Genomic DNA, 72089 nt, shown 5'->3' with positions numbered 1-72089 from the left:
TAAATAACATGTCCAAGAGGTACAAAGTTCACAGCTTTCTTAAACGAAGTGGAGTGCACATAGCTATCTTACAAGAAACTCACTAGTTGGAGCAGGAGATCAAGGCCTTAAAAAAGCGCTGGAGGGGACAAATATTCGCCACTAACCACTCAGCATTTGCGAGGGGAGTGTTGATATGGATCAGACCAGGCGTTCCATTACAGGTTCTTCATACCTTGATCGACACTGAGGGGAGATACGTAGTAATATCTGGTAGATTGGACGGGAGAGAGATAACTCCTGCGGGACTATACGCCCCAAATCACGAACAGGGAAAATTCCTAGACTGATTATCACTGACCATGAGCACACTTCTCACTAGTCCTCAGAAAAAGTGGTTAAATGCTTAACATTGCACATCTGGCGGAAAGTAAGTCCGGAAATATTACTATAAGTACTATTGGTCCCTGATATCACTAAGGACCCTCCCTTATCCGGACACATAAATCACAATTTTCCGGGTAGGTCCTTTTTCTTCCGTTTTTTCAACTTTAGCACCAGCGCAGTACCAGTAGATTTAGCATTTGTATTACAAGTGCTTCTCTTTTCTTGGACTCCCCATACAGATATGGCTTTACTTTTACTATATATTGGAACTTCGCATTTCCTGAATTCACAGAACCATTAAGGTATTTTAAGATATCCACGGGCATTCTCATTTTCCATATTTTCTATAGTCTATGCACACTGTTGGGCATTTTCTGCAATCCCTGTCGTGTATATATCAGCACACTTTTATCACATTTTATTCACTTGTGGTGGCTAGCTATTCTCTCATTTAATACTGTCTACGACCGTCTCCCACCCTTTTTCCTCTTGTACACATCCTATACAGTGTTTCTATTCTGTACTACACCTTGTAACATTTATGGGTATCTCTTCTCTGGCCCACGTTGCATGTTAAAATATGCATACATGAACGCTTTGAATATGTACCTACCGGCTGGTAGTGGAACATTCTCTCTGTAAAAGAGTTCCAATCTGTCTCTGTTTACAGCCTTGAAGAAGTCCGTGAGGACGAAACACGTGTTGGCTATCACCGATCTCACGTATATTCAATTGTTTACATGGACTTTGTACATCTCTGTATTTTTGTTTACATATTGCAACGCTAAGGATTAAAGTATCCGTTACAAAATAATTTATCATGGAGTGCCCTGGTTGCTCTTTTTAGACTTTACACTTCTCACTAGCACTACATTAATAGGAGGAGACTTTAATTGTGTAGTGGATACCGCAATGGATAGATCGCACCCACCATTGTCACAATCCGTAACTCATAAAACAGCACTGCACTTCCAGCAGTGGCAAAAACACTGGCAATTAACGGATTGTTGGCGCAAACTTAATCCCCCCAATAGAGAATACTCTTTTTATTCAGCAGTTCACGACCTGCATGTACGACTGGACACCGTTCTGGCATCCCCAGAGGTGCAATCTGTGGTGGCGAAGGCCGAGTATCTTGGCCGCACCATCTCAGATCATAATCCCTTATTGATCTCTTTGGCCAGGTGCGGCGAAAGACCTTTGATTCCCACTTGGCGCCTGAGAGCAGAGTCACTTGAAGACGAAGCTTTTAGAACCCAACTGGGGACGCAGATTACGGAATTCTTCGAGAACAATGCTGCAACTGCCTCATCCAGATCTGTCGAATGGGAATCCTTTAAAACAGTGATCAGGGGATATTGTATTAGCACTACTGTGGGAGTACGGAAAGTGCTAGAGACAGAACTAACCGATCTCGAGAACTCCCTTAGGGAACTCGAACGTAAGCACCCATCACAACCCGACCTCTCAACACAACTAGAAGAGACAAGGACTAGAATAATAGAAACTAACACTAGATTGTCATGTTTCGATTACAAACAATTCTTGCAGAAGCAACATACAGAGGGCGACAGAGCAGGCGCCCTACTGGCATGGCTGGCCAAACCGCCCCAACTTCAAACCATAGTGGTGGAGTTGGAGACCACCCCGGGTATAAAAGTATATGGACAGAAGGAGATCAATACCACCTTTCTTAAATATTACTCAGAGCTGTATGCGCCTCCCTCCGAAATACTCAGCGACGCTCAATTACAAGATCTGGGGAACCTCAACCTCCCAGCATTGAAAGCATTGAAAGGGGAAGATAGAATAGCCCTGGCGACTCCCATATCACTTACAGAAATAAAGGCTGCAATCCAGAGTATGGCAAGGGGCAAGGTACCGGGAGCAGATGGTCTCCCTCTGGAGTTCTACCTTACATATCAGGACTCATTAAGCTCCCAGCTCAGCATCTTATATGCAGAGGCATGGAATAACAACAGCTTACCTCCTTCCACTACAGAGGCAATAATGATTCCCCTTCTGAAACCTACCAAACCCCCCACAGAAGTTCGATCATACCGCCCACTATCAATGTTGAACTTTGATTATAAAATACTAAGCAGGGTACTAGCTAATAGACTTCTACCATATATGTCCTCATTAATCCATCAGGACCAATCGGGATTCATCCCAAAGAGAAGCACTGCCCAAAATATCCGTCGATTGATCTCACTCCTTCATGCCCTACCCCCTGATGCAAATAGAGCAGTAATCATCTCGATAGATGTCGAGAAGGCTTTTGATAGCCTACAATGGGACCACCTAGAACGAGTGATGCTGCAGCTAGGACTAGGAGAAGGATTTGTCAAATGGACGAGGCTTCTCTACACAAACCCCACAGCGAGAGTACGCACTGGCCGTACAATATCCCCTTCCTTTGCCATAGGTAGGGGTACAAGACAGGGATGCCCGCTTTCACCTTTGCTTTTTGCATTGGCAGTTGAACCTCTCGCCCAATCAGCTAGGTCCCAGAGGTTCTACGAAGGCATTACAATCAATGCTTGGACGCATCATATTACTCTCTATGCGGATGACATGTTACACTTCCTCCGGAACGCAGAGACCGATCTACCAGGAGCAATGACAATGTTAGACAACTTTGGAGCCGCATCTGGACTCCGGATAAACTGGGGGAAGTCGTCCATTTTTCCAGCTGCTAGGGGTATCGAAGAACCAATGGACAATCGGGGTCTTCCGTGGTCCCCGTCCACATTCAAATATTTAGGGGTCAATATCTATCACTCCGCTGAGGATTTACTAGAAGGGAACATTCAGAGCACAATTAGGAGTATCAAAAACAGCATGATATTCTGGCAGACACTCCCGCTAGTGGTTACTGGGAGAGTTGCACTGATTAAGATGATAGTGTTACCTAGAATGTTATATTATTTTGCAACCATCCCACTCATTATACCGAGGGTGGTATTTAAAACAATTTCGTCCTTGATTACAGGATTTATATGGGGAACCAACAGACAAAGGATAGCATTGCGCACCCTAGAGAGAACAACAGCAGAGGGTGGTTTGGCTGTTCCTGACTTTGAATTATACTATTGGGCGAGCCAACTCCAATGGCTGGCGCGATTCATCAGAGCACCCCCAGTGGGGGAAGCACTGAGAACCCCTCTCCACTGCCCCCGTGATAGAATTCTGGGCATTCTACTAAACCCCAAGAAACAGAATAAAACACTCCCGATAGAATGGGAAGCATCACGTCACTGCTGGGAACAATACCTAAAACGAACACACACCAGAACACCGTACTCGCCAGAGGCCCCCCTGATCTGTATAGGAACCGTCACAGGTAATCATGTAATAAGGGGTATCACCCAATTCATGGCACTTCAGATCGACACCATAGGGGCTCTATATAATAACGGGAAACTGTGCACTTATGCAGAACTGCAGGAAAGGTTCCAGATACCACCAGGGCTGTTCCTAACCTTTAATGCAATTGCTAGGACTCTTCGTAGACAATGGGGTACAGGACTAGAACAGCCCCCCAGACATAACACCTGTGACCAAATATGCACTATAGGAGACCGAGGGAAGTTGATTTCAGGGATATATACATCTCTACTAGCCAGCATATGTCTTCCCTTAAATAAACTTAAGACCAAATGGCAGGGGGAACTGGATGTTACAATAGATGACACACAGTGGACCAGAATAACCACACACATATATACAGTTTCCAGAAATGCCAGGTTTAAATTAATAAACATATATGTTTATCACAGAGCTTACTTAACCCCCTATATGATATCAAAGATTTATGGTGTAGAAAATGCCAGCTGCCCCCGATGTGCAGAACTAGCAGCAGGGTTGCTGCACATGCTCTGGAGTTGCCCACTAATCGGGGACTACTGGATGGGGATATTTGAAGCACTCTCCACTTGCACGGGCAGAAAATTATCTCGATCAGCCATGGTGGCGGTTTTGGGAGATTTCCCTCGCCCCAGCAAGCATAAAATCACAAACAGATTCATAGACCTGGCTTTGATACTTGCAAGGAGAGAAATAACTTCACACTGGAAAGATCCGAAGGGACCACAGATAAATCGTTGGAGAAATTCATTAATCAAGTGGGCGGAAACTGAAGGGACGGTATTACTAAGGGAAACACTCAGGGGCCTAGGAACTAGAGACAATGCTCAGCACTGGAACATGATACTGGAGAATTTTAGAACACCTGACACTTCTAACTCTGATGCGGAGGCAGATTTACCAGAAACAGATCATGTATAATTGTTCAAGACATTCCTGTTGAAGATCGTACAAGAGACCAAATAAGTGATTCATTTGTGAACCGAACAAATACCTCTGTATAATTGATGGGAAGTGCGAAAGGGGAGAGGGAGGGAGAGGGGGAGTTACAAAAAGATGGGAAGTTATTTTGTTTTTGTATGCGTTCATGCAATTATAAAGCAATAAAAGAGATCTTAAAAAAAAAAAAGATCCAAATCAGACAGGAGACTCATGATTTTTAACGGCAAAAACTTGCTTTATTTTGTATTTTTGACCGTCTCCAGCCTGAAATTGTCTCTCCATCAACCGAAGTTAGTGGGGAAAAAAACATTCTCCCTATTATTATTATTATTTTTTTTTTTAGAATCCCCGAATTTCCTCTTTTAAAATGCTGGCATGAATGTGTTAGTCCATTGTATTTCACTGTGAGAGAGGAAGGGTGGGTATTAGACAGGTGGGGGCTTTTTCCCGAGTACTGCCTGTGAGGCACATCTATTCTTTCTGTCCCCCAAATAAAAAGGTTTTCAGTGTGCTGTTGGTGTCCTAGTATATTTTAAGACCCCGTAATGAAAATTGCCTGCGCAAAGACTCTAACACGAGCTGGAATTCCACTCTGTGCAGGGGGTTTCCGGTACAAGTATTCAATATCTGAAAACACTGTGTGGTATGTGTATGAGAAAGAGAGAGGAGGTGGGGTGGATAGAGACTGGGGCTGTATCATGAGCACTACATGGCTGTGCAAAAATTGGTTTCTGCAGGTGCATTTATATGATGTATGCAGCTAATCACAATCCCTTTGCTGTGATTAGCGCGGGTGTCTAGATTACATTTTTCATCAGTTACTGGCCATTTTAAACGTTCCTAACTGAGAATGTAATTAAAAAATAGCAAAACCTGTTTGCTGCCATATTCTGAGTATGAGAAACAAGCAGAAAAATGTGCGCTAACGGTTAAATAGGAACATAAATCACAGAAACTCGGCTGCAAGTGTGGCACGTTAGGAATGCAAAACTATTTTTGCACATGCACACATCGTCGTGGTCCGGCCCCAGATGTGTTCGATAGTAAGTGGTAAGAAATGAGTGACACAAGAGACACTGACAGAGCTTCAGAAAAAGGAGAGAAAGAATGGTTTAATATGCATATGTTTGTTGTGTACAGTGAGTGAGGGTGGTAAGGAATGAGGGAGAAAATGCACATGATGAGAGAGGAGATGAGGAGAGAAATATATAGAAAATGTGTGTGAGACATGGAAGAAGACAGTGAGCCGATGATAAAGTGCTGATTTATGATGAGACAGATAAGAGGGAGAAAAGTGAGAGGGGATAGGTAGAGAGAAAGATAAACCAAGAGAGTTTGAGATAAAGCAAGAGAAATACAAGGAGAGACAGAGAGAAAGACAAAGAGCGAGACACAGAATGAAAAAAAGAAATTGCGAGACAGCTAATGAAGCAGAATTGGTGTTGGGGGGTAGGAGTGACAGAGAGAGAGAGATGACGTCGTTGATAGGAAAATGGAAATGCAGCTAGGAGAGACGTGCGCGTGCTTTGAAAAGCCGGAGCCACAGCTGCTGCTAATATTTCGCCTCCTTTGTTCCCAGAGCCCCTCAGCTGGGTCGAGCCCTTCTTGCTGCCTTCAATGCTCTGACTCACTTGATGCGTAGATATTATGTGAAGTGTTATGCAGATCCATGTAAACATTTACACCACATTGTGGGTTGACCTGCTGGGTCGCAGCCGCAATTGTGCGAACAATGGCTCTTGTTAGCAGAAAATGGAATGTGGACGCGTCACCGTCAGCATGGCAGTGTTCTGGACCTGTTCCCACCCAGCGATTTTCATGAGTGACACAGACAGCTGCATGGTGATGTCCAAACCGGTGGTGGCTGAAAGCCAAATATGAGGGCCGCAGCACAGCAAACGTGCAATGGGTCCTGCTGGAAGGAGAGAAAACGCCCCCGACCGTGTTAGTGTTATCTGTGCTTGCACATAAGTGTTTGCGTGCACTTGTGTGTGCATGTAAATGTGTGCACGTCAGTGTGTGTATATCTGTATGCATGTGAGTGTGGTGCAAGTAATTGGGTGCGTGTGTTTGTGAACGTGAGAGAGTGCCCATCAGTATGTTTCGAAATGAGTGTCAGCATATTTATGTGTGCCCCTTAGAGGTAGGCTGTCTGTGAATGAGTGTGCTTATAACTCTGTGTACGTGTGCAGGAATCTGTGTTTGACTCATGGTTACAGGTTTGAATCTCGATGGATTAGTCAACCTCTCATCCTTCTAAGGTTGATAAAATGAGTAACATTGAGTTGAGTAAAGTAAACATGTTACCCAGCTCCAAGAAAGGAACAGGGCATAACATGCACTTTCACAAACACGTATATAATGTTGTGAGTGCGTGTGCACAATAGTTTGTGCCTGTATAGATGTGCATTAGTGTGTGTCTGTGTGTGCTTCTATGGGTGAAGCAGCACCCAGCATTTCAGAATGTAGTGCACTGGCAAAACTATTTATTCATCAGTCAGAAATTGCCAAATTAATGGCTTCTCCAGTAGGATGTTAGGTGCATTGGTAGCTGTATGTCATTGAGGAATAGAATAGTAGAAGGGAGTTGCATTTGAGGAGGTTGTTAGAAAAGCTCGCTGTGAGTCACTAACATGGAGCACTGATAAATTATGGGTGCGTGTGTGTGTACCAATTGCATTAGCAGCAACTCATGATTCCATCTGGTGTGTAGTAGCTGCTTCTGCTAGTGGTCAACGATCAGCGTCTTGGCAGAGGTGTATGTGTGAGCGCGTGAGTGCGAGTACTTGGAAATGTACATGTAATTGCGTGTGGTGCACACAGGTGTATCCGCACGTGAGTGAGGGTGTAAATGGGTGTGTGCACGAGTGTATGTAGATGTGAGTGAGTGTGTCCGCATGTTAAATTTTGCACATCTGTGAGAGTGTGCCTGTGAACAAGTGTGCATGTTGTGCACATGAATCAGTGTGCAGGAATCTGGGCTGACCTCGTCGTCACAGGCTCGAATCCTAGAGCCTACCCAGCCTTTTATCCATCAGAGGCTAAATAATGAGTATCATTGAGAAAAGCAACGGTAAATATGAGCTTTCAGAAATATATGTTGTGCATGCATGTGGAATTGTGTGCACATGAATGTGTATCTGTATGGGTGTGCACTTGGGTGGCTGAGTCTAACACTATGTTTGGAGAAGAACTCAGAATTTCAGGTGGCTTCTCCATGTAGTGTGTTAGGTGTTTTGGTATTTCAATGAGGTCTAGATTAGTACACAGAGCTGCATGTCAAAGGTGGCTGTTGGAAAACCTATTTGAGAGACACTGAGGCATGGCTAGTAAGGTAAACAATTATGAGTGCATGTGTAGACGGATTGTGTTAGAAGCAACATTGGAACAGTCGAGGTTGCTATCTGCAGGTCGTTGATATAAAGCTCTGGTGGAGTCGTTGCTCCATCAGGGGTGCATAATAGAGACCGCTGGTTGTCAGGGATGAGTGCATCAACTGGGAAGTGTGTGTGTGTGGTTGTGTGGGAAAACAGAGAGGGACTTGGCTGAGTGCAAGAGCAAGTAGGGAGTAAATGTGACTGCACCAGCAGAGCAGTGTGCCTTACACTTAGAACTGAAGTGATATGAAGCGCTATGGTTCGGGACTTGGTTGCACTAACAGAAATGTGTGTAAGTTGACTGAGTAGGGCAGGGGTGCTGGAAGTGAGGTGTCTCTACACTTGTGTCATTTAGGAGAGCAATTGTATGTGTGTTTGTGTGTGTGTTGTGTGGGCATGTATAGCCAATGCTGTGAGGACTGGTTTGGTCCTCATGGCGTGGGTATACACTGCCAGTCCCAGACAAACACTAGCCTTGTGAGGACTAGTGCGTTAGGAGGACCGGTTCTCGTAGTATGTTTAGGTAGTTATCAGCGAGTGCATCAAAAAACTAAAAGTGCAATTATATTTGCCTCGGTCCGCTTTATAATCTTCCCTACTATCAAAGCGTACTTGGAGTTAGAATAGTAAATACACTCTTCATTGCGGTCAACAGCAGGTCCTCATAATTATAGATATGTCATGATGTGTGTGTATGTGAAGGATAGCTGGGCTGCTGCAGGGAAAATATAGTACTGCGGTGCACTGGTTGAGTTGTGAGGCTGACTCAGGAATAAAATAATTGTGAATGTTGCAGGATGCTGCTGGTCAGGATAAAGGTGCATTGGCAGAGCCTTGTGTGATGGCTATTGTTGGACCAGGCCCTTTTTTGCAGGGTTATCCCCAAACGTTTTGCCTACTTCATCCTGTTTTTCTGACCTGTTTTTGTTGGCTTTAGTACTCTGGGCACTTTATCACTGCTGACCAGTGCTAAAGTGTAAGTGCTCTTTATCTAAATTATATTGGTGATTGTTTTATCCATGATTGGCATGTTTGATTTCCAAGTAAACCCCCAGTATAGTGCACGATGTGTGCCCAGGGCCTGTAAATCAAATGCTACTAATGGGCTTACAGCACTGATTGTGCCACCCACATGAGTAGCCCTGTAAGCATGACTCAGACCTGTCACTGCAGTGTCTGTGTGTGCAGTTTTGAAGTTCTAGTTTGACCTGACAAGTGCACCCACAGGCGAGGCCCAAACCTTCCCTTTTACTGCTTGTGTGACCCCTAAGTAGGCCCAAGGCAGCCCCTCAGGCAGGGTGCGGTGTATTTTAAAGATAGGGCATGTAGTGGTGTTTTTTTAAATGTCCTGATACTGAAATACTACTAAATTTGTTTTTCACTATTCCAAAGCCTATTTCTCTCATAGGGTAACATGGGGATTGCCTTGACATATCTTTAAAGTGTAAATCCCCATGGGGGCAGATAGGGATTTGGAGTTTGGGGTCTCTGAACTCACAATTTAAAAATACATATTTTGGAAAAGTTGGTTTTTGAACTGTGAGTTTGAAAATGCCACTTTTAGAAAGTGGCCATTTTCTTGCTTAGCCATTCTGTGCATCTGCCTGTCTGTGGAATACATGTCTGGGTCAGGATGATAGTTGGGCTGTTTGTGAATTCACTCTAGACAGTCACACAAAGAAAGCTGAGGTGTGCCCTGCATATCCAGGTGGGTCTTCTTGGGCTAGAGTGGTGGAAGGAGCTGACATGTACACCCAAAAAGGGCTGTGACTGTCCTCACACAAAGCAGTCTCCAACCCTCTGGAGTGAGTCTGAGGCCAGAGCAGGAAAGGCTGGGTCTTGTGCACTACAAAGACTTTCCTTTGAACTTTGCCTACTTCAAAGGCAGAAATGGGTAGAAGTACTGGACCTCTGACCCCACAAAGTTAGAACACTTCTGGACTGAGGACATTCTGCTAGGAAGAAGAGCTAGGTGCCGTAGAAGGGCTTGCCACTTTGCCTTTTGCTTTTCTGTGCTGGCCTGCTGCTTACTGCTTCAGACCTGGGAGTGAAAGGGCTGGACTTTGCTTTCTACATCCTGCTTTCCAAGGTTCTCCAGGGGCTTGAACTGAGCTTGCCTCCTGTTAAGAAGTCTCACAGACATCAAAGACTTCATATACCAGTGCCTTGGCTCTTTTGTTGAGTGTCCTGAATTGCCAAGTGGTGCCAACTCCAGTCCCTGGGCCCTTGGAAGTATAAGCTGGTGTCCTGAAGGAGAAAATCCACACATCAACGCAGAGTGGCAGAAAAATGTATGCAACGCCTGTCCCACAGCTGGACAATAGACACAGCACCTGTCTCACAGCTGCAGATTCAACGCAGCACCTGTTTCACCGCAGCTCCATCAGCACAGCTCGTCTGGATCTTCCATGCATCGTCCCCCAGGGCATCAATTTCTCATCAACCCCGCACCCCAGTAAGAAACCGAGGCTGCGTGTCCAGAAGTCAATGCATCGTCTTCCCTGGGAGGAATGAATCAACACATCACTTCTGCCAGTAAGGTACTGACGCATTGTCTCTCCTGCAAGGAAATAATCAATGCATCACCTACCCTGCTCAGTAAGAAACTGATGAATTGTTTTGCTCTTCCTCAACTCCCCTGCACCCCACATCATCTTTGTTTTTGACACACCCTAGGTAGTTTGTGCTAAAAAGCTACAATCATTGATTCCTAAGGATTAGGACTCATTTCAATCTTAAAAAAGTGATATCTCTACATGTGTATGTTGGATTTCTGTCGTTTTGGTCTTCTTTTACTCAAATAAATATTGGCTATTTTTCTAAACCGGTGTGGAGTACGTTTGTGGTGTTTTCACTGTGTTACTGTGTGTGGGTACAACTACTTTACACATTGTCTTTTAGATAAGCCTGACTGCTTGTGCCAAGCTACCTCGGGGTGAGCAGGTGTGTGACACCCTTACCTTGACTAGAATGAGGGTCCCTACTTGGACAAGGTGCAAACCACTGCCAACTAGACACCCCATTTCTAACTGTATAGCAGGGAGTTCTTAAAAAATGGGAGTGAGATTATTGGTGTGGGGGAGAGGGTACTAGCGCTGATAAACAGGACTCCTGAAGTTGAGAATGAGAGCGCTTGCTGAGTTCTAAATTTAAACCCAGGACAATACCTTGTCACTTGCACCTAATCTCACTTCATATATGTATGCATGTATGTTGGATTTGTATAATGCAAACTTAAACAAAAGCTATGAAAGCACTGTACACAGTAATAACAAAGATAGCATCAACAATTGATTAGAGATGTAGCTGGGTTTTGAGAGCAGAAGTACACTGTTATGCCATTGTGATTTACTGTTCGTTGAAGAGGTGAGTCTTCAGTTCTTTCCTGAATTGAGGCCAGGCTAGGCGGGTTCTGATAGATATGGGATTGTTGTTTCAGATCCTGAGTGCATAGATGAGGATGATCTTGTGCCTTGTTTTTTGTGTTTTGCACTTCTTCGTCTCCAGTCCTAGCTTTGTGCATACCAAGAGCCACAAATGCATTGAGCTTTCTTGGAGGAGCACTTTCAATTTCTTTAGTAGAGAAAGCTGGTATCAAGTAGTCTTGGTTTTCTAAGGGATGTGCTCCTTAGTGAGATCGGTATGCAGTGGGAATCCAAGTGACTTGGGTGAAACCATGGGTCGGACTCAGTTGAGGTTCATGTCTTTGAGCCAGCGTAGCACCAGCTTCTTCATTTTATATATCTCTTGCTACCACTGTCTCACAGTTTCAGATGCAAATTGAACTAGATATCTAGGCCCATATTTATACTTTTTGACGCAAAACTGCGCTAACGCAGTTTTGCGTCAAAAAAATTAGCGCCGGCTAACGCCATTCTGAAGAACCATGCGGGCGCCGTATTTAATCAATGACGTTAGCCGGCGTTAGCCGCCGACGCTGCCTGGTGTGCGTGGAAAAAAACGACGTACACCAGGCAGCGCCGGCGTAGGGGAAAATGGAGTGTGGGTGTCAAAAAATGGGGCAAGTCAGGCTGAGGCAAATTTTTCGCCTCAACCCGATTTGCGTCATTTTTTTTCACTCCCAACCCCCGTTGAAATGACTCCTCTCTTAGCAAAGACAGGAGTCATGCCCCCTTGCCCAATGGCCATGCCCAGGGGACTTATGTTCCCTGGGCATGTTCATTGGGCATAGTGGCATGTAGGGGGGCACAAATCAGGCCCCCCTATGCCACCCCAAAAAAAATAAAAAAATACCTACCTGAACTTACCTTAAGTTTCCTGGGATGGGTCCCTCCATCCTTGGGTGTCCTCCTGGGGTGGGCAAGGGTGGCAGGGGGTGTCCCTCGGGGCATGGGAGGGCACCTCTGGGCTCCTTCCGAGCCCACAGGTCCCTTAACGCCTGCCCTGAGCAGGCGTTAAAAAATGACGCTAACGAGGGTAGACGTCATTTCTTTTGACCCGCCCACTCCCGGGCGTGAATTTTGCCCAGGAGTATAAATACGACGCACATGCCTCGGAGTCAATTTTTTAGACGTGAACGCCTACCTTGCATCTCATTAACGCAAAGTAGGTGTCCACGCAAAAAAATGACGCAAACTCCATGGACTTTGGCGCTAGACGCGTCTAACGCCAAAGTATAAATATGGAGTTAGTTTTGCGTCGGAATTGCATCAAAACAAACGACGCAATTCCAGCGCAAACGGAGTATAAATATGCCCCCTAATATCTGAGTGGTGGAAGATATGCAATGTTATATGTAGGGGTATTTTATCTTGAAATGTGCAACCCTTCATTTTTCAGCTACTCTCTGAATGGCAAGGTGTAACGAGGCTAAAGGCTGCCTGGAATTATACCTTTGCTTGTACTAATACACAATCAACTGGCACTTATTTTCCATCCTCAGAATGAAAAATCACCAGGTTCACTTGAGTTTGAATCTGTGACTTTTCCGTTGGAATCTTGCACAAACAAGTCACACCAAGGAAGCCGTACCAGGTAAGAGTCTCTGAGTTAGATCAACTGATGTGAGAACACACTGGCAAAGACCTAGCTTCTTTGAACTTTAGCCCCATGCAATAGTGTGGATTTGGCTACATAGCAGGGGTTTGAGTATGTTGATCAATTAGTATTGGGGTAGGTAAAGGGCATGAGGTTGACATTCAAGATAAGAGATTGCTTAGAATGTGACCACTCCTTGTATCACTAAGTAGGATTATTTTGTCATTATGGCCTTTCCTCTTATTCCCTGTCTACTTGCCTACAGAAAATGTACTATGTAGCTGTCTGTCTTGAAAGCTGGAGTCTACATTGGAATCCAGCAAGGACAGGTTTTCTGTGTGCCAATTTGGGAAAATGACAACAGAATAGTCTTCACACTGCATAGGATAGTTACTAAGATTGTTCAAGATGAGAATTGATTGGACCTGCTCTAGACCTAAAAGTTGTTTTGTGCAGTCATCAGGGCCTGAAATTATATGTTGCAGAGCTGCCGCAGTATAGAATGCAATTCTAAACAAGACAACTTGCCTATCTGAGTGCTGCAAAGGTTCTTAAAGTGAAACAAGCATCTGCCAAAATTAGGTATCAAGTGAAGAGCGTAGGAATGCATACTAACTGCTCCCTAAATACTGCAGATACTTCTGCAGTAAAGAAAGTGACTGTAGTAAACTTGATCTAGTAGTCCAGAGTAGTGTCGCTGTCTAGTGAACTTGCTTATGTGCACCAACAAAAGAAACATTGCCCTTCTACTCCCTAACGTGATTCCTATCGTGTGTGACAGGCATTTTAGTGCCCACTGTCATGCTGGGCATCAGAGCGAGGGGTCGAGATCTTCACCAGGATGGACTTTGATGATGTCTTAAAGTACCTTGGATTTTGTAAAGATGTTTGAAGTGTTAAAAAGTTAAACACTAGTTGCTCCATGGGAGTCCTGAACAAGAGTTGTCCGCTTCTCTTCTGGTTAGTCCAGGTTCTCCTACATTGGAAGCTACTGATCCTATTCAAAAGGATGTCCTCAATCCCTACAGGCCAACAAACACAATAATTATTCACTATTTCAAACATTTTTCCCCAAAAAAATCAACTTCAACTAGCCACTATGAAGTTACTGGTCTTGAATCCCAAATGCAATATTATAAAGGATGATATCCAATCTTCTATGTATCATGCACACAGCCTTCCAAATAAAGCAGTCAATCTACTGGCAGAGAATGACCTTCTTTTATATACTGATCATCAACTTCAGATGAAATATGACCCTAACCAATCTACCAGCCAATGTTCAAATCACAAATCATTGGGTACATGAACATTGAGAGTACAAGTCTTGAGACTGTGGGATGGTCTCGCACCATCTCCGAGAAGACATCCAAGATGCTCTGCTCTCAAAGAGACTATTTAAGACCTTTCTCTTCTGCTTTATAAGCCTTCAAGGGCACTCTAGGCCTCCTTTACTGACTGAGATTACAAGAGTGTCTATTTATGAAACAACCCTTTCTCTTCCAAAAAAAATCTCAGTTAGAACATGAGATTGAGAGCCTATGTGGAAGGTGCCAGAACAGAAGAAATCAGATAAATCTAGCGAAATGCTAAGGTTAATGATGGGCAAATTGGTGTTGCATTTTATGAGCTCCTTATATCATCTATGGTTTTTAGAAATTCTGTTAAAAACTTCAGCATTTTAACACCAAATTCTGAACAATGTCTCGGGACAAATCAATCTCAGCACTTCTATGGAAAATAAGGGCCGCTTGGTACTTTCTTAAAAGTAATGGAAAAATGTCCTACGTGCTCTTTAATATTCTGGTTATTTTTTAGCACGTTGGGGTAGCATTACACTGCCCTATATTATCCTTGCAGTTTTGTGTGCCTTATGTTGTTACATGCTGCTAGATATTGAGCAGCATTTCCAGCTGTCTCAAGTTTTCACCAGTAGAATTTGGAACTGTTATTTCTCATTTAGCTCTTGAAATCTATTCCTGCGTCCCTCTGACCAGTCTGATACTGTGGTGTGGCCTGGTCTCCTCAGCCCCTCTCCTAGGCCCGATCTGCTGCTGGTTTGGGTTCCCTCTAAGCCTGTTCATGCTGCACCTCCCCCCACCACAGCCTAGTCTAGTATTCCTAGAGAAGGGCTAGTGAATGGCTGCTCTCCTTGTCCTCCCTGTGCTACACTGCTATGTTGAAGAACAGGACTAGTATGAACAGCATAGTCCTCCATCATCCGCTATCAATCATTGTTTCACTGTGACCCTTTGCTGACTGGCTGGCCTAGCATAAAACTGGGATCTTGGATGTGGACTGTCCACAAACAGATTGAGCTTAAGGAAGAGAGCAGTCAACTGTTCTACCTGCAAATACAACTATGGCGAGTATGAGGCAGGACTGAATGCTTGGCTCCTCTACATGAGATTTTTATGGCAGGGCAAGAAACTCGAACATAAGGTGCCATTTATACTTGCTGTGTTTCTTAAAGTTTGACTCAGCACACATCTCGATCCCATATTTGCCCCGCATGGTTGTTTGGACTCTGACCTTGCATATGTGAGTTTTATAAACTAGAATCTACTTTAATGAACTCAGCTGAAAAAAAAGCACATTTTAATGACCCAAGCCAAACACACAAGATAGTACTTAAGTGGCACAATATCATGCATTCTGAGCATATATATTAAAGCACACCATGTGAATGTGAAGCAAAGTTCGCATTCAACGCAGACTCAACAAAACCAACTCACTTGGCAGAGTGATTTAATCATTGGTAACACTAAGACACTATGGCCTTCATTACAACATTGGCGGTAAATTCTGTGTACCGAAATGCAGAAGACCGCCAACACACTGCTGCGGCGGCGGAATTCCGCTACAGCTATTACGACCCACAGCTCGGAATCTGCCAAAATCCAGACACCCACACAAGTCCGCCACACCAAAGGTCAGTGATAAACTGGCAATAACAAAACCGACACCGTCACGCCAACAGGAATCTACCCACACTATCACGACCCATGAATCCACGCGGCGGTCTTTTAACCACGGTATTCCATTGGCGGTACACACCGCCGCGCTCAAAATACACACACACTAACAAAACACAACCACATTGGACAAATCGAAATACACACACCCGATACACATACACAAACCACTCCCACACATCCAATACAATATAAAACACACACCCACATCACCCACAAACCCTTACTACCAAAATTGAGAAAGAAGGCCAGAGAGAGACACCACCAGAAACAACACTAGCATCCACAGGCACACAACACCATCACTCACACACCATCCACGCACCTCAGACAACACACACAAACACATCCCCTCACACATAACAACCAACACCACCTCACATATCACCCACACCACATCATGGCACCTCAACGACACCCCAGGTTCTCTGAGGAGGAGCTCAGGGTCATGGTGGAGGAAATCGTCCGGGTAGAGCCACAGCCATTCAGATCACAGGTGCAGCACACCTCCATTGCTAGGAAGATGGAGCTATGGTGCAGAATCGTCAACGCAGTGGGACAGCATCCAAGAACACGGGATGACATCAGGAAGAGGTGGAACGACCTACGGGGGAAGGTGTGTTCCGTGGTCTCCAGACACCAGATTGCAGTACAGAGGACTGGCGGCGGACCCCCACCTCCGCCCCCACAACTAACAACATGGGAGGAGCAAGTCTTGGCTATACTGCATCCTGAGGGCCTCACAGGAGTAGCAGGAGGAATGGACTCTGGTAAGTCAACTCTTAACTATTACATCCCCCACCCTACCTGCATTCTATCACATACCCCCACCCTCACCCTCACCCTCATCACTCAAACACCTCACAAATGTCCCACTATCACAACCCACCCATCCCAACACCAAGCCCTGCATGCAACACCAAAGCATGGACACCCATCACCAAAGCATGTCCACAACAGATACCCACACAGACCCCAAACCAATTATCACACAAGGTCCGAGACAAGAATGCAAGCACTGGAGTACAGGGTCACTCACCCATTGCACACACAGATGCAATAATCATGCCTTTACACCCCTGCAGGACCCCTACCCAACGTCACCGGACAGGAGGTTCCAGACATGTCCAGTCCCCCCACAGAAGAGGCCCACAGTGATGACAGCAGCTCTGTCCAACTGGATCAAGATGACCAGCCTGGCCCATCTGGGATCTCGGGACAGTCGGTTCCCCTGACACTGGCAGATGCCACCACATAGCCTCCCCCTCAGGAAACACCAGCACAGTACCCACCCAACGGGCCCATCCCTCTGTCCCCAGGACACGTCAAGCAGCAGTGTGTCCACCACTACCGGGACCCAGGCAAACACACCACCCCAAGAAAATCAGGGAGCTGGGGGCAGTGGCAGTGGGCACACGGTTCAGGGGACAGAGGCACAGGAAAACAGGGGAACTGGGAGGACAGCGGTGCAACAGGGGGAGGACAGGCCCGGGAAACCCACTCTCCATGAGGCACTCTCCAACATCATGGGAGCGTACCATCATTCCCAGGAGATGATGGCAACGGTACTGGCCAACTTTCAGGACACCCAGTGGCTGCAGGAGGAACACTATCTGGGGATCAGGGAGGAACTCAAGTCCATCAACACCACCCTGGTCACCATTGTAGGGGTGCTGAAGGACCTTGTCAACACCAGGAGGGACACTACGGCACAACAAGGGGCCCCTGACACTAGCCTGGATGATGAACAACCCACCACCTCCGCCGCGCTAGTGGACAGGAAGCACGGCCACAGGACCACAACACCAGCACCCCACCCCCTGCAGATGGATAACCACCCTGCAAACTGTCCCTGAGATCCAGGAACAAGAGAGAGAACAATGCCAAGACCCCCACCAGGAAATTAGACCCCCCTGAATGTCATCCTTCTGTCCCACTTTGTCACCCTGTCCATCCTTAAACTGGTCTAGCTCCACTTCCTATGCCCCTTTGGACAATGCACCATTTTACAACCCCCTCCACTTATTTGCACAGAAATAAACACCCTTGAATCACAAAACAATCTGGAGTCAGTCTGTGCTTTCACAAATGTGTATTTGCAATAACTATGGAATATAGCAATGTCAATTTTATTGTCAACATACCGATGTAACACAGCTCTAGTCCATGAGGTAATATAGCAGATTGGGATCCACATCTGTTAAATGGAAAGGCAAAGTGACAAGTCAGGGTCCATACACTGGGTGAAAGTGGCAGACTTATGATAGGTCAAACAATTGTATGAGATGTGTGAGGCAGTGATATCTTCATACCTGTGTCTCACTGGAAGTATTGCTGGATAACGTTGTTTCTGTTGTCGATATCCTCTTCTTCTGCCTCCTCTTCTTCACTGTCCACAGGCTCAACAGCTGCCACAAGACCTCCATCTGGACCATCCTCCTGCAGAAAAGGCACCTGTCGTCGCAAAGCCAGGTTATGCAGCATAAAGCAGGCCACAATGATCTGGCACACCTTCTTTGGTGAGTAGTAGCGTGAACCACCTGTCATATGGAGGCACCAGAACCTGGCCTTCAGGAGGCCGAAGGTCCGTTTGATCACCCTCCTAGTTCGCCCATGTGCCTCATTGTAGCGTTCCTCTGCCCTTGTCCTGGGATTTCTCACTGGGGTCAGTAACCATGACAGGTTGGGGTACCCAGAGTCACCTGCAAATGTCGAGGGACAACTGTTAGACACACACTAACCCGTAGGGACAACCCCAGACCCAGACAACTATTCACAGGGTGTAGGCTCCTTGGCCTCACCTATTAGCCACACACGATGCATCTGGAGTTGCTCCATCACATAAGGTGCTGCTATTCCTCAGAAGCTAAGTGTCATGCACTGATTTCTGGTTTCTGGTTTCTGTACACCTGTTCACTCCTGCGGGGGGTACCAAGGCCACATGTGTCCCATCAATGGCACCTATGATGTTGGGGATATGTCCCAAGGCATAGAAGTCACCTTTCACTGTAGGCAAATCCTCCACCTGAGGGAAAACGATAGAATGGCGCATGTGTTTCAGCAGGGCAGACAACACTCTGGACAACACGTTTGAGAACATTGGCTGGGACATCCCTGATGCAATGGCCACTGTAGTTTGAAAAGACCCACTGGCCAGGAAATGGAGTACTGACAAGATCTGCACTAGAGGGGGTATCCCTGTGGGATGGCGGATTGCTGACATCAGGTCTGGCTCCAACTGGGCACACAGTTCATGGATTGTTGCCTCTCTTCCATTGTCGACAGGTCCACCAGCGGTCTGTACACCGGAGGATGCCGCCATCTCATCACCTCCCCCAGCAGACGTGCCCTATGGACGAGAACAGTGATCAGAGAGTCAGCCAACACTGAGGTATTACAAAATGTCATTTGCACACATTTGTTAATCTGCAATGTGCCTCTTACTATGTGTATGCAAGGCCTAGATAGGTGTGACGCAGTTATCATTAATGCCATGTGGCCCCCTGAAATGGTGGCTGCCTGACCTGTGAGGTGGGACAAGGGGATATGAGGTAACTGCGCTGGCGTTCTACACCGTCACGGTGGGCGGTCGAAGACCTCGCGAAATCCTGCATTGGTTAACATTGGACCCTATGGGTCCCAGGAGCCAATGACGATGTACGCCGGCGGTGATGGCACGCACCGCCGCGGACGTGACCGCCATTTTCTATCTCTCCACTCACTTGATACCTGACATTCAACAGGAGAGGACCTACACTGCAAGTGCTGCTGTGACCTCAGTCTGGAAGCGACAATGGCTCATGTGTCTGGGGAAAGGGCCCCTGCCTTCACTTCGGAGGAGTTGGAGAAGTTAGTGGATGGGGCCCTCCCCCAGTACACGCTACTCTACGGTCCTCCAGACAAACAGGTGAGTACACTGTGAGCATGCTGCATGGGCAATGCCTGTTTGGAGTGGTGTGGATGGAAGATACATGGGGGGGGGACTGAGCCCTGCATGAGCGGACGGTGAGTGTATGTGCGTCAGTGCAAGGGTGGGAACGTGGGCCAATGACTGTGACGGTCCGGACGGTTAAAGTTTTTCCTTTTCCCCTGTACTATTCCTGTAGTTCAGCGCCCACCAGAAGAAGGATATTTGCCGTGCCATCGCCAAGGAGGTCCGTACCCTGGGGGTCCACCACAGACGGGGCACCCACAGCTGGAAAAGATGGGTTGACATTCGCGGCCCGAGCAAGAAGACGGCGGAGGCCCAGCTGGGGATGGCCTCCTAACGTGGGAGGGGTGCCTGTCGCACCATGACCCCCCTGATGTTCCGGATCCTGGCGGTGGTGTATCCGGAGTTGGATGGGCACTTGAGGGCATCACAGCAGCCACAAGGGGGTGAGTAAAGTCACATCCATCTTACTCTGCGCGCATTACAAGTGTCTGGGTGGGGGAGGTGGGCAGTGGGTTACCCTAGGCAAGGGCGAGCTTTGTAGGCAAGGTCCCTTTGTGAGGCAGGCTATGAGGCACCCCAGCCCCACCAGTGGTAAGAGCCATCTACACCTAGTCAGGCTCCTGTGACTTCCATGTGTGCAGCAATCGGGCATAGGCCTTGTACCCCATGGCCCTGTGAATAATCTAGGAACTATAAGTGCATGGCGTAGTGCAGAGGGCTGCTGTGTCTGTAGTGTCCTCCAACGGTAGTGGTATTGCATGCACTGAACATGTCTTTCTTCTGTCTTCTCCCCCCTTTTTGTGGTCTCCCTGTTCTTGTGTGCAATAGCATCATCAGGTGGAGGAGCAGTGGCACCGGAGCAGGAGGGAGCTGCATCCCACTTGGCTCTAGAGGGCGAGACAACGGAGTCTGAAGCCACCAGTGGGACGGAGGGCGAGGGGAGCTCCACGGCGGGGACAGGAGGTGACAGCAGCAACAGCAACTCCTCCTCTGATGGGAGCTCCCTTGCGGTGGCGGGCCTCTCTGTGCCCCCCGCATCAACAGGTACAGCCGCCACACCCCCTACCAGCACCGCCCTCCCAACAGCCCCTCAGCGTGTGTCCCGTGGCTGCTCACCCAGGAGGGTGGGCATCTCCTTCGCCCCAGGCACCTCAGGCCCTGCCCCAGTCAGCCCTGCAGCCCTCAGTGAGGAGGCTATTGACCTCCTCAGATCCTTCACTGTTGGGCAATCTACCATTGTGAATGCCATCCAGGGTGTCGAGAGGCATTTGCAACAAACAAATGCATACCTGGAGGGCATTCATTCTGGCCAGGCAGCCCAACAGAGAGCATTTCAGGCTCTGGCCTCAGCACTAATGGCAGCCATTGTCCCTGTGTCCAGCCGCCCCCCTCCAACTTCCTCCACCCAGACCCAATCCCCTGTACCTCAACCTATCCCAAACACACCATTAGACCAGCATGCACACACCTCAACACACAAGGGTGGCTCAGGCAAACATAACCACCACACATCCCACAGGCACTCACACAATCATCATACCCATGCAGACATACCAACATCCACTGCCTCCACTGTGCCCCCCTCCTCCACGCCCTCCTCCTCCCTCCCTGTCTTGTCTCCTGTGTGCCTTCTTGAGTGGTACTTAAACCTGTGAATACTTTCAAGGCGGCATTTCAAGCAACCCCGCCAGCTACACGTTGCTCTTCACTGATGACGACCAAATAGCCAGAAACACGTGTCCGAAGATACGGAACTCGCCATACCAACTTATGGTGAAAAACTTTCAAAACTCTATTCAAATTCGTGCTAATGACTGCATTTACCATGATGCCTTGGGGTCACAAATGCTGGAATGGAAGACAGGGTGCTCCCCATTTTGACTGTTGTAATTAAGGCTCCCGTGAGCCTCTGAGCTGACGAGCTCGGGTGAAGCACCTGTGCGCCTTCTTGAGTGGTACTTAAACCTGTGAATACTTTCAAGGCGGCATTTCAAGCAACCCCGCCAGCTACACGTTGCTCTTCGCTGATGACGGCCAAATAGCCAGAAACACGTGTCCGAAGATACGGCACTCGCCGCACCAACTTATGGTGAAAAACTTTCAAAACTCTATTCAAATTCGTGCTAATGACTGCATTTACCATGATGCCTTGGGGTCACAAATGCTGGAATGGAAGACAGGGTGCTCCCCATTTTGACTGTTGTAATTAAGGCTCCCGTGAGCCTCTGAGCTGACGAGCTCGGGTGAAGCACCTGTGCGCCTTCTTGAGTGGTACTTAAACCTGTGAATACTTTCAAGGCGGCATTTCAAGCAACCCCGCCAGCTACATGTTTCTCTTGCTGATGACGGCCAAATAGCCAGAAACACGTGTCCGAAGATACGGCACTCGCCGCACCAACTTATGGTGAAAAACTTTCAAAACTCTATTCAAATTCGTGCTAATGACTGCATTTACCATGATGCCTTGGGGTCACAAATGCTGGCATGGAAGACAGGGTGCTCCCCATTTTTACTGTTGTAATTAAGGCTCCCGTGAGCCTCTGAGCTGACAAGCTCGGGTGAAGCACCTGTGCGTCTTCTTGAGTGGTACTTAAACCTGTGAATACTTTCAAGGCGGCATTTCAAGCAACCCCGCCAGCTACACGTTGCTCTTCGCTGATAACGGCCAAATAGCCAGAAACACGTGTCCGAAGATACGGCAGTCGCCGCACCAACTTATGGTGAAAAACTTTCAAAACTCTATTCAAATTCGTGCTAATGACTGCATTTACCATGATGCCTTGGGGTCACAAATGCTGGAATGGAAGACAGGGTGCTCCCCATTTTGACTGTTGTAATTAAGGCTCCCGTGAGCCTCTGAGCTGACGAGCTCGGGTGAAGCACCTGTGCGCCTTCTTGAGTGGTACTTCAACCTGTGAATACTTTCAAGGCGGCATTTCAAGCAACCCCGCCAGCTACACGTTGCTCTTCGCTGATGACGGCCATATAGCCAGAAACACGTGTCCGAAGATACGGCACTCGCCGCACCAACTTATGGTGAAAAACTTTCAAAACTCTATTCAAATTCGTGCTAATGACTGCATTTACCATGATGCCTTGGGGTCACAAATGCTGGAATGGAAGACAGGGTGCTCCCCATTTTGACTGTTGTAATTAAGGCTCCCGTGAGCCTCTGAGCTGACAAGCTCGGGTGAAGCACCTGTGCGCCTTCTTGAGTGGTACTTAAACCTGTGAATACTTTCAAGGCGGCATTTCAAGCAACCCCGCCAGCTACATGTTGCTCTTCGCTGATGACGGACAAATAGCCAGAAACACGTGTCCGAAGATAGGGCACTCGCCGCACCAACTTATGGTGAAAAACTTTCAAAACTCTATTCAAATTCGTGCTAATGACTGCATTTACCATGATGCCTTGGGGTCACAAATACTGGAATGGAAGACAGGGTGCTCCCCATTTTGACTGTTGTAATTAAGGCTCCCGTGAGCCTCTGAGCTGACGAGCTCGGGTGAAGCACCTGTGCGCCTTCTTGAGTGGTACTTAAACCTGTGAATACTTTCAAGGCGGCATTTCAAGCAACCCCGCCAGCTACACGTTGCTCTTCGCTGATGACGGCCGAATAGCCAGAAACACGTGTCCGAAGATACGGCACTCGCCGCACCAACTTATGGTGAAAAACTTTCAAAACTCTATTCAAATTCGTGCTAATGACTGCATTTACCATGATGCCTTGGGGTCACAAATGCTGGAATGGAAGACAGGGTGCTCCCCATTTTGACTGTTGTAATTAAGGCTCCCGTGAGCCTCTGAGCTGACGAGCTCGGGTGAAGCACCTGTGCGCCTTCTTGAGTGGTACTTAAACCTGTGAATACTTTCAAGGCGGCATTTCAAGCAACCCCGCCAGCTACACGTTGCTCTTCGCTGATGACGGCCAAATAGCCAGAAACACGTGTCCGAAGATACGGCAGTCGCCGCACCAACTTATGGTGAAAAACTTTCAAAACTCTATTCAAATTCGTGCTAATGACTGCATTTACCATGATGCCTTGGGGTCACAAATGCTGGAATGGAAGACAGGGTGCTCCCCATTTTGACTGTTGTAATTAAGGCTCCCGTGAGCCTCTGAGCTGACGAGCTCGGGTGAAGCATCTGTGCGCCTTCTTGAGTAGTACTTAAACCTGTGAATACTTTCAAGGCGGCATTTCAAGCAACCCCGCCAGCTACACGTTGCTCTTCGCTGATGACGGCCAAATAGCCAGAAACACGTGTCCGAAGATACGGCACTCGCCGCACCAACTTATGGTGAAAAACGTTCAAAACTCTATTCAAATTCGTGCTAATGACTGCATTTACCATGATGCCTTGGGGTCACAAATGCTGGAATGGAAGACAGGGTGCTCCCCATTTTGACTGTTGTAATTAAGGCTCCCGTGAGCCTCTGAGCTGACGAGCTCGGGTGAAGCACCTGTGCGCCTTCTTGAGTGGTACTTAAACCTGTGAATACTTTCAAGGCGGCATTTCAAGCAACCCCGCCAGCTACACGTTGCTCTTCGCTGATGATGGCCAAATAGCCAGAAACACGTGTCCGAAGATACGGCACTCGCCGCACCAACTTATGGTGAAAAACTTTCAAAACTCTATTCAAATTCGTGCTAATGACTGCATTTACCATGATGCCTTGGGGTCACAAATGCTGGAATGGAAGACAGGGTGCTCCCCATTTTGACTGTTGTAATTAAGGCTCCCGTGAGCCTCTGAGCTGACGAGCTCGGGTGAAGCACCTGTGCGCCTTCTTGAGTGGTACTTAAACCTGTGAATACTTTCAAGGCGGCATTTCAAGCAACCCCGCCAGCTACACGTTGCTCTTCGCTGATGACGGCCAAATAGCCAGAAACACGTGTCCGAAGATCCGGCACTCGCCGCACCAACTTATGGTGAAAAAGTTTCAAAACTCTATTCAAATTCGTGCTAATGACTGCATTTACCATGATGCCTTGGGGTCACAAGTGCTGGAATGGAAGACAGGGTGCTCCCCATTTTGACTGTTGTAATTAAGGCTTCCGTGAGCCTCTGAGCTGACGAGCTCGGGTGAAGCACTTGTGCGCCTTCTTGAGTGGTACTTAAACCTGTGAATACTTTCAAGGCGGCATTTCAAGCAACCCCGCGAGCTACACGTTGCTCTTCGCTGATGACGGCCAAATAGCCAGAAACACGTGTCCGAAGATACGGCACTCGCCGCACCAACTTATGGTGAAAAACTTTCAAAACTCTATTCAAATTCGTGCTAATGACTGCATTTACCATGATGCCTTGGGGTCACAAATGCTGGAATGGAAGACAGGGTGCTCCCCATTTTGACTGTTGTAATTAAGGCTCCCGTGAGCCTCTGAGCTGACGAGCTCGGGTGAAGCACCTGTGCGCCTTCTTGAGTGGTACTTAAACCTGTGAATACTTTCAAGGCGGCATTTCAAGCAACCCCGCCAGCTACACGTTGCTCTTCGCTGATGACGGCCAAATAGCCAGAAACACGTGTCCGAAGATACGGCAGTCGCCGCACCAACTTATGGTGAAAAACTTTCAAAACTCTATTCAAATTTGTGCTAATGACTGCATTTACCATGATGCCTTGGGGTCACAAATGCTGGAATGGAAGACAGGGTGCTCCCCATTTTGACTGTTGTAATTAAGGCTCCCGTGAGCCTCTGAGCTGACGAGCTCGGGTGAAGCATCTGTGCGCCTTCTTGAGTAGTACTTAAACCTGTGAATACTTTCAAGGCGGCATTTCAAGCAACCCCGCCAGCTACACGTTGCTCTTCGCTGATGACGGCCAAATAGCCAGAAACACGTGTCCGAAGATACGGCACTCGCCGCACCAACTTATGGTGAAAAACGTTCAAAACTCTATTCAAATTCGTGCTAATGACTGCATTTACCATGATGCCTTGGGGTCACAAATGCTGGAATGGAAGACAGGGTGCTCCCCATTTTGACTGTTGTAATTAAGGCTCCCGTGAGCCTCTGAGCTGACGAGCTCGGGTGAAGCACCTGTGCGCCTTCTTGAGTGGTACTTAAACCTGTGAATACTTTCAAGGCGGCATTTCAAGCAACCCCGCCAGCTACACGTTGCTCTTCGCTGATGATGGCCAAATAGCCAGAAACACGTGTCCGAAGATACGGCACTCGCCGCACCAACTTATGGTGAAAAACTTTCAAAACTCTATTCAAATTCGTGCTAATGACTGCATTTACCATGATGCCTTGGGGTCACAAATGCTGGAATGGAAGACAGGGTGCTCCCCATTTTGACTGTTGTAATTAAGGCTCCCGTGAGCCTCTGAGCTGACGAGCTCGGGTGAAGCACCTGTGCGCCTTCTTGAGTGGTACTTAAACCTGTGAATACTTTCAAGGCGGCATTTCAAGCAACCCCGCCAGCTACACGTTGCTCTTCGCTGATGTCGGCCAAATAGCCAGAAACACGTGTCCGAAGATCCGGCACTCGCCGCACCAACTTATGGTGAAAAACTTTCAAAACTCTATTCAAATTCGTGCTAATGACTGCATTTACCATGATGCCTTGGGGTCACAAGTGCTGGAATGGAAGACAGGGTGCTCCCCATTTTGACTGTTGTAATTAAGGCTTCCGTGAGCCTCTGAGCTGACGAGCTCGGGTGAAGCACTTGTGCGCCTTCTTGAGTGGTACTTAAACCTGTGAATACTTTCAAGGCGGCATTTCAAGCAACCCCGCCAGCTACACGTTGCTCTTCGCTGATGACGGCCAAATAGCCAGAAACACGTGTCCGAAGATACGGCAGTCGCCGCACCAACTTATGGTGAAAAACTTTCAAAACTCTATTCAAATTCGTGCTAATGACTGCATTTACCATGATGCCTTGGGGTCACAAATGCTGGAATGGAAGACAGGGTGCTCCCCATTTTGACTGTTGTAATTAAGGCTCCCGTGAGCCTCTGAGCTGACGAGCTCGGGTGAAGCACCTGTGCGCCTTCTTGAGTGGTACTTAAACCTGTGAATACTTTCAAGGCGGCATTTCAAGCAACCCCGCCAGCTACACGTTGCTCTTCGCTGATGACGGCCAAATAGCCAGAAACACGTGTCCGAAGATACGGCAGTCGCCGCACCAACTTATGGTGAAAAACTTTCAAAACTCTATTCAAATTTGTGCTAATGACTGCATTTACCATGATGCCTTGGGGTCACAAATGCTGGAATGGAAGACAGGGTGCTCCCCATTTTGACTGTCTCCACTCACACCTGCATGCACTACATCTTCAGCCCCTACCTCCATCACCAGCACGCCCATCACCACACACCGCTCACGTGCACTCACCACCCGCACTACTATTCACACATCCCCTGTGTCCTCTCCCAGTGTGTCTGTGAGCCCTCCTTCCAAAGTACACAAACGCAGGCACAAACCCACCCAACAGCCATCCACCTCACAACAGCCTCCAGCCCATGCACCTTCACCCAAATTCAGCAAACGTACACCTCCTACAACCACTACCTCTTCCTCCACTCCCAAACCCACTCCATCTACCTGTCCCAGTGTGTCTAAAAAACATTTCCTGGCTAATATTGACCTCTTCCCTACACCTCCCCCCTGTCCGTCCCCTAGGGCCAGGCTTTCCAGGTTCCAACCCAGCACCTCAACCACCACATCAGCAGGCACAGTGGTGCCACCAACTGCGGGCTATTGGAGTGCGCCAATCATCAGGTCTGCCAGTGTGCCATGGAGTGAGGGCAAGGACATTCCGCCACCTGCAAAAGTTAAAAGGTTGCCCACATCCCAGAGGGAGAAACAGAAAACACCTGCCACCAAGGGCTCAGGGAAAACGAAAGGGGATAGTGGCAAGACAGCTGCGCCACCATCCAAGGTGGGGAAGGGCCAGAAAATAAAGGGTAGGTCAGGAGAGGGCATGGTGGCACCGACAATTGGGACCAGTGTCACACCTTCTGTCCACGCCAACCTCTACGGCAGAGAAGACCGCCACCTGCACTGCCACCTGCACCGCCACCAGCACCACTGTCATTGAGGCCGCCATCAGCACCGCAGTCACTGAGCCCGCCACCAGCACCGCCGCCACAGAGCCCGCCACCAGAACCGCAGTCACTGAGCCCGCCACCAGCACTGCCACCACAGAGCCCACCACCAGCACCGCCACCACAGAGCCCGCCACCAGCACCGCAGTCACTGAGCCCGCCACCAGCACCGCCGCCAAAGAGCCCGCCACCAGCACTGTCGCCACAGAGCCCGCCGCCAGCACTGCCGCCACAGAGCCCGCCGCCGGCACCGATGCCACAGAGCCCACCGCAAGCACCGCTGCCACAGAGGCCGCCGCCAGCACCGCTGCCACAAAGGCCACCGCCAGCACCGCTGCCACAGAGGCCAGCACCACTGCGACTGACCCTGCCGCAAACACTGCCAGCTGCCCTGCAACATCCTGAGCCAGTGGCACCACCGCAGACATGGCTGCCATCCCTAGTGGTCAGTCGTCCGAGGCTGGTGGTCAGTTCCAGGAGCCTGGGCAGCTTCCAAGATGCACCACTTTCAGTGGAGATAGGCATCCACTATCTCAGTCCTTGGCAGGATGAAGCACTCTGGGCACAAAGCCCCCTCCAGAACCAGTGGAGAGATACATCCACTACCTCGGTCCTTGGCAGGAAGAAGCACTCTGGGCACAAAACCCCCTCCAGAACCAGTGGAGTATCACATCCACTTCCTCAGTCCTTGGCAGGATGAAGCACTCTGGGCACAAAGCCCCCTCCAGAACCAGTGGAGACTGTTATCCACTTGAGAGACTGTGGCTTTGCACTCCCCAGGATACAGCAGTGGGCAACCCACCCACTGGAGAGACTTGAGTGACTGTGGCTTTGCACTCCCCAGGATAAAGCAGTGGGCAAACCACCCACTGGAGAGACTTGAGAGACTGTGGCTTTGCACTCCCCAGGATGCAGCAGTGGGCATGGAGCCCCCTCGTCGGGCAGTGGCCTTGTGCATTCATCAGGCTGAGATGCCCCCCCTCCCCCTCCCACTGAGGTGCCTGTTTAATTTCGATCTGATGCCCCTGCAGTGTTCTCTCCGTTTGATGTCTGGTATCATGTGTGGGCCTTGCCCATGCATTTTGGGCCTAGTGGTCCACGGACAATAATTGGTGCACTATCCAGAATTGTGTAGTTGGTGTACATAATTGTATATACTGTATTTCGAGTTTTGACTACTGTATGTTTCATGATTACAATTGTTCAACTCATTTCCTTTTGTACTTGCGTTCTTCCATGCGGGGTGGGGGGGTGTATGTGTAATGTTGCGCCATGTATTTGTGTGTATGTTGTTGTGGGTGAGGGTGGGGGTGGGGGTGGGGGTGGGAGTGTTGCGTGTGTGTGTCACTCTCTTTTCCCTCCCCCCTCCCCTGAGTTGTAGGTGCAGTACTCACCATGGTCGTCGCCACCGTCTTTGGTGCTCCTGATAGAGGAGCCGGAAGACCATCGCAGGGAGTATCTGGAGTTCTGGCTCCATGGCGTCCTGGTTCCTCGTGGGGTGTGGAAAGGTGAGTGTTTTCCCTTCCAAGTCCTGTTTCCGCTGTGTTTTTGTTCGCGTTGGTTCCGCCCCTGAAAAGGTGGCTGATTGCCGGGTTGTGATAGGGTGAGCGGTACATTGTCTTCCGCCTGTCTGTTGGCGGTGTCCACCGCGCTGATTGTTTCAACCGCCGTGGCGGTCGACGTGTTAAAGTGGCTGTCTATGTTGGCTGTTTCCGCCATGGTCGTGATTCCATTTTTTTTACCGCTGGCCTGTTGGCGGTCTTACCGCCGCTTTAACACCGACCGCCAGGGTTGTAATGAGGGCTTATGACTGGCTGAGAACTACTGGCTTCTTAGGGAATGTCCACGCCTTGCGCATGGACATGTCCATTGACTCTTTGGTGTGCCACTTTGTAACGCAGCACTATGTCATGTGCTTGGTTTATTGGATTGTCTGGCATTTGTTTATTATTCATCTGGACTTTGTAGTATGTTATTGCTTAGCGGTGTGAAATTGCTTTGCCAGAGGACGGTTTTATCTATTAATGCTACTGAGAGAGCGTAGCTTATGTAATCAATAATTAACATGAAATGTTTATGAACTAATGTAGAATGATGCTGCATAGAAACTGTATTAACATATTTTGCCAAAACGTGCACTTGAAATGTGACCGCGGGGTGTGGCCGCCAATATATACATGGACTAATGAAAATGACTAATGTTTATGAATCATTGCATATAAATAGTTTTATAGTGATTATTAACGGTTATGCTATTAAGGTTTTGCTTATAAATCTTGTAGGCCCTAAGTTAGCATGAGCCGAAGCCTAGCTGCCTGACTCTCATGTTAAATGTATTTTTCCTAACGTGCAATGTGCTGACTTGCTAAAGGACATGAACTCTTGTTTTCTTCAAACTGGAAGCTGAATGTAACCATAGTAGATCCGTTCTCATGAAAATTCATATTGCTTTTAGAAATGTACCAGATAAGTGCAACAGTGTAGACTAATGTTGAATACAAGGTCGACCAAACCGGGACAGACAATGAGGCTACTGACCGAAGATGCGCAAAGAATTACAAAAGGATGAAATCATACCGGACCTTCTACCTCTGAAGACGTCAATCATGTGGACCAATAAACTGTCTGAGAACTAATGCGGGATGAAAGATTTAATGACATAATGCATTTTCTAATTGGTTAAAGATAGTGGGGTACAACCTTTGGCCAACCAGATTTTAGGGGAATGTACAAAGAAAAGGGGATAAAAACCCCTGTCACCAGGAAGTAAAATAGAATTAGGGAGTAGGAGACTAGGAGAGGGGGAGATGCTGATGCTATATTTTATGCTATATTTTATGATCCAGAAACTTTGTCACTTTTATTAGTGACTGGCTGACTTAGCTAAAACCATACTTGTCCTTAGATCGCCCATTTACACTTTACCTCCTTATGAGGGAAGTGCCCCTTATTATCCTGTGAGCTGAGATCCTGACTGATGGCGAATCAACTGATGTCCTGAAGACGAAGACAGAACCTGAGTGCTGACCAAACTTTGGAGGGTAACTATATGACAATGAAATTGTAATTGTCTGTTTGCTTTCCTTTCTAGGTACCAACTGCTTGCTTTTGACAGAGACCATAGTTATTGGTGTTACTAAATTGTTTTGCATGAAGTCCAACATGCCAATGCTAATTAGAGGTTAGGTGAGGGGTCACTAAACTGATGCAAACGGACAAATGACTGAATCTATGCTTTGTTGAACAATGTGCTGATAAACTCTGCTAAATGATAGTTTATGTTCACGCCATATCGTGACTTTGCTATTGTGTTTCTTGGTTTTGAGATTAACAAATCTGCTAGTAGTATTGTAAACAAATGGGGAATAAATATTATTAACTCATATCAAACTGGTGTGGTTATTCATGACTGCAAGGTCATGGTGGTGCCTTGAATTTGATTAATGTCTTTGACTAAGGTAAAATGAATTGTTGTGATAAATATTGATGCTATTATTGACGTATTGATTGACATGTTGATTAGCTATCTTGTCCTAAGGTGTCTCTCCACAGGGTCAAAAGATTCATTGGCCTAAAACGAGTCCTAATGTGTAATAATTTATCATAAAGGGACGCGTTAGCACTACCGAGAATAATCCTTAATTCTCTACAGTCCAAACTAATTTCTCTAATACCACCAATCCCAAACTATGCTCCAACCGACCACATGTCCTTTCTAGTTGGGTACATTTTGTTGGTGATTGGGAAATCTCAGACTCACCCCGCCTTATTTAATTGACTAAGCTACATATCCATTTCAATGATCAACCTGGCTCTGATACTACTGCCTCATTGCTAACTACGACCTTGCAGTATGGCCTTAATCCTGCAGTTTAAGGATGTCAAGGTATCTGACTTGTGCATGTTCTTTACCTTGAAGGAAGTGTTGGACTTGCCATTTAGGCTGTGTTTTGGCTCCTGTTACAGGCCATGGGACCAAACAAAAAAAAAACAGTTCATATACTGTCCCTTTCACGCTGGCCCATCTAGTAGTGTTTGTCTGGTAGAAAAGTCCAACATTGCTTGTTGCAAGTTGACATGCTGTTATGTTTCCACATGCTGTTAACAGACATTCAGCACCACCTTCAACCATGTTTTTTGATTTATGAGAACCACCACACCTGTGTAGCATCACATACTATTGAAAAGAGCTCTTTGCACAATATTTCTGATAGAAATGCCACTGTGTTACAATAAATGGATACTTATTGAACTGCTATAGATTAGGGCACCAACCAGCTTTAGAGCTGACAAAATATAACTTAATTATTAAGGACCCCAGTTTTACATTTTGTGTGATTTATAAGGGTAAATACTGGCAGAAAACTAGTTACTACTGTGTCTTTATTTATTTCAAATTATTGAAAAGAAAATAGGCCTATTTTTAAGTCATTCTCAATGCAGCAAGTCATGAAATCCAGGCCAATATCTGTACAGGTTAATAAGCAGAGGAATTTAAAAAGGGGTCATTATTTCCTAATGAACGTTAAACACCTCGCAAACGGCATTTACTTGTACCCCTCAGACATCTACACATAAATGTAGATTTAATGGATGAATAAATGTGGATTATAGCAGTTTACGCTTTATTTTCTTCACAAAACGCAAAAAATAAATATAACTGAATACAGATGGAACTACCAAAAAAATAAATACCACCTAATCAATTCCAAGAGCCTGATTTTGCCCTTTTCCAAATCTTCTGCATATTTTAGCAATGTTACTTTTTCCTGGTCATAGCAGTCCTCTGGCACGTCTAATGCCCTCAGAGAACAAGTCCTAAAAAAATGTGAAGTGGGGGGAATTAACCAAGTTAGGCAGTATGCAAATGACATCATGGTGCGTGACATCATGTGGAATCACAGGGAGTGGCATCACAACCTATGACCTCCCAGGAACTGACATCACAAGAAATTATATCAGATCTTAGGACCGTAAAGATATATTAATCAGGTCTATCATGATTACAATTGAGCGCATTACAATATTTAACAAATGGGATTTTGCGTCAGGGTTGTGGCAAAAAAGTGAGGCAACCCTGACGCCAAATTTGGGCCTCAACTTTTACATTTATTTTTTAAAACTCTGCCAAAAGAAACTCTCAACAAGGAGAGAAAGGCAGTAAAATTGGTCTGCTTAATTGGTCGCAGTGTCTGCATTTTATAATATCTTATGGGTTAAGTTATAAGGTACCTGCTGCGGAGACCATTGTATGCCAAGACATGTCAGGCAATAATAATAATGGGAAGATAACATATTTGCTGGAGGGATCCTTGTTTTGTCTAGTCCCAGTTTTGACTCAAAGTAGCATAGAGGGTTCATATACCTGCTGCAAAGCATATTACGTAACAAGCAAATAGAATTTTTTTATTTTTTGTAAATGTATTTCTGCTTTTAACACAAAGATCGTTTTGTTACTTGCAGTTCAAAAATTGTAATCCTTCTAATATAGCACAGTGAGCTAGGAGGAGCATGTGACTCCTACACCTTGTAACACTCATTGTCTTATGTAACGCATCCTATACATTGATTGACACACATATAATTTACTGTCAATGTATAATGTGCACGTGTGATGTAAAGTGCTCTGACACCCCTCACTAGGATGAGTAGCGCTATAGCACAATAAAATAAAAAAAAATAGTGGTATTTACAACCAAAACCTACATTTTTAGCCTAGGTTTTCATCTGTTTGATTATGGTGACATTAAGGGAAAATTCACCGGAGATGATGCTATTTCCAGCTCCTTCATATTCGTTTTCCTGACTGGAAAATTCGATTGATGTGAGAAGTATTTCTAGATTGTGCCCTAATCTTTCAGACAACCATTGGCGTTTAAGCTAGAAAAAACAGTCACCTCCTTGTGATCCCTTAGAATGTCTATAATGGCCACAGGTTTCCGTGTCCCGATGCACTCTGCATGGTCACAGTTGTTTCCAATATTCCTGCCCTGTTAGCAGTTAGATACGTCTCACCAAGTGCATGAACATATCTGCCTCGTGAAACTGCTTAATGCACTTGCAGCCCTAACCCCTGCAAGTCTTTTCTAAGCCCAGGACAGGAGAAATGTTCGTTATACCAGCATTATATTGCGAAATGTCTGGCATTTCACGTTATACTTTTTACACGAAATGCCTGAAATTAATCGATAATGTCATGTCATTTTTTATCCCTTTGTCAAAAATCGTATTGTTGGAACATGGGAGGAATGCAAGCTAAAAGAACGCCAGTGGCTGCTGTTTGAGTCGTGTGTTATGCATCACTTTGTAAAGCAAAACGTGTCCTCACGTCAAAAATCTTCACGAGAATCCTCTCCAAGCAAAAAATAGCATTAACTGCCGGATTTGCTGTTTGCGTAATTTCCCCCAAAATTCGTGTAATTATGCAAAGGTAACATGCGAATTTCGCACACCCTACTCTGTATTTATGTTTCATAATGAGTGTCTCATTACTTCCTGCCGTCCCTTACCATATGCTAATGTTGCTGCCCGTGTGCAGGTGAGATTACTTACTCTTCACTCATCTTGTTGTGTGTTGGAACAGTTTAACGTGAAGAAAAAATGTTAGGTTTGCATTACACTCCTCACAGAGAGCTAAGATTCTGTCTCAGAAGACAGAGAAAGGCCGCTTAGATCATTCCAGACTAAAGAATTACCTGCAACATTTTGTTTAGACATACCGTTTGTCTGAAACAGGAAAGTAGATTTTCTTTTTCTTTTTGTCATTCGCAAACACAAATAATTAATGAATTTATAAGAAAATATGCAGCGTTAAAAGCAAACACAAAAGTGAATGCAAACAGCTCCATGAAATCACACTCTACTAAAGATCACATGCTGTTCGCTGGGGCCTGTAACTAAACTAATTTGGAGAAAAGATATGGTATACAATGTTTCATATTGCCTAAACTATGTGCCCTCATAATTTTAAATTAAATGATGGCACCTGTATAGTGTTTACTACCAGTAACATGGATGAAAGGTGGCGTTAAGCAAATCAATTATTTTACCCACTGACAGGCACTGTGAAAAACTAGCAATGCCTTTAGGGGCAACGCCAAAGCTTTCAATCATAACCCGTTATAAATAGTTTGTAATGGACCATGACTGAGGACTCTGGAGATGAGGCTAAAAGCAGTGCGAGTTTCTCAAAATGCAAGCCAGTGGATCATAAACGTAAAAATAAAATGTGCATTTACCCACTGGTTTACCTCCTCCGGTCCTCGGTATTCTTTCAGTCCCTCCGAGTGCGTGGTCTCAGAGTCAACTCCCCTTACCAATCCAGACACAACAGTGTATATCAAATAAAATAAAATAAAATATAAAATAAAATAATAATAATAATAATGTATTAAATTAATTTTATTTTTTCACCTTTGCGGCACACGCAGCAGGGGAGCGATGTTCTTCCACCCTAATGGAGGAGCAGTCACTGCTTACTAACCCTATGTGGGGTAATGAAGTGCTTATACAAGCTGTCAATGCTTCGCACCTTATGGGTGTGTTGTCTTTGCTTTTAGACTGTGTGGGAAATGTTTCCATGTTTGTGTGATGATCACCGAGATGTGGTTATCATGTTAATGGACATAGTGCTTAACGGTTAAAGGATAAAGGAGTGCGAGCAACCAGGGCTGGCTTTAGCGCTAGTGGCACCCTGAGCTACATGTTTCTTTAGGCGCCCCATGACCACCTCGGATTCCCTCACTACCACAGGGCAAATGTGCTCCTCGTCGCTCTATAGCCACCCTTTCACGTACATTAATTTGTTTTAAAGCGCTGCTCGTAAAGGCTGGCTTTACTAATCGACTCAGCTATCCACATTAAATATAGTTCTGTTCTTTGCAGCAGACACTTTAAACCTCTGTGCTACTTTATGGCGAGTCAAAGCTGCCACTAGAGAAAACTCCACCTCTCTCTTTAGCAGGAACATTAATCACAAGAGTTTTCTTGACATTTGAATTGCTTCCTGAAGGCTGGACTAACAGGGAACTTTTCAGGAGGTGCTCTTAAATCGCAAGTTTCATAAGTTATTGGTAAACACAACACCCTCCTAAGGCCAGTGCCCCCCCCCCATACAGGTCAGCCCCCGGTGCGGCCGCACTGCTCGCACTGCCCTAATGCCGGCCCTGTGAGAAACCGAGATTGATTTTTACAGATTGAGGTACAGACACAGGCCTGATTAGCTCTGCATATCCTTTTCTTTATTATTTAAAAAAAAAAAAAAATATTATTTTAATATAGTAAACAGCAATGCAATCAAGCAATATGCTCCATTAGTGTAGGAATGCACAATGCAATTGAACATAAAATACAACATTTGGTGATAGAGTCTTGGCAGGCACATTGGCAAGAAAAGCACACTAATAGGTGGCAGGAGTTCCAGACATTGTAGAGATGCCGTCTGGCACCGCTAAATTCATTGGTGGTGGGGAGTGTGAGTACTGATGTTAACACATGTCTGTGCGATTTTTGGGAAAGTTAGGGGATTGTATAGATTGTGCGCAGATACTCTCTCAGCGGCTGCCAGGTGTCCCTCGGCCTTCGCAACTGGGGTGGTAGCGTTGCACAGAAGTCGCTGGTTTCCTTGCAATTGTTGAGACTAATTAGCCATTGCTTGAATGTGGGCACACACTTAGGCCCTCATTACAACCCTGGCGGTCGGTGTAAAAGCGGCGGTAATACCACAAACAGGCTGGCGGAAAAAAATGGAATCATGACCATGGCGGAAACCGCCAATATAGACAGCCACTTTAACACTCCGACTGCCAGGGCGATAGAAACAAACACCGCGGCGGTAACCGCCAACAGACAGGCAGAAGACAATGTACCGCCCGCCGTATCACAAGAGGCCTATCCGCCACCTTTTCCGGGGCGGAACCAACGCGTACAAAAACATGGCGGAAACAGTATACAGAAGGGAAAACACTCACCTCTTCACACCCTATGAGGAACCAGGACGCCATGGATCCCGAATTGCAGATCCTGCTCATGCTGGTCTTCCTTCTCTTCTATCAGGAGCACCAAAGACGGTGGCGACGACCACAGTGAGTACTGCACCTACAACACAGAGGAGGGGGGAGGGAAAAGAGAGTGACACACACACGCAACATGCAACACCCCCACCCCCACCCTCACCCACAACACCATACACACAAATACATGCAGCAACAGTACACATACACCCCACCACCCCCTGGAAGAACGCAAGGACAAAAGGAAATGATTTGAACAAATGTAATCATGTGAAATCTCATTATCAAAGTTCAAAATCCAGTAAATACAATTATGTACACAAACTACACAAGTCCACATAGTGCACCAATCATTGTCCGTGGACCACTGGGCCCAAAATGCATGGGCGAAGCCCACACTAGATACCTGACTGGAAACGGAGAGAACACTGGAGGGGCATCAGATCAAAATGAAACAGGCACCTCAAGGGGAGGGGGGCACCTCAGCCAGATGACCGCACAACACCACTGCTGCACAAGGGGGCTCCATGCCCACTGCTTTATCCTGGGGAGTGCAAAGCCACAGTCTCTCAAGTCTCTCCAGTGGGTGGTTTGCCCACTGCTTTATCCTGGGGAGTGCAAAGCCCCAGACTCTCAAGTCTCTCCAGTGGGTGGTTTGTCCACTGCTTTATCCTGGGGGTCATTCTCCACTGGATCTGGAGGGGGCCTAGTGGCCAGAGTGCTTCATCCTGCCAAGGACTGAGGTAGTGGATGTGATTCTCCACTGGTTCTGGAAGGGGCCTGGTGCCCAGAGTGCTTCATCCTGCCAAGGACTGAGGTAGTGGATGTGATTCTCCACTGGTTCTGGAGGGGGCCTGGTGCCCAGAGTGCTGCATCCTGCCAAGGACTGAGGTAGTGGATATGAATCTCCACTGGTTCTGGAGGGGGCCTGGTGCCCAGAGTGCTCCACGTGCAGTGTGGCCGGTACAATTCACTCACCTGGGTGTGCATGGCACGACATTGGCGAGGTACAGGTAGCATGATACGACATGAACGCAGTGACATACCCCACACTGCTGCGGCTTTGCATTCCACCTGCAGGTGCCAACAGTGATGACAGTAATGCTTCATGGAAGCTGCCCAGGGTCCTGGAACTCACCACCAGCCTCGGACGACTGACCACTGGGGATGGTAGGCATGTCAGCGATGGTGCCACTGTCCGAGGACGTCATGGGGCCGCTGGCGGTGCTTGCGGCGGTGTCTGTTGTGGCAGTGCTGGTGGCGGTGTCTGTGGTGGTGGTGCTGGCGGTGGGGTATGTGGTGGCGGGGCTGGCGGCGGGGTCTGTGGTGGTATTGCTCGCAGCGGGGTCTGTGGCGGCGGGGCTGGCGGTGGGGCATGTGTCAGCACTTACTGAAGGAGAAAGCAGGATGTCTCCTGCAGTCTCGGACGGCTGCCCACCGGGGAAGAGACTGGGGACTGTCGCAGCAGCTGTAGACGTGCCAGAGGCGGTGCAGGTGGCAGTGCAGGTGGTGGTGCAGGTGGCGGTGTTCGCTGCCGTACAGGTTGGCGTGGACGTGGACAGAAGGTGTGACACTGGTCCCTCAGTCTGTGCCACCATGCCCTCTCCTGACTTGCCCTTCTGTTTTTGGCCCTTCCCCACCTTGGATGTTGGCACAGTTCTCTTGCCACTAACCCCTTTCGTTTTCGCTGACCCCTTGGTGGCTGGTGGTTTCGGCTTCTCCCTCCGGGATGTGGGCAACTTTTTCACCTTGGCAGGTGGCGGAATGTCCTTGCCCTCGGTACGTGGCACACTGGCAGTCCTGATGGTTGGCGCACTCCATGACCCCGCAGTTGCTGGCACCACTGTGCCTGGGGATGTGGTGGCTGAGGTGCTGGGCTGGGACCTGGAAAGACTGGCCCTAGGGGAAGGACGGGGGGGAGGTGTAGGGAAGAGGTCAATGTTAGCCAGGAAAAGTGTTTTAGACACACTGTGATGGGTAGATGGAGGGGGTTTGGGAGTGGAGGAAGAGGTAGTGGTTGTAGGAGGTGCACGTCTGCTGAATTTGGGTGAAGGTGCATGGGCTGGAGGCTGTTGCGAGGTGGATGGCTGTTGGGTCGGTGTGTGCCTGCGTTTGTGTACTTTGGGAGGAGGGCTCACAGACACACTGGGAGAGGACACTGGGGATGTGTGAATGGTAATGGGGGTGGTGACTGCACGTGAGCAGTGTGCGGTGATGGGCATGCTGTTGATGGAGGTAGTGGCTGAGGACGTAGTGCATGCAGGTGTGAGTGGAGACGAGACTGGGAGGGAGGAGGGAGACGTGGAGGAGGGGGACACAGTGGAGGAAGTGGATGTTGGTATGTGTGCATGGGTGTGTTGCTTGTGTGAGTGCCTGTGGGATGTGTGGTGCTTATGTTTGTCTAAGCCACTCTTGTGTGTTGATGTGTGTGCATGCTGGTCCGATGGTGTGCTTGGGATAGGCAGAGGAGCAGTGGATTGGGTCTGGGTGGAGGAGGTTGGAAGGGGGAGGCTGGACACAGGGATAATGGCTGCTATCAGTGCTGAGGCCAGAGCCTGAAAGGCTCTCTGTTGGGCTGCCTGGCCAGAATGAATGCCCTCCAAGTATGCATTTGTTTGTTGCAAATGCCTCTCAACACCCTGGATGGCATGCAGAATGGTAGACTGCCCAACAGTGAGGGATCTCAGGAGGTCAATAGCCTCCTCACTGAGGACAGCAGGGCTGACTGGGGCAGGGCCTGAGGTGCCTGGGATGAAGGTGATGCCCACCCTCCAGGGTGAGCGGGCACGGGACAGATGCTGAGGGGCTGATGGGGGGCGGTGCTGATAGGGGGGGGTGGCGGCTGTACCTGTTGATGCGGTGGGCACAGAGGGGCCTACCACAGCAAGGGAGCTCCCATCAGAGGAGGAGTCGCTGTCGCTGGTCTCTGCTCCTATCCCCGCTGTGGAGCTCCCCTCTCCCTCCGTCCCACTGGTGGCTTCAGACTCTGTAGCTTTACCCTCCAAGGCCAAGTGGGATGCAGCTCCCTTCTGCTCCGGTGCCAATGCTCCTCCACCTGATGATGCTATTGCACACAAGAACAGGAAGACCACATAAAGGGGGGGAGACAGAAGAAAGACATGTTCAGTACATGCAACACCACTACCGTTGGCGGACACAACAGACAGTGAGCAGCCCTCTGCACTACGCCATGCCCTTATAGTTCCTAGATTTTTCACATGCCCATGGGGTACGAAGCCTAAGCCCAATTGCTGCACACCTGGAAGTCACAGGAGCCTGACTAGGTGTAGATGGCTCTTACCACTAGTGGGGTAGGGGTGCCACATAGCCTGCCTCACAAGGGACCTTGCCTACCAAGATCGCCCTGGCCTAGGGGAACCCACTGCCCACCTCCCCCGCCCAGGCACCTCGTAATGCGCGCAGACTCAGCTGAATGAGAGTGTACTCACCCCCTTGTGGCTGCTGTGATGCCCTTAAGCGCCCATCCAACTCCAGATAGGCAACCGCCAGGATCCGGAACATCAGGGGGGTCATGGTGTAACAGGCACCCCTCCCACGTTGGGAGGCCATCCCCAGTTGGGCCTCCACCGTCTTCTTGCTCCAGCGGCGCAGGTCCTCCCATCTTTTACGGCAGTGGGTGCACCGTCTGTGTTAGACCCCCAGGGTCTGGACGTACTTGGCGATGGCACGCCAAATAGCCTTCTTCTGGTGGGCGCTGACCTAGAGGAATGGTACAGGGGGAAAGGACATTACTCACTCGGTCGGACCGTCATACTCATTGCCCACTAGTTCCCACCCTTGCCATGATGAACATACACTCACCATTCGCACATGTCGGCCTCAGCCCCCCCCATGTATCTTCCAGCCACACCACTCAAAGCAGGCATTGCCCATTCAGCATGCTCACAGTGTACTCACCTGTTTGTCTGGAGGACCGTACAGTAGCGTGTACTGGGGGAGGACCCCATCCACTAGTTTCTTCAACCCCTCCGAAGTGAAGGCAGGGGCCCTTGCCCCAGACACATGAGCCATCGTCGCTTCCAGACACAGGTCACAGCAGCACTTGTAGTGTAGGCTCTCTCCTGTTGAAGGTCAGGTATCAAGTGAGTGAGCAGACAGAAAATGGCAGTCACGTCCGCGGCGGTGTGTACCATCCCCGCCGACGTACATCATCATTGGCTCCTCGGACCCATAGGGCCCAATGTTAACCAATGCTGAATTGCGCCGGGGTCTTCGACTGCCTACCGCAGCGGGGTACAATGCCAGTGCAGTTACCTCATATCCCCTTGTCCCACCTTACAGGTCAGGCAGCTGCCATTTCAGGGGGACACATTGCATTAATAATAACTGCGTCACACCTATCTAGGCCTGGACTACACACAGTTACATGCACATTGCGGATTAATACATTTCTGCAAATTACATTTTGTGATACCTCAGTGTTGGCTGACTCTCTGCTCATTGTTCTCCTCCATAGGGCACGTCTGCTGATGCAGGTGATGAGATGGCGGCATCCTCCGGTGTACAGACCCCTGGTGGACCTGTCGACAATGGAAGAGAGACACATCATAGTCACATACAGACTTGATCGTGCAACAATCCAGGAACTGTGTGCCCAGTTGGAGCCAGACCTGATGTCAGCTATCCGCCATCCCACAGGGATACCCCCTCTAGTGCAGGTCCTGTCAGTACTCCATTTCATGGCAAGTGGTTCCTTTCAAACAACAGTGCCCATTGCATCAGGGATGTACCAGCCAATGTTCTCTAACATGTTGTCCAGAGTGTTGTCTGCCCTGCTGAAACACAAGCGCAGCTATATAGTGTTCCCTCAGGTGGAGGATTTGCCCACAGTGAAAGGTGACTTCTATGCCCTGGGACAACATTATAGGTGCCATTGATGGGACACATGTGGCATTGGTACCCCACGCAGGAGTGAACAGGTGTACAGAAACCGGAAGAGCTACCATTTGATGAATGTACAGATGGTGTGTTTGCTAGACCAGTACATCTCCCATGTGAATGCCAAGTTTCCTGGCTCAGTGCATGACGCTTACATATTGAGGAATAGCAGCATCCCTTATGTGATGGGGCAACTCTAGAGGCACCATGTGTGGCTTATAGGTGAGGCCAAGGACCCAATAAAGTGGGAATAGGTGTCTGGGTATGGGGTTGTCCCTAAGGGTTAGTGTGTGTCTAAAAGTTGTCCCTCGATATTTGCAGGTGACTCTGGTTACCCCAATCATGGCTACTTACCCAGTGAGGAATCCCAGGACAAGGACAGAGGAACGCTACAATGAGGCACATGGGAGAACTAGGAGGGTGATCGAACGCACCTTCGGCCTCCTGAAGGACAGATTCTGGTGCCTCCATATGACAGGTGGTTCCCTATGCTACTCACCAAAGAAGGTGTGCCAGATCATCGTGGCCTGCTGTATGCTGCACAACCTGGCTTTGTGACAACAGGTGCCTTTTCTGCAGGAGGATGGGCCAGCTGGTGGTCTTGTGGCAGCTGTGGAACCTGTGGACAGTGAAGAAGAGGAGGCAGAAGAAGAGGATATTGACAACCGAAACAACAGACTCATGCAATACTTGCAGTGAGACACAGGTAAGAAGATGTCACTGCCTCCCACATCTCATACTATTGTTGGAGCTAGCATAAGTCTGTCATTTTCACTCAGTGTATGGACCCTGACTTGTCACTTTGCCTTTCCATTTCACAGATCTGGGTCCCACTTTGTGCCCTCTGTTATATTTCCTCCTGGCCAACAACTGTGTTACATCGGTATGTGCACAAGTAAATTGACATTGCTACATTCCATGGTTATTGCAATTACACATTTGTGAAAGCACAGACTGACTCCAGATTGTTTTGTAATTGAAGTGTATTTATTTATGTGCTAATAAGTGGAGAGGTTTGTAAAATGGGCTGGGGTGATGGTGGAGGTATGTCCATGGCAGAGTCCAGTCTATTTGTTTCACAGGTGCATTGTCCAAAGGGGCATAGGAAGTGGAGCAATGGCAGTTCAAGGATGGACATGGTGACAAAGTGGGACAGAAGGGTGACATTCACGGGGTTCTCATTTGCTGGCGGGGGTCTTGGCAAGGTTCTCTGTCTTGTTCCTGGATCTCAGGGACCGTTTGCCGGGTGGTTCTCCATCTGCAGGGGGTGGGGTGCTGGTGTCGTGTTCCTGTGGCGGTGCCTCCTGTCCACTAGCGGAGGTGGAGGGCATTTCATCGTCCAGGCTAGTGTCAGGGGCCCCTTGTTGTGCCACTGTGTCCCTCCTGGTGTTGACAAGGTCTGCCAGCACCCCTGCAATGGTGACCAGGGTGTTGTTAATGGACTTCAAGTCCTCCCTAATCCCAAGTTAGTGTTCCTCCTGCACCCGCTGGGTCTCCTGAAACTTGGCCAGTACCGTTGCCATCGTCTCCTGGGAATGATGATAAGCTCCCATGATGTTGGAGAGTGCCTCGTGGAGAGTGGGTTCCCTGGGCCTGTCCTCCCCCTGTCGCACAGCAGTCCTCCAAGCTTCCCTTTTGTCCTGTGCCTCTGTCCCCTGAACCGTGCGCCCACTGCCACTGCCCCCAGGTCCCTGATCGTCCTGTGTTAGTGGGGTTGCCTGGGTTCCCTGTAGTGGTGGACACACTGCTGATTGACGTGTCCTGGGGACAGAGTGATGGGCCCGCTGGGTGGGTGGCTGTGTTGGTGTTTCCTGAGGGGGGAGGGTCTGTGGTGGTTTGTGACTGTGTCAGGGGAACCGACTGTCCCGAGGTCCCTGATGGGCCGGGCTGGTCATCTTGATCCAGTTGCACAGAGCTGCTGTCATCACTGTGGGTTCTCTTCTGTGGGGGGACTGGATATGTCTGGCACCTCCTCTCCGGTGACATTGGGTAGGGGTCCTGTAGGGGTGTAAAAGCATGATTATTGTATCTGTGTGTGCCATTGTGCGCAATGGGTGAGTGACCCTCTACTCCAGTGCTTGCATTCTTGCCTTGGTCCTTGTGTGATAGTTGTTTTGGGGTCTGTGTGGGTATCTGTACTGGACATTCTTTGGTGATGGGTGTCCATGCATTGGTGTTACATGCAGGGCTTGTTTTTGGGATGTGAGGGTTGTGTTGGTTGGGTATCTGTGGGTTGTTGGGGTGGTGGGTGTGAGGGTAAGGGTGGGGTATGTGATGGCATGCAGGTAGGGTGGGGGATAAAATAGTAAAGATTTGCCTTACCACAGTCCAGTCCTCCTGCTACTCCTGTGATGCCCTCAGGATGCAGTATTGCCAAGACTTGCTCCCCCCAAGTTGTTAGTTGTGGGGGAGGAGTTGGGGGTTCACTGCCAGTCCTCTGTACTGCAACTGGTGTCTGGAGACCACGGAACGCACCTTCCCCCGTAGATCGTTCCACCTCTTCCTGATGTCATCCCTAGTTCTCGGATGCTGTCCCACTGAGTTGACCCTGTCGACTATTCTCTGCCATAGCTCCATCTTCTTGTAATGGATGTCTGCTGCACCTGTGATCCGAATAGCTATGGCTCTACCTGGACGATTTCCTCCACCACGACCCTGAGCTCCTCCTCAGAGAACCTGGGGTGTTGTTGAGGTGCCATGATGTGGTGTGGGTGATGTGTGAGATGGTGTGTGTTGTGATGTGTGAGGGGATGTGTTGTGTGTTGTTTGAGGTGCGTGGATGTTGTGTAAGTGATGGTGCTGTGTGTCTGTGAATGCTAGTGTTGTTTAAGGTAGTGTCTCTCTCTGGCCTGCTTTCAAATTTCTGGTATTAAGGGTTTGTGGGTAATGTGGCTGGGTGTTTTATATTGGATTGGGTGTGTGGGTGTGGTGTGTGTATGTGTATCAGGTGTGTGTATTTCGAATTGTCCAATGTGGTGGTGTTTTGTATATGTGTGTGTATTTTGAGCGCGGCGGTGTGTACCGCCAATGGTTTACCGTGGTTGAACGTCCGCTGTGTTGATTCGTGGGTCATGATAGTGTGGGCGTCTTCTTGTTGGCGTGACGGTGTCGGTTTTGTTATCGCCAGTTTATCACTGACCTTTGGTGTGGCGGACTTGTGTGGGTGTCTATTGTGGCGGATTCTGAGCTCTGGGTCGTCATGCCTGTAGCGGAATTCCGCGGCCGCAGCGGTATGTTGGTGGTCTTCTGCATGGCAGTAAGCGGGATTTACCACCAGGGTTGTAATGAGGGCCTTAGTTTCCCAGTGGAGTGCTGTCTCTGTCTTGGCCAAGAGAACCACAATGGCAGTGAAGGGTCTAGTGCTTTTGGTTACCTCTCCCATGTGTCCCAAAAGGGCCATCAAAGGGTCGGGTGTAGGGTCGTGCCCACCATCTGCGAGAGTCAGTCAAACACCTCATGCCAGAATTGGCTCACGGGTGGGCATGTCCATGTTATGTGCAGGAAATCAGCAATGGGTGAGCAGGACTTGTGGCGGGTGGGGTCGAGAAGGATCAATGTAGGCTACTGCGCTGAGGGTCATGTATGCTCTATGTACTAATTTAAGTTTAGTCATTTGTGGTGGTGGTTAATAGACACTGATCGTGTTAGGGTGCATCACACTGACCATGTACTATCAGAGAGGGGCCACCCCAGATCTGCCTCTCAGGCATCCCTGACATTTGTGTCAGAAACAGGAAGGAAGGCAATGCACGCTCCATAGAGGTTAGAAGTAAGGTAAGCCCCTGAGTCAGCTGTAACGACTAGAGTGAGAGGAGCAAAGTAAGCTGGAGCTAATGGGTAGGTGGAAATATGAGCATTCAGGGCACTTTTTAGGCAGCAACGCACAAACTGGTCCATATGGGTGGCGTTGGTGAAGCGTATGTCTTCCGTGCAGGAAAAGATGTGCTCGCCAGGGAAGGCATCACCAAATGTATGAGTATTTAGGGTTTGTGGAGTGCGGTGTACTAATGCTTCCTGTGTGATAGGCAACAATGGGCTCTTTATTAGGGTCAGTACAGGAGATTAGAGTGCTTCACCCTGGAGTATGCAAACAAGTTTACACCATGCCTCACCATGCCGAGTTGGTTGTTGAAAGTGTTTGATGTCCTCGGGGTCCAGAGGGATGCCTCGTGGCAATAGTGCATGAAGTGAAACAGGGGCCGCAAGGTCCCGCTCAGGAATGGCATGGGGAAGGCACGCATCGGTGTGAGACCAATGGTATGAGAAATGGCATTGTGCTGCCTGATAGTAAAGTTGAAGGTGGGGCACTTCAAAACCACCACGATCATAAGGAAAGGTAATAATCTCCCATCGAATGCAAGGGTGCCTGTCCACCCACACAAGTCGGATAAGCAGGCCGCGAAGTGTGGCACAAAAAACATTAGCGAGCAGGATAGGAATGTTTAAAAAAAGATTTAAACATTGTGGAAGAACTATCATTTTAATAAGAGAAATGCGGCCTGCCATAGACAGCAGCACCATAACCCAACGATCCATCTGCACAGTGAGTTTTTCAATGACTGGCCAAAGGTTTAGACGTATGATGTGCTCCTTATCCCTATGAACATGAATGCTGACGTATTTCATCGAGTAACCGCACCGCTTCAAGGGGGCATTGTGGTGCTGTCACAGGAAAAGCTCTGATTTCTTCCAGTTTATATGCAGTCCTGAAAAGGTGTCAAAACGGACTACTTCGTCTAATAAAGTTTTAAGGTTAACCTCAGGGCAACGTGTGAATAACAGAATGTTGTCTGCATAAAGAGATACAGGGAGCATGCGCTAGTGAATTGTAGGCCCCTGTGGCTATGCTTCTCATGCATGTGGCGCACTAGGGGGTCCATTGCAATAACAAAAAGCAAAGAGGAGAGTGGGCATCCCTGACGTGTGCCGCGTTTTATTGGAAATGGGGGTCAGAGTGTTCCATTTATACGGATAGTGGCCGAAGGTGTGTGTAGAGTAAGGAGACCAGGGAGCTGAATCCTCTTGGGAATCCGAGCTTGCACAGAAGAAATGGCCATTCAAGCTCATCAAAGGCCTTTTTCCCAAATATTATTGCTATGGCCACCTGTGTCTCGGGGATACAGCACTGAGAAAACCGTGCAGAGGTTGAGGGAAGTGGGGCAGCGCAGTATGAAGTCTGAGTGGGCAGGAGATATGATTTGATCTAGGAGAAGAGAGAGGGGCAATGCTATCATTTTGACCAGTATCTTGTTATCAAAGTTTAGGAGGGAAAGGGGTTGATAGAAGCTGCAAAGAAGCAGGTCTTTACGGGGCTTGCGTAATAAGGTGATGATCGCTTCCCACAATGTTGTGGGGAGAACACTAGCCTCGACAGCCTCCGCATACATAGAGAGAAGGTAAGGGGCCAGTAGCTTTTAAATGTTTTATAAAATATGCCAGTGATCCCATCCAAGCCAGGAGCGTCCATTGCCTGAATTATTTCTCCCGTAGTGAAGGGCTCACTAAGAAATTGTTGTTGAGCAGTTGTAAACCATACCATTGCAAACTCCTCAAGATGTTGGTGCAATGTTGTATGGAGTGGGGTGGGGCGGGCCTCATAAAGACGGGAGTAATAATCAAAAAACTCCTACTGTACTGCTGTGATGCCTTAAGCGTGGATGCCGTCATCTCTCCGCACTTCCCATAGGTTTGCAGCTGAATACTGTGGGTGGAGAAGTCTGACCAGTATACGCCCGCTTGCTCTCCCTCCCTGTATCTATGGGCTCTGGCATATTTCCCCATGTACTTCACATCCCTTTCTGCCAAATAATGGAATTCGCCTAAGATGAGCTTATGCTGATGCTGGTGAGTTCTGCGTCCCGTTCCGTGGTTGTGGCCTCAAGCTCCATGAGGTGGCCTCCACCTGCGCAAGGCTGAGCCAAATGTCGCATAGCACCTGGGAATGTGGAAATGCAGTCTCCCCTGATGAATGCCTTATACGCATCCCATAGGACCGCCTGAGTACTCACGGATCCATAATTTAACCAAAAATATTCGGAGATGGCCTCTTCTAGTTCGGAACGTAATAGTGCATCCTGTAGTACCATATCTCGAACCATCATGTCCTTACGACACCCCCTTTCACAGGGACATGCATTGTGAGCTGCGCTGATGAATGATCCGATAAAGTGTGAAGGAGATGCTTGAGGAATGCAGCTCATTCGGTGGGAGAGCTAGTTATAAACCAGTAGTCTATGTGTGTCCAGGTGCCATGAGGCACCGAATGGAAAGTGTAGGCCCGCACATCAGTGTTGTGGAGTCACCATGGGTCATGTAACGAGTATGTTTTACAGAGTGAGCACAAGACACGGAGTGATCAGGGTTTAGGAGTTGGAACAGGGGCAGTGGTGTCTAGTATGGGGTCTATTATCATATTAAAGTCACCCCCCTGGAGAACATGAGCAGCCTCAAAGCGATTTATACGGGATTGTAGATTGTGGAAAATCTCAGGTGGATACTCATTTGGGGCATGAACATAAACCAGTAATACCCTATGGCCTGCGAGCACCCCCGCAAGCAGAATGTATCTGCCCTCTCTGTCTGAGAGGGAAGAGGAAAAGTGGAATGAAGGACTTTTGTGCAATAAAACTATGTACTGCTGGCATGGACAGCAGACTCTGGACTTTTTTGGTGGATATGGACATTACTGAAACACTTGAGAGTGATCACAACCCTTTATGTTCCTCATTAATTAAAGTCATTGTTGGGACCCCGTAAAAAGGACGGATGCCTGCTAGCTTGCACACAAGAACTCCAGGTATCTCACAACAGGCGCCGCCTTAAGTGGCAGAGCATTGATAAAAAAGTAGGGGTATTCACTGAAAAAATGTAGTTAGTAAACTCAGCATTGGACAAGCTGAATGCGCTCCCTGCTGGAGGCAATATTGGGGTTGATGGAGCCAATATCCATCTTGCACTCTTTGGACGTGTATGCTCACATTTTGTTACCTGCGGGGTTATGAAGAAAAGGAGATCGACTAAGTCAAAACCAATTAAGTTGGTATGACAAGCATGTAGATGGGCAAGGGTTAACCTGATTAAAGCTATTAGATCCTGAGACGGGTATAGAATTCCTATACTCAGGGCTTCTTTTAAGGCGGTCCAGGCGCAGGCAAGGAAAATCTGTGAGGATAATAAATGGGAGGCCCTTAAAGCCACGTGTAAGTTGCCGGATTATGTCGGGTTCTGAGATCTGGTTAGTAAAGGGGGGGTATTAAATGTCTATTGGAATCTGACAGAGTGATTTCCCCTGAGGTGTGGGTGGAACAATTCAAATCCCTCAATTCACAAAAGCAAACAGCTGATCTGTGCAAGCTCAACACAATAGTCATTCTACCCAGCCGCAGGGACATGTTTAAGATGTTGGAGATTATAAACTCTATTGATGCCATTGAGGCCTGGTAATTTATTCAAGCATGATAAGGAAGTTTGGGCTACCTATATGCTACATTGGCTAATCACATTGCAAATAGGGTTCCCATTCCATCCTCTTGGAAATGAGCTGAGGTTGTACCAATCTTTAAGAAGGGGGCAATGGATTCCCACACCAACTACAGGCTTATTAGCCTTATTGATGCAGCACAGAAAGTCTTTAGCAGGGTGGTATTAGGGTAGATTTTAGTTTGGATCGAGGACCAGAATATTCTATCCCCTTACCAAGCCAACTTTAGGCCAAAGACCAGCACAATTGATCAAGTGTTTAGATTTGTGCTACCATATTAGGAAACTGTAGTGGTAGGCAAAGGCAGTCAATATGTTGCATTTATTGATCTAAAATTAGTTTTTAATGCAGTCACAAGAGATAAACTATGGTCCGCCTTAGTGGATATGGGTATGCCCGGTGGCATCTTGTCCGTTTTTATTTACCTGCATGAGAACAATCAAACAGTCATTCGGTGGGGGCGATTAAGGGCAGGTTACTGACCCTATTGCAATAGCTAAAGATGTAAGGCAGGGGTGTGTCCTTGCCCCTACTCTTTTCTCTCTGTTGCTGAATGAAGTTGTGAATTTTATGACCATCCCCTGGCAGACGCCCCTTCAATTGGGAAGCATAAGATCACAACCTTACTTTATGCGGATGATACCCTTCTGGTGTCCAAGACTCCAGTTGGCCTTCAAAGGATCCTAGCTAGATTTGAGGAATTCTGTGGGACTCGGGGCCTGATTATTAACACCAGCAAGACCAAATTTCTGTTTATGAACTTGCATAAGGCACTCAGGGCGAGGCTGACCTTGCGTGTGAGGCTCTTGAGAGAGAAAACACCTTCGATTATTTAGATATTAGACCTGCAGATAATATGGTTTGGCACAACCGCTTTTACAAAATGGGCAAGAAGCTAACACAAGTAATTAGAGTAATAACAACAGATTCTGCTGTCTCACCATTATGCCCGGTCTGCAAGCAAAGTAAGGAACACTTGGGGCCAGATGTAGGATATTCCGAGTTTGCGACTTGCAAATTGCGAGTCCGAGTGACTCGCAATCTGCAAGCCGCAAAGCCGGATGCAGGATGGTGTCCCTGACACCATCTATGAATCGCAAGGGGGTCGCAAAGACCCACCTCATTAATATTAATGAGGTGGGTCGCAATTTGCGACCCCTTTCCGATTAGCCGCACTCACAGGGATGGTGGCCTGCTAGAGACAGCAGACCACCATGTCTGTGACTGCTTTTGAATAAAGGAAAACAAGTTGCAATACAAACGAAAAAATTAAACGGTTCTGAAAAAATGTTTACAGGGCCATTCACAAAGGGGAAGGGGTCCCATGGGGACCCCTTCCCTATTCGAATGGATTAGCACCCATTTGAAATGGGTGCTAACTGCGAATTGCTTTGCAACCGCGTTCGCAGTCACAAAGCAATTCTACATCGCAATGCGAATCGCAAATAGGAAGGGGAACACTCCTTCCTATTTGCGAGTCGCATTCCCATTTTGCGAGTCGGTAACCAGGATACCGACTCGCAAAATGGGAATGAGCATCGCGATGTGCTTTTTGCATGGCACAAACAGCGAATTTCGCTGTTTGCACCATGCAAAAAGCTTCGTACATCTGGTCCTTGGTCATGTCCTGTTTGTATGTCGGGTGCACTTTAAGTCCCACAGGACATAGATCAAACCTGTTGCCAGGGATGTGCCATAGAGCAATTCCACAGAGAGTTATGAGGTCGGATCCCAGACCTCTGCTCACCTGCGCAGTTGCATAACTTCTGGGGAAGGTTTTTTCTACCAGAGCAAAGGCGATCAAGGAATGGGAAGGGAACGAATGATAGTCATTCTGCTGATCCTTTTCTATGCTGCTATTGAACTTTGCACTTTACTATGTATTATGCTCGATTTCTTTTCAGTATTGCACATTGTATGGTTCATTTATTGGTTGGGATTTAGTTGTTTTGTGGTCCCTTTTATTGCCTGTTTGTTCTTTTTAAAACTGTTTTTTAACTTGTAAAATTCACTTTGGTTTTAAGGCATTTTTCTTGCAGAAATAAAGCTTTGATTGATTAATAATAAGATGCATACCCCGCCAAGAGTATGTGCTGTAGCTGGCATAATAGCATTGTGAGTCCCATGCGGATGCTAAGGAGTGTGTGGTGTCCGTCCCGGGATGTGTCTCCCACAGGATGGCCAGCTGTACATTGCGTCTAGTAAGGTATTGTAGTACTTGCTCGCTTTTGCAGGATTATTAAGACCTCATATGTTCCAAGACATAAAGGCGATATCTATTGCCTGCCTCCTGTTGTGTGCGGTAATGGTCATAGGCGAAGGACGTTGTGCCATGGCAAAATGGTGTGCATTGGAAATAGCCAGCATCAAGTTGAGGCCACGTTGACAGCGCCATGGTATAGACCTCAGCAGGTAGAGACCTGTACACCAGTCTAGGGGGGAAAAGGTCCATGCTGGAGGGAGAACCCACATCAGGGGCCTCGCACTCTGGTGTTGAGCCCAGGGGTGAAGAGGTATGCTTGGCTTATTGTTTACAGAAGGCCATGGCATCAATGGGGTTATCAAAATAGTGAGACTTTCCTCTCACTTCGACGTGCAACCTAGCCGGGTATAGCATGCCTTAGTTTTTGGAGTGTTCATTTCATTTCTGAAAATTTCCTCCTGGCGTCTGGATTGCAGGCACAAAATCCAGGGAATAGGGAGACAACAGAGCCCTAGTAATGCAGCAGGCCTTTCTCCCTGGCTAGGCGTAATGCAGTATTGCTGTTTCTGTAGTTGAACAATTGTGCAATAATAAGGTGGACTGGAGCCCCCGGGGAATGTTGAGGTTCGAGGGTGCGGTGTGCTCTTTCCACCACAAATGTGGGGGTAAAATTCTGGCGATCCTACGGCGGGTTTATGTGCATTTCACGATTGCAGAGATGTGCAGGTTGTTCCGGTGTCCCCTAGCCTCCAGGTCTTCATTCGCAATAGCCACTGTCCTCAGCATTGTTTCCATCTTGTCCAGCTGTTCTATGAGCTTTGCAGCGACCTCCTCAAGCCCCAATACAGACTTCCCACTCCTTTCAGCCAAGCCTGCTGCTTTTCAAGACGCTCCCCCATATCATCTAGGTTGGTGGTCAAGATGTCAAACCTGATGATAATCGCACGGAATCCCAGGCGTAGGCCTGCCATAATATTCTTAGCGCCAACCATCTGCACAGGACCCCCGGCGGCCGAGCCCTCAGCTGTAGGGGCCACAGTGCTCTTATCAGACTCTGTGTGCTTCTCAAAGGGGAGCTTCTGTTGCTTAGGGTCCCGATGCACCATTGCTAAGTCAGTGTGTGGTGCGCTAACTTCCCCAGGGGCCACGCTCTGGTTGGAGCATTTTGAGATTTATTTAAAAATTCCCTAAATGAGTGCTATTTGGTATGCAATTGGTGTGCAGTGCTGCAACAGCAATCCTCTCACCGTCCGCAGCAGCAATCATATAGTGGCAAGCAGCCGGGGGCCCTGAGCCCAGCACACGGGTATCTTCAGCACCTGAACAGTGTGGGGGAACGAGCAGTGTGGCAGCAGAGAGGTACCTGAAGAGTAACCAATGCTTGTTTGAGGATTCACATCAGAGTCTGGAGGCAGAGCAGTGTCATGTCTCGGTTCCTCCTTCCTCAGCAACAATCAGCCTCATGGTGTGTGCTCCAAGGTAAGTGGGGCAAGGCGGCCCAAAGTTGAAGGCCAAGTGCAGGCCCGATGCCAGCGCTGCTAGCAAGTGGGCCACGTCGGGCAGCACCGAAGCAGTGGCCATCTTCCTTCACCTGCAGCAGGTCCATGGGGGGGTGCCCTCACAGCAGTGAGCAGTCAGGGGACTAGCAAGCCAGCAGCCGATGTTTATGGGCAGAACCACACTGCCCGGTCGACAGCATGCCTCAAGCTCACCGGAGGTCCCTATTGCCTCAGGACCTCTGACGTGCATGGGTCAGAAAAAAGCAGGCCTTCAATCAGCACGGCACTCGCTCTCATGCTGTGAAGTGCTGTGGCCTGCCCCCAAAGTCCCCCCTTCAGACAACGCAGAGCAGCATTTCCCATCACTTCATTGTGTGGATGTCGCCCATTCTGTTGGGTAACTCAGGGTTTTGCCGGCAGAGCTTCACTGCTGAGCGGCCATTACAGTTGGACCTGGCAGACCTGAAGGAGGACCTGGTATGGCAGTTCGGGCTGGACTGTTTTAATTGGAATAGGGTCGAGAGTGATTTACATATTGCTGGGTCCAAACTGAGGTGACATTGTGTGCAAAATAATGATGGACTGGGATGTAGCTCCAAGTAATTACCAGTGGATAAGATTAATTCAAGCATTCCTTCCATCACTTATGGTATGCTTTACATTATTTTATGGTAGCCAGTGACTGACCGGTGTTCCTACAGGTGGGGCATCTTACCAGCACAGCAGACTACTGAGACTGAGAGAAGGGAGTTAATCTCAATGCGGTTGAATGTCACACATTTAAGACTTCTGAGCTCACTCTTCACCATAGTTTTGTCATCTTTCATCAGATGAAGATTTTTGGTACTGTATTTAAAAAGGAAAGTTCTGTTGCTCGAACACTTATCATCTGCAAACAAAACAACTGTTTTTTAGGATTTTCAATGGAATTTTCCATCACTTAGTGGTGACACCCGAAGCCTGTTGCTTACTTTGCCTTCTAAAAGCTCTGTTTTTGCACGGAATCTGTGTACCTGAATGTTGGACCTGGCTTTTTGACAGGGTCATCCCCAAACTTTTTGCCTCCTTCCTCCTATTTTTTCTGATCTGTTGTTGTTGACTTTTGACCTCTGGGCACCTTACCACTGCTAACCAGTGCTAAAGTGCATATGCTCTCTGTGTAAATGGTACTATTGATTGTTTTATCCATGATTGGCTATTTAATTTACTTCTAAGTCCCTAGTAGAGTGCACTATATGTGCCTAGGGCCTGTAGATTAAATGCTGCTAGTGGGCCTGCAGCGCTGGTTGTGCCACCCACTTCAGTAGCCCCTTAACCCTTTCTCAGGCCTGCCATTGCAAGGCCTGTGCGTGCAGTTTCACTGCCACTTCGACTTGGCATTTAAAAGTACTTGCCAAGCCTAGAACTCCCCTTTTTCTACATATAAGTCATCCCTAATGTGTGCCCTAGGTAACCCCTAGAGCAGGGTGCTGTGTAGGTAAAAGGCAGGACATGTACCTGTTTAGTTATATGTCCTGGCATTGTAAAACTCCTAAATTCGTTTTAACACTACTGTGAGGCCTGCTCCCTTCATAGGCTAACACTGGGGCTGCCCTAATACACTGTGGAAGTGGAAGCTGCTGATCTGAAAGGAGCAGGAAGGTCATATTTAGTATGGCCAGAATGGTAATATAAAGTCCTGCTGACTGGTGAAGTCGGATTTAATATTACTATTCTAGAAATGGCACTTTTAGAAAGTGAGCATTTTTTTGCACTAAAATCTTGTTGTGCCCTTCAATCCACGTCTGGCTAGGTTTAGTTGACAGCTCCTTGTGCATTCACTCAGACACACCCCAAACACAGGGTACTCAGCCTCACTTGCATACATCTGCATTTTGAATGGGTCTTCCTGGGCTGGGAGGGTGGAGGGCCTGCCCTCACACAAAGGACTGCCACACCCCCTACTGGGACTCTGGCAGACAGGATTGAACTGAAAGGGGGCTTGGTGCATTTCTTAGACACTCTTTGAAGTCACCCCCACTTCAAAGGCACAACTTAGTATAAAACAGGGCCTCTGCCCTACCTCATCAGACACTTGCTGGAGAAGAAACCACATCCTGCCAAGAAGAACTGCCTGGCTGCTCAAAGGACTTACCTGTCTGCTCTTCTACAAAGGACTGCTGCCTTGCTGTTGGCCTGCTGCCTTGCTGAACTCTTGTCTGGCTGTAAAAGTGTTCTCCAAGGGCTTGGATAGAGCTTGCCTCCTGTTCCCTGAAGTCTCAGGACCAAAAAGACTTCTCTCTTCCACTTGGACGGTCCGTGCGCCGGAATTTTCGACGCACAGCTTGTTCCGCGGCAAGAAAAACGCCGCACACCGACGCTGATCGATGCGACGCCTTCGGGATGACCGAAACTTTGACGCACGGCCTCGCAAGGACAACGCCGCCCGACTTCCCAGGAGAAATCGACGCAACGCCTGCCTTGAGATCAAAACTTTGACGCACGGCCTCGTAAGGACAACGCCGCCCGACTTCCCAGGAGAAATCAACGAGACGCCTGCCGTGAGATCAAAACTTTGACGCACGGCCTCGCAAGGACAATGCCGCCTGACTTCCAAGGAGAAATCGACGCGACGCCTGCCGTGAGATCCAAACTTTGACGCACGGCCTCGCAAGGACAACGCCGCCCGACTCCCAAAGAGAAATCGACGCGACGCCTGCCGTGAGATCGAAACTTCGACGCGCAGCCCCGCAGAACGACGCACAGCCGGAAAACAAGCAGGAAAATCCACGCACAGACCCGGGACATCTGGTACTCCCCACGATCCACAGCAAGAGACTGTCCGCGCGCCGGAAAACGACGCACGACTTCCCGCGTGGAAAATAACGACGCAAGTCCGTGTGTGCTGAGGAGAAATCGACGCACACACCAGTTTTCCACGTATCTCTTCTCCTGTGGCTCTCTGAGGAGATTTTCCAACAGAAACCAGGTACTTTGTGTTTGAAAGAGACTTTGTTTGCTTTCTAAAGACTTAAGACACTTTATATCACTTTTCAGTGATATCTTTACAAATTCATATCGCAACTTTGATCGTTTTGACCTGAAAATACCCAGATAAATATTATATATTTTTCTAAACACTGTGTGGTGTATTTTTGTGGTGTTATACTATGGTGTTGTATGATTTATTGCACAAATGCTTTACACATTGCCTTCTAAGTTAAGCCTGACTGCTCGTGCCAAGCTACCAGAGGGTGGGCACAGGCTGATTTTGGATTGTGTGTGACTTACCCTGACTAGAGTGAGGGTTCTTGCTTGGACAGAGGGCAACCTGACTGCCAACCAAAAACCCCATTTCTAACATTGGTGATCAGCGGTGAGGATAGGACTTGTGTTTGTGCAGTGACATACAGTAGCTAAGTATTTCACTACCTACCCACAGTTGAAGGTCAACTTGATTTTTCATCTTTTTTGCTTTTGGTTCTCTAATGTCCTCCTGGATATACTATTGAGATTTTGGACTTTGGATTTTGGTTTTTGCCGGTAAGACCTTATCAACAATGAGATTGCTTACCTACTCACTCTTTGTGCCTACTGACCACCTCACTAAGGCTGACCTAAGGATGCTTTGCAGAAAATGGGGCCTTCCTGTATCAAGGAGATCTACTAAGATGGAAATGCTACATGCCTACATAGTCTGGGGGGAAGAAAGATGGGCAGAGAGAGAGGCAGAAAAAAAACAAATGACTAAGTACCCCTCAGATGAGGAGGGGGACTGCTCAAATGAGGAGGAAGACTACTCAGATGAGGAAAGAGAACTAGTGGGAGATGAATGGCTCCTAGCTCTAGAGCGGTGTATGGAAGAGCTAGATGAGCAGCTTGAAAGGGCTGAGGCAGCAAGTCTCTTAGCCCTGGAAGAAGAAAAGATTGCAGCTCAAGAGCTGAGCTGTAAAGAGCTGAAACTGGAAGCCGGAAGGGCTGAGTCCAGTTCAGATGGTGACAGCAAAAATCTTGCATCTAGTACTGCTGAAGAAGGGCACAAGCCCAGAGATGTGGTGCCCAACTTGAAGAAGGAGGTTGACACACCCCAGGCGGTTCAAGGGTATGAGGTAGTTCCCATTATGCACAGGGTCTCTGAGAAGGATTGGGGAACTGGCACAGGGAGTCATATTCCTACTGGGGGAAGGGACACTTTACTGACTCTAGCAGAGAGTGACAGAGAAAAGGGTTCCCCCCTGGTGGACGTCCTGGATATAGAGTGTAGAGACATCCCAGAAGAGTATGGGTTGAGTGTCAGGGACAGTCAGATACTGTCTCACCAGTCTCAGAAGGGTGATGTAGAGTGCTTTTTCAAGGTTGAGTCACTGGATGGTTGGGTGAAGGGTACTGTGGTTAATACATGTGAAGGGCAGAGTGATGTAATTGCTGGAGAGCATATGTCTGGTCCTTATTTTCCAGAGCTACGCCAACACCAGGTGGAGTGTGAGTTCTCTGACCCCAGGGAACTTACAATGGAGGCAGACTTCTGGGTGAGTACCAGAGAGTCTGAAGAGGCATTTGGGGGTGCTCCTGAATGGAGTGGTCTAGGTGGTTCCCAACTGAGTGAGGTGGGAAAGGATTGTAGTGTCCCAGGTAGGTCCCAGGTCCTAGAGGGTTCCATGAGGGACCACCAGGAGGGAAGCCTAGCCTGTACCGTAGGGCCACCTTTTGAGGGAAGCCCCGCAGTGTCAGAAGAACTTGGGGGGGTGACTGTAGCCAGCATCCCAACCGGTCTGGTGTCTGGCAGTACCCCTTCTAGTGAGGGGGTGCAGAAGTCCAGACATAGGGTTGAGAGAGGGTTGCAGACCCCAGTGGAGGACCTTGAGAGTCAGGGGTCAGCTCTGAGAGCAGAGCCCCCCAGGAATGACCCAGGTGAAACCGTTTCTGGTTTGGGGGAAACCCAGACTCTGCCGGATGGGCAGAGGTCGGGAGACCTGCGCCAACCAGACTCTTGTGTGGCCCTTGGGGACGGTGTGTCCCTTGTGGGGGTGAGAGTGCCCCCCAGGAAGTCCTGGCATGCCAGGCAAAGATTCAACCTCAGGGTGGTGACTCTGGGTTGGATACCCAGGTTCAGAGGTTAAACTCTGACCTGGTGGGAGGTAGGTGTGCCTCACAAGAAGTCCTGCTGTGCCAGGCAATTGTCCAACCTCAGGGTGTTGACTCTGGGTTGGATGACCAGGTTCAGAGGTTAAACTCTGACCCGGTGGGAGGTAGATGTGCCTCCCAGAAAGTCCTGGTGTGCCAGGCAATTGCCCAACCTCAGTGTGGTGACCCTGGGTTGGAGAACCAGGCTCAGAGGTTAAACTCTGACCTGGTGGGAGGTAGGTGTCCCTCCCTGGAAGTCCTGGCCTGCCAGGCAATGGTTCAACCTCAGGGTGGTGACTCTGGGTTGGCTAACCAGGTTCAGAGGATAAACTCTGACCTGTTGGGGGGTAGAGGTGCCCCCCAGAAAGTCCTGGTATGCCAGGCAATGGTTCAACCTCAGGGTGGTGACTCTGGGTTGGATACCCAGGTTCAGAGGTTAACCTCTGACCTGGTGGGTGGTAGGTGTGCCTCCCAGGAAGTCCTGCTATGCCAGGCAGTTGTCCAACCTCAGGGTGTTGACTCTGGGTTGGATAACCGGGTTCAGAGGTTAAACTCTGACCTGGTGGGGGGTAGGTGTGCCCCCCAGAAAGTCCTGGTGTGCCAGGCAGTTGTCCAACCTCAGGGTGCTGACTCTGGGTTGGATAACCAGGTTCAGAGGTTAACCTCTGACCTGGTGGGAGGTAGGTGTGCCTCCCAGAAAGTCCTGGTGTGCCAGGCAGTTGCCCAACCTCAGGGTGGTGACCCTAGGTTGGAGAACCAGGTTCAGAGGTAAAACTCTGACCTGGTGGAGGGTCAGTGTGCCCTCCAGGAAGTCCTGGCGTGCCAGGCAATTGTTCAACTTCAGGGTGGTGACTCTGAGTTGGATGGCCAAGTTCAGAGGTTAAACTCTGACCTGGTGGGGGGTAAGTGTGCCTCCCAGAAAGTCCTGGTTTGCCAGGCAGTGATCCAGTCTGAGGGTACAGACCCTGGGCTGGAAGACCAGGTTCAGGGTGTCCCCCCGGACCTGGAGGGAGGGGCTACTGATAACAGTGCCCATGTTGTCTTCTGAGGAGGCCACTCCTAGTTGGAGGGTGCTGGACCCCAGAAGGGAGGGCAGGGGGAGGGAAGCCTCACCCCGGGCCCTAGTCCAACCTGAAGGTACAGACCCCAGGTTGGAGGGCCAGTTGCAGGTTAACAGCCCTACACTGGTGGAGGAATGGTACAGGGCGACTTCTATAAGCACCCTGACCATGTTGGACTCTGGGGGTACCGCTCCAGGAGGGAGGGTACAGAGCCCCAGAGGAGAGGACCAGGTTCAGGCTGTCATCCCTGACCTGGTGAAAGGGAGAGTGGTTAAAGGGTGCCCAGCACCTGGGGCTACCGCCCCCCACTCTCCACAGCCACAGTGGTGGGAGAGCTTTGAGAGGCCTGGGGCCTGGCTCTCATCCCTGGCAGCTGTCAGTAACCACTGTGGCTTGCTGTCCGGGTGGACAGAGTTATCCCTGGGGAGGGGACAAGTGTCACACCCCGGGGGTAGAGTGGGCAACACCACTGTGTTGGTCATGGTGGTACTATCCTGCTCCTGGGATACATCTGTGAGCAAAGTAAGGTTAGGGGCTGCACAGATGGGATCCGCAGGTAAGGAGAAAGGTTCCCCATGGGTTGGCTTAGTGGGCCCTGAGAGTATGGACAGAGGGATCCAATTGGAGTCAGGAAGGCGAAGAACTGGAGCATGCCCCTGCTATTGTGGGCCTGGGTCCTTGTTCTGTCGCCTCAAACAGGGAAGTAGATCAGGATAGTGATTGATCTCCACTGGCTTTAGGCTGGTAGGGGGTCATGTTGGACCTGGCTTTTTGACAGGGTCATCCCCAAACCTTTTGCCTCCTTCCTCCTATTTTTTCTGACCTGTTGTTGTTGGCTTTTGACCTCTGGGCACTTTACCACTGCTAACCAGTTCTAAAGTGCATATGCTCTCTGTGTAAATGGTACTATTGATTGGTTTATCCATTATTGGCTATTTAATTTACTTATAAGTCCCTAGTAGAGTGCACTATATGTGCCTAGGGCCTGTAGATTAAATGCTGCTAGTGGGCCTGCAGCGCTGGTTGTGCCACCCACTTCAGTAGCCCCTTAACCCTGTCTCAGGCCTGCCATTGCAAGGCCTGTGCGTTCAGTTTCACTGCCACTTCGACTTGGCATTTAAAAGTACTTGCCAAGCCTAGAACTCCCCTTTTTCTACATATAAGTCATCCCTAATGTGTGCCCTAGGTAACCCCTAGAGCAGGGTGCTGTGTAGGTAAAAGGCAGGACATGTACCTGTTTAGTTATATGTCCTGGTAGTGTAAAACTCCTAAATTTGTTTTTACACTACTGTGAGGCCTGCTCCCTTCATAGGCTAACATTGGGGCTGCCCTCATACACTGTTGAAGTGGCAGCTGCTGATCTGAAAGGAGCAGGAAGGTCATATTTAGTATGGCCAGAATGGTAATATAAAGTCCTGCTGACTGGTGAAGTCGGATTTAATATTACTATTCTAGAAATGGCACTTTTAGAAAGTGAGCATTTTTTTGCACTAAAATCTTGTTGTGCCCTTCAATCCACGTCTGGCTAGGTTTAGTTGACAGCTCCTTGTGCATTCACTCAGACACACCCCAAACACAGGGTACTCAGCCTCACTTGCATACATCTGCATTTTGAATGGGTCTTCCTGGGCTGGGAGGGTGGAGGGCCTGCCCTCACACAAAGGACTGCCACACCCCCTACTGGGACTCTGGCAGACAGGATTGAACTGAAAGGGGGCTTGGTGCATTTCTTAGACACTCTTTGAAGTCACCCCCACTTCAAAGGCACAACTTAGTATAAAACAGGGCCTCTGCCCTACCTCATCAGACACTTGCTGGAGAAGAAACCACATCCTGCCAAGAAGAACTGCCTGGCTGCTCAAAGGACTCACCTGTCTGCTCTTCTACAAAGGACTGCTGCCTTGCTGTTGGCCTGCTGCCTTGCTGAACTCTTGTCTGGCTGTAAAAGTGTTCTCCAAGGGCTTGGATAGAGCTTGCCTCCTGTTCCCTGAAGTCTCAGGACCAAAAAGACTTCTCTGTTCCACTTGGACGCTCCGTGCACCGAAATTTTCGACGCACAGCTTGTTCTGCGGCAAGAAAAACGCTGCACACCGACGCTGATCGACGCGACGCCTGCGTGAGATCAAAACTGTGACGCACGGCCTCGCAAGGACAACGCCGCCCGACTTCCCAGGAGAAATCGACGCGACGCCTGCCGTGAGATCAAAACTGTGACGCACCGCCTCGCAAGTACAACGCCGCCTGACTTCCAAGGTGAAATCGACGCAACGCCTGCCGTGAGATCCAAACTTTGACGCACGGCGTCGCAAGGACAACGCCGCCCGACTCCCAAAGAGAAATCGACGCGACGCCTGCCGTGAGATCAAAACTTCGACGCGCAGCCCCGCAGAATGACGCGCAGCCGGAAAACAAGCAGGAAAATCCACGCACAGACCCGGGACATCTGGTACTCCCCGCGATCCACAGCAAGAGACTGTCCGCGCGCCGGAATACGACGCACGACTTCCCGCGTGGAAAATAACGACGCAAGTCCGTGTGTGCTGAGGAGAAATCGACGCACACACCAGTTTTCCACGTATCTCTTCTCCTGTGGCCCTCTGAGGAGATTTTCCACCAGAAACCAGGTACTTTGTGTTTGAAAGAGACTTTGTTTGCTTTCTAAAGACTTAAGACACTTTATAGCACTTTTCAGTGATTTCTTTACAAATTCATATTGCAACTTTGATCGTTTTGACCTGAAAATACCCAGATAAATATTATATATTTTTCTAAACACTGTGTGGTGTATTTTTGTGGTGTTATACTATGGTGTTGTATGATTTATTGCACAAATGCTTTACACATTGCCTTCTAAGTTAAGCCTGACTGCTCGTGCCAAGCTAGCAGAGGGTGGGCACAGGCTGATTTTGGATTGTGTGTGACTTACCCTGACTAGAGTGAGGGTTCTTGCTTGGACAGAGGGCAACCTGACTGCCAACCAAAAACCCCATTTCTAACACTGAACTTAATCAAAAACCATGATCAAATCAGCTATTTGCTGATCTGAATAATGTCAGTGTTGAACAAAGGCAACAGCTGGATTTCCCAAAGCCCTGGCAGTCCTGGAATTCCATGGTGCCCCTGCTGATTCCTGGGAGTAGGCCTCACTGCCACCTCCCCAACAACTGCTCTGATCCTCTAAACAGGTACCCCACTGCTGTGCAATACGCTAAAATTACTCTATATGGGCTCTCAACATACTGCCCGGGAGAAAACGTTTATTTTGGCAATTGCTAAGTTGCTAAATGTTATATATTGAGGACCTTAGTAAAGTAAATCACATTTTTCTTTCGGAGTATACCTCACTGAGTTGTCCAAAATGGAGAGTATCCTTTGTAGTTGAGCTGCCTGAAGCCATTAGATATCATTAGCTACTGAAGAGGACACTGTGCAGGAAGAGGGATAGGCCATGACGCCCTATGTCGCAAGCCTCTACTCTGGGTCCCCCAATCATACACACTCCTAAACAAATTTCTGACCTAAAAGATTTTCCTAAATTCTTGGCCCTTACTCCAATAAAGATTTCGATGTTATTCCAGAAGAACTTTGCATGTGACAGAAACCAAAGATGCGATGTTTGCGCACAACTTCTAATTCTAAATCATGTAGAAACCCATGTTTCCTACAAAATTGGATTTAAAACACTGGTATTTGGGGGCTACGTTTTTTTACTGGGAATGGTTAGAACCATTAACATTTAAGAATAGTTCTACTTAGTAAACCATTTGACAGTGGACTACTTGTAAGCATTCTCCATTATCCTAAGTAAAGAACTTGATCCAATCTTGACGTTGGAAACTCAAGGTAAAGACCCTCAGAATCAGCTTTAAATGTAGCACTCAGCACCCCTTGATGCCATAGCCCCAAAACACATCCCAGAGTACGCATAAGTGCAAGGGTCAACAACCGACCTACAGTGCAGAAACAAAAAGACTACCTTTGCCAGATTTGACCCAAGGAAAGTCCAGATGTACTTCACAATACAAAACAGCATTTCAGGAGTATCACACCAGTTAATTCATTAAAGAAATACAAGAAACAGTTAATGCATATCATCAAGACGCCTAAATACAATATCTGCAAATTTAATCAATTAATGATGGCAATCAAATCTTGGTCATTTCGTATAAAACGGACAGCCTTAATACAAGGTGTAGCAATTGTTCTGTTTGATAAAGATTTCAGAGACCCTTTCCTAACCTCTTTAAATGATGGGCAAGCCTAAAATATAAGACAAGTGTGATGGCATAATATATAACTGGGGGAGTTGCAGCATACTGCTGACCAACTAGCTCTAAACTCCAAAAAAGATAGTTAAATTACATATTTGAAAGAAGGTTTTAATTATGAACCTGTACAACAGATTATAGAAACAGGGCGTCATGGTGCATGTGATGCAAGACTGTTCATAATATCTTACACCCTTCTCCCACTAAATGATTCATGATCATAAATCGAGAGATCCTTCAAAGATGTCTTGCCATAGCCTTGACACATTTGGGGACTTCGAAGAAGTCCAGATATGCTCCGATCATATGCTTTCCATTTCACCTGGTTACTCAAATACACACAGCATCCTGTGGTAAAACCTTTGCTGAGTATTACTTCCTCCTCGCCTTCATGGCCAGTGCTTAATTTGTGCCAGTTGTTACAAGTGCAGGGCTCCTGCACTCATATCTGGGGACCGGGACTCCTTTTTCAACATGAGACGCTGACCGCCGTCAAAAAAGATAAAGGCAGAAACGGAATAAAGAAGACAGAAAAAGAAGCAGGTTAAAAAAGAAACTGAAAGAGTTAAAAAAGTGACAGGAAGTGTAGGGTGGTGGAAGAAAGATCCACGAGATGGAAACGAGACTAGACAGTCTTGGTTTTTGGCATCCTGTGGTGGGACCTGTGACTATTTTTTCATACAAACTAAACAAAGCCTACGTATTTAAGAACCAATGAGTTTAGTCTTGGTGCCCAAAGTTTGAAAGGTCTTTTTGAATGTCATAATTTCTCCATAATCATCTCCTTCAAAGCTGTCAGCTTAATTCAAGACAAAGTGTCTGTAATTATATGTTTGCTCTTATGATTGTTGTGTGCTGTGACATCAATACATATCTGTAAGCATTTTCACCAACTGTGTATTCATGCCTAGATAGTGCACAGAGATTTCCAAAGATTTCAGCCACTTGTGCTCATTAGCAAAACTTCCCTATAAGTTGGAGGCATCTGGCGACAGGCGGTGCTCCCACTCTAAACGTGAGAGTTTCAAGCCCTTCCTATCAAAGAAACCAACTTAGAGAATGAATGTTGGAGTTCACAAATTGACTTGCAGATAGAAGGTACTGGGCTTTTTGGGTCTACTAAGTGTTGAGCTAAGCCCCTTTCTAGGGGTCTAGCTTTTAGTAGTGCAGCAGGGATAGTGGAACCAGTTCCCCGAGAGTTTGAAGGGTGCACTGCTTTCACCATGATTACTTTTTTTAGTGTTGAAACTGATGTGGAAGGTGAGGCCAGTTTCCTGGTCAGCATTAGGGCCCCTGAGCCCTTGCTACACTGCTGACCTGCTTATTACTCTATATTCTGTAGCTGATGCAATAAAAAAGGAATTCAGATGTTCTTTCCTATTCCTCCCTTCGAGAATGTATATCAACATATAATTTGCAAAAATATCATCTGACAGAAATACTGTGCCCTAAATATTGTTAAAAGATAAAAATATAGTTTGCACCCCTGCGACCTACACCGCTAGCCACCTAACCCCACGCTGCACACAGCCTTTGGCCATGCACAGTGGGGGTTGACTACAGGACCTGTTTCTCTGGCTTTGAGAGAGGGTGTCTCTGTGTGTGAGAGTGGCTGTGAGAGTATCTGTCTGAGTGTGAGAGTGGGTGTGAGAGGGTCTATGTGGGTGTGAGAGTGTGTGTGAGTGTCTGATTACACTCCAATAGATGAAATATGTATTTACCTCCACAAAGGATTTCAAATCCTCTTTCAATATGGAATCGCGAAGTAAACACACTTGCCTTGCCTTTGCCAAGCCAGGAGTTAGGATAATTTGTCTTTTCCAGAAGCCGTGCTTCAACTGGGGCACTTGCTTCTTTTATTATTTTAAGTTCTTCCTGTTGAGGTTTACTTTCTGTGAAATGAACATCATGGTCAGAACAGAAGCTCACCTGCCTGTTTATCCAACAAGAGTCTACAGTTTTGCACAAAATGTCTATCCAACTAGAGTACTTTCTACTGGTTAGTTAGTAAGTGTTACCTCGTTGGGTGAATGTCCAGTGTCCAGAAGGGGGGCCATGGGCCGTCTCCCTCAGCCTATTCTTGCCCGGAGCAACTCCCCGAAGACCTCCTCTATTAAATGGAGGAGGGAGGCCACATGGCCCCCCTGCCCAGGCCGATCTCGGGGCCGGGGATCCCATCCCCTGGGGCCAAGCCTTAATTAAATGGAGGAGGGGGGCCACATGGTCCCCTTTCCCAGGCTGATCTTAGCCCCAGGGACACCATCTCCTGGGGCCCGGCCTTAATTAATTAGAGAAAGGGGACCATGTGGCCCTCCTCCACGGGCTGATCTCGGCCTCAGGGACCCCATCCCCAGGGCCTGGCCATCTGTCCTAAAGTGCCCTACAGGGCACCCAGTGTTCAATGGGACTACAGAGGGAGCCTCAAGGCCCCTGCAGTCGCAGATGCCTCCTGCAGGAGCGAGCATTGATGTCACAGGTTGGGAGCTTCTAAACATGCAGCTCCCTGTCTGTGAGAGCAATTGTATCCTCTGTCTCGCTGCCTGCATGTCTGCAAGCAGGGAAACAGAGGAAATCTCTGCTCCTAGCAAGCAAGAGCTGTTTGAGAGCTCTTGCTTGTTGGAAGCGGAGTTTTTGCTCTGACTGGGCGGGAGCTGTCAAGGCTTCCACCAAGTCAAAGCAAACAGGGTGGGCACCCAGGGACATAGCAGGAGCTGGCCATGGGGGGTGGCGGTCCCCAGGCTATCATTGGCTCCTCCTACAATGCTTGCATTTAGCCCCAGGGGTCAGTGGTCAGGGACCCCCTTCATTAGCTTTTTTCAGCCACAGGGAGGTGGTGGTCCCTGGAGCTGTGGCAGGAGGCGCACAGCCCCTCCTTATTGTGAATGAATTGCCCCGGGAAGGTGGCGGTACTCAGGCTGCGGGGGAGCATTTGGGCACCCTCACATTAATTCCAGCTTTTGCCTTGGGAGGTGGCGGTCCATTGGGCTGCAGTGGGCGGGGGAGGGGTCATGATTTGCTATGGGGAGGTGGTGGTCCCCGGGTCATGGGGGTCCAGCAGGCCCCGTGGAGGTAGTTGTCCTCAAGGCATAACAATTCCCTAGGAGGGATGCCCGTGCACCACTTCCTTTATTTTTAAAATATATTGAATGCCCCTGGGCCGTGACCCACTGAGGGCCTTTAGTAAAATAAGCATGGGAGACCGCACCTTTAAAAAAACAAATTGCCACAAATTTACGGCAAACATGTTTTTATAAAAAGTGTTTTTTGCCCTGGCCGGATCCTCATCACCAGAGCTAAGGGTGAGGGTGACACTACCCTGGCCTTTTTTTCTTTTTTTTCACTTTTTTCCAGGACTTGGCTGAAGCCAAGTCCCAAAATGGCTGCAAACACTTCCTGGTTGAAGTGTTATCTCTGCACAAGCTATTATTATCCGCAAAGTCATCAGGGAGGAACCGCAGGCCTAGATATACAAAATTAGGTTTCCTTTAATTTCGCTTAAACTACTGAACAGATTTACACCAAATAACCTAAAGCGTAATCTGCGGACTAAAAGCTAACTTTCCGTCAAATTTGATGTAATTCCATCCAGCGGTTCAGGTTGTAGTCATGTTAAAAACTCCTATGGGAATTAACATGGTAAACATACCTTTTATGACCCCCCTTTTTCTCTGCCCCCACTTGACAGATCAAAGTTTACATGCACAACAAGAATCACTGGCACACTTTTTTTGAAAATTTTGTGAAGATTCGTCAAACGGCGCCAAAGATGTGAGCAAGTCAAAAAATGCTTTTTCTACGGAAACATGGTCCTAACTATAACTACCTACTGGTGACTGTCAGTAGGTAATATACACATTTATATGTATATATGTGTGTGTATCTATCTATCTATCTATCTATTTGGCACCATTTGATGAACCTTCACAATTTTTTTTTTTAAAACAACAGACATCTGTTGCTGACTGGAAAGTTTTGCGGTGATCTGACAAGCGGGGGATGAGAAAAAAGGAGGGCCCCAAAACACATTTTCTCCATTCATTTCGATAGGGATTTTGAATCGCAATAGCATCAAAACTACTGGACGGAATTATACGAAATTTGGCAGAGAAGTAGCTCTTGTTCCAGAATGAGGCCTTTTTGTTATTTGGTGTAAATCCGTTCAGTAGTTTTAGAGAAATTAAAGGAAATATACATTTGAATATATATATAGGGACATGACTATTCGCGACCCCTCCCAATCTCGTGCTGAGATTTGGTTGGCTGACAACACTTCACCAAGGAAGTGTTGTAAGCCAAGTTGGGACTCAGCTTCAGCCGAGTCCCTAAAAAAGGTTAAAATTAAAGAAAAGGGGTCAGGTTAGAGTCACCTTGAACCCCTAGCTCTGGTGGTGGGGTCCCAGAGGGACCCCCGCCCCCATGGCTAAAAAGCGTTTTGTTTAATTTACAACAGGAGCAACTGTAAATAAAAAAAAGCATGGGTCTCTGCACTTTGTCTTTTTTAAGCCCCTGGGTGGGCCATGTCCCGGGGGCATTCTTATCGTAATGCGGTACGGGAAGCCAGGCCACCAATTTCCTTGGACTATTAATTCATATTCGGGGCAAGCATGCCCCCGCCACTGCCCCAGAGTCCACCACCTCCACAGGGCTTTTATTATATATAGTGCGAGGAACTGTGCCACCCCCGCTGCCCCGGGGACCACCATCTCCTCTGGCTTTCATTATATATGGTGGGGGGGGTTGCACCCCTGCTCCGCAGGGACCACCACCTCCCGGGGCTTTTATTAAATATGGTGTGGGGGTACGCGCGCCCCCTGGGGCCTACCATCTCACTGGGACATTGAATAGATTAGGTGCAGGGGACCCATGTGACTCCCCCACTGCCCCAGGAACGACCACCTCCCTGGGGCAAATAGTAAATAATGTAAAGGGGGTCCATTTTGGACCCCCAGACCCTGGAGACCACCTCCTCCCTGGGACTATCATGTTGGAGGGGCACCACGCGGCCCCCCTTGAGGTGCCACAGATGGTCCTGGGGACTGCCACTACCCAGAGCCAGCTCCTGCTATGTCCCAGGGTGCCCAACCCTGGCACATAGCTGTTTGTTGTGCCCTGAATGCAGCTTTGACAGCTGCAGCCAAATCACAGCAAACACTCCACTTTTTGACAACGAGACCTGTCAGGCAGGTCTCTGTTCCCTGCATGCAGGTATGAGTGCAGGGAACAGCAATGCAAAAATGGCGTCAGCAACTTAAATGGGACAGCAGGGGAGGCCTTGAGACATGCCTGCGGTCCCAGATAGCCCTTAAAGGGCACATTTATAAAATAAAACAAAAAAAAAACATATAGGGACCACAGGATATTCCATAAAGAGCTAAAAAAATATTTGTAAAAATCACAGACCTTCACACTGAGCATTGAGGGTTCGAGTCCAGTTGGATTTGTTTCCCTCTTTTTTTTGTACAAATGTTTAAGGCTCATATGAAAGGTGATCTTACTTGTTTAAAATGACAAATACCTTTATGTTTTCAAATTATGCTGAAATATCTCATTCTAGGTATATCATACATCAGAGCCTAAAATACTCCCTATCTCTCTCCCACTCTTTCTCTCTCGATGACTCTCTTGCTCTCTTTCAATCTCTTTCTCCCACTCACAGACCCACTTAGACAGTTACGCACCCGCTCACTGACCCAGTCAGACACTGACACACCCACTCACTGACTCATTCAGACCCTCGTGAACTCAGCCACAGCCCAAGTCAGACCTTCATGCACTCACTCACAGACACACTCAGACAGTTACCCACCCACTCACAGACCCACTCAGTCTCTCACACACCCACTCAAAGACCCACTGACACCCTCATGCACCCACTCCTAGACCCATGCACACACTAAACTACTGATGTACACGCCTTCACTCCCAGGCACTCTCACCCCCCAGATACACCTTCTCACACCTATTCTGACACCTAGAGAGGTGGCGGCCCACTTCAGCCCCTTGCTCTAAAGTAACAATAACTCACGCCCTTGCATGTACTGCTTATTACCCCCAATTTACGGCACTCATGACATCTTTGATAACATAATTATTAATATCAATGTAATATTTGCTTTAACATTCTTGATGAAAAAACTGTGCATGGTGGGGGCACAAGTTATAATTACCTTACGGCACGAGTTATAGTTACTTGAGGTAACTCTAAATATAATTGGTGAATTTTTATGGTTTTTGGTAATTTGTATAGAAAGAGAAAGTAGTGAAAACTAGTGCATACAATGAGAAGGTTGTCCAAAGATAACAAGAAAAGCAAGGTGAAAGTAGTAAAAACGAGGAGAAAACAAATACCAAATAATGTGACAAAAAAGTAAAAATTAGTGAGAATAGGGCAATAACAATGTGAAGAAAGTGAAAACCAGGTGACAAAAGAAGGAGAAAGGAGAGATTATGAGGTAGAAAGAAGAAGAACGCCAGCAATACAGGGGTAAAAAATAATAAGTAAATATTCATAATATATACTTAACTATAGCCATTGTACTCAACTTTCCCAAAAGCATTTCGGATCATCCACGGGTCCCACAACGTAGACGGTCGATATTTTATGTTTTTTTGTGGTCATGTGATTGGGGCAGAACCGTGGATCCAGAATTGTAGATCTAGTGAATTTTCAAAACATTGATTACATATATATGCAGTGACATAATTTTATCTACAAAATCACTGAATACCTATATAAGTATGTGCATATGTAAGGATTTGTTAAAGAAACAATACTTGTGCTATTTATGGACAAGGGGATCCTCAGATTCATGTACCGATCCGCGGATCCCTGTGATGACACAATGAAAAGTATTTATTTGATTGACTACATAGGAACATATCTTTTTTGGGGATGAAACCCCACCCAAAACATGCCATTTCTTCTTGGGCACTGACTAAGAAGCACACAGTTCATACAAGCTGGTGTTTTTTGGGTTTCCACCTGCTGAGCACTACTGAATCTTTGTAATGGCTACAGCACAACCACCTGTGGAGCAGGAAGATCCTGTTCTTCTGGAGGAGGGGGAAGAAGAGGATGTACCACCAATGAAAGAAGAAAGCGAGGTGTGGAAGTGTTTTTGTTATTCCATCAAGTGATAAGAAGGTATGCAAAAATTGTAAAGTACACTATCTGCAGTAAAGAACTGCCATGAGGTACAAGTAAGAAGTATAGCCATCGAACATCATCACTGTGGAAACATCTCAAGACCATTCATAGAAAATCTAATCATCGATTGGTTTGTGAAAGAGATACTAAAGAGCTTCTTTCTTCATCAGGAGTAAAAGGGGCAGTACCTAAAACCTCTGGAACAGTAACACTGCCCACTGTGTGCCCTAATTTGGGGCACATGGCTACACAGTATTTACAGTGCCAAAAGCCAGTTTACTTTAACATTACATCTGTAGCTGAATATTTGGACGCTATTAAGTATCATCCATGTTAACGTTGTTGTTTCTATTCCAGCATACAAAGTTGATGATTGTAGTTTTCAGTCAAAAAACATTTTAGTTTTCATTGTTATTGTTTAATGTACTTATTTTTCTGGGTACATTTGTTTTGTGTGAATAACAAAGAAAAAAAATCAAAAGAGATTAAAAAAAAGTTTTTTTCAGAACCACACCAACTATTAAAAAAAGAGCTGTGTTTGTTCTTTTATGTGTTTCTGATGTATAAAACTGTTTTGGATGTGACAGTAAATGCATAAGTGAGTGACCGGGTGTGTCAGTGTGTGCCAGGGTGTGTTATGCTTGGGTCTTTACATGTATGGATGAGTATGTATCTGGCTATGTTAGTGCATTCATCAGTGCTTGCCTGAGTGTCTTAGTGTATCCATCAGTTTCTATCTGGGTGTGTCAGTGTCTGGATTAGTACGTGCCTGCATATATCTTTGTATACTTGAATGAGCACTTGGGTAAGTTAATGTATACATTAGTGTGTGCCTGGGTGTGTCAGTGTATGCCTTAGTGTCTGCATGGGTATTTTAGTCTGTATGTCAGTGTGCGTGTGGTTGTATGATTGCATGGATGGGTATTTATCTGGGTATGTTGGTGTCTTAGTGCAAGTATCAGTATCTATCTGGGTGTGTCAGCTTCTGGATTAGTACATGTCTGAATGCATCTGGGTAAAGGTGAGTGAGTGTCTGGATGTGTCAGAGAGTATACTAGTTTGTGCCTGAGTGATAGTGTATACATACGTGTCCACTTGGGTGGGTTAGTGTGTATTTCAATGTGTGCATGGGTGTATGAGCATATGAATAACTGTGTACCTGACTATGTTAGTGTATACCTCAGTGTTTCACTTGGTATTTCAATGTATGCATCAGTGTCTGACTAGGTAGGTCAGCAGACATGTCATGGTATACCTGGGTGTGTCAGAGTATGGATAAGTGTGTGGTTGGATGTATGAAAGTATGGATGAGTCATTGTATGTGTCATTGTATGCATTAGTGTCTGCCTGGGTGTGTTAGTCTGTGCATCAGTGTTGCCTGGGTGTATGATTGTATGTTT

This window comes from Pleurodeles waltl, chromosome 7, assembly GCF_031143425.1.
Source record: "Pleurodeles waltl isolate 20211129_DDA chromosome 7, aPleWal1.hap1.20221129, whole genome shotgun sequence".
NCBI lineage: Eukaryota > Metazoa > Chordata > Amphibia > Caudata > Salamandridae > Pleurodeles > Pleurodeles waltl.
The sequence above is the reverse complement of the archived record's forward strand: the minus strand, read 5'-3'. Positions refer to the sequence as shown.